Raw genomic sequence first — 72089 nt, 5'->3', positions numbered from 1 at the left:
AATCCACCCGAGGACGATTGATAAGTATTTTGAAACAATTGAATTTGTAATTGATATTGTTTGTTTGTTTTGCTAGTGCTTAGTTTGTATGGTATTTGGAACAATTGATTTTGTAAACACTTGGTATTGTTTGTGTGTATTGTTAGTGCTTACTTTTGTATGATATTTTGGATAATTGAATGAAATGTATCGAACTTGGTATTAGGGACGTTTTTTGGTGTATTTTATATTGTTTTTGGGACAAATGTGAATTGAATGTGGTATTTGACAAAAAATTGGAAATTTTTAAAATTTAATTTTTTTTTATATAAAACGAAGTTAGCTGCAGAATAGCTACAGATTTCCGTAGCTATTTAGTTCTGTAGCTATTCCGTAGCTATTTAGTTCCGTAGCTATTCCGTAGCTATTCACTTCCGTAACTATTCCGTAGGAAATCCGTAGCTATTTATTTCCGTAGCTATTCCGTAACTATAGTTGCTACGGAAAATTCCGTAGCTATTCCGTAGTGATTCTGTAGCTAATCCGTAGCTATAATTTAGCCACGGGCCATTATGCTACAGCCAATTTTCCATAGCAATTCCGTAGCTATCTGCTTATAGCTACAGAATAGCTACGGATTGTGCTGTAGCTATTGCACCAATTTTCTAGTAGTGTAACTAGACAAATATTTGTGCGTTGCGCATAATATGTTAATCTAATGAAAATATTGAGAAATATATGTTATTAAAAATAAATATATTGTTTTTATTAGATTTGAATTAATAATCGGTACACTAAACTGTTATAAAAACATTATGATTATTTTAAATATACGATAAAATATGTCAATATTACGCATCAACTCAATAGCCGTTATGAACATGTTGCAGATTAAAATGAAAATATATTTAAATTATATTTAACTTTAACTATTTTTTAAAAATGGACATTGTGTATTTTTCTTTTATATTTATTTAATATTATGATTTATGTTTTGAATTTAACACCATATTTAAATTAAAAAGTTAAGTGTATTAGATTAATAACTATAAAAAGGATTTTTTCAAAAAAAAGTTAATATTTAGTTTATAGTTTGAATTTAACACCATATTTAAATTAAAAAATAAAATATATTATGTTGAAAAGTTAAGAATTGATATTGAAATAAGAAAAAATAAATGATTTAATATATTAAATGAGAAGTTAAAAAGCTAAATGTTTCAAATTAATATGGTTAAAAAAAATAATGTATTAATTAGAATAATAAAAAGGTTAATATATTCGTTATAATACATCTTTTATGATTATAAATCAAATTTAAGAACAGTTTTATGAGGATCAAACAAATAATGAATAATTTCATAACCATCAATTATTATTATTTTTTTTTGATAAAATAACCACCACTTGTTACCCAAAAAAAGCAATTCACAATATCGAAATCTAGTTAGAAATGTAAATACGTCTAAATTAAATATATAAATATATGTACAAAAAAGTTATTTACTAAATAGAATTATTGAAGATCCTAAACAAAATTACTACTTTTTGTCAGAAAAAAAAGACTAACTTGACGTTTAAAAAAACTTATTTTTACTCATTTTGTAAAGTGTCGCTGAACACTTTAATATACATAATGTTAGAAATTTGGGGTATAGAAAAGCTTGGAATTCTGAGAATTATGGTATCACTTTCAGATTAAAGTATTTGGGTGGTACTCCCAATCTTTAATCGGATAAGACTCAGAAATTGAGAGCAAGAACATAAAATATGGTTGTTATGAATTTCGAATGTACCATCAAATGAACACCAAAATTAGTTAAATACATTTTCCATCAGAAAACTGTCAAAAGATAGTTGTATGTCTGAAAACTGTCACAAAAAACAGTTTGATGTCTGAAAGTTGTCACTAATCCGAGTTCTTTCTATAAGGGTCAAAACAAAGTAAAAAACCGGGTTTATTTCCAAAATTCAGATTTCAGCTCGACCACAGCCAAGGGCTCTGCCCCTTGGACCCCGCTCCCAGAGGCGCTGCCCCTGGACCCCTGTTCGTTCAGGGCTTCGCCCCTAAATGACAGTCTACTTTGAATCTTGAATAAACTTAAACAAGTGTGCACTCCGCCTCTTCCTTATTTGTTTAATATTCATCAAAATTGATTTTGGTCAACAAGTCAATCCATTACACTTAAATACACATTGATGACATAAAATCATCAACACATAAAATCTATCGCTTATAAAATTTGGTGCATATGTTAACCTGTGAGCAATTTAAAATCAAGTTCACTGAAGAATATTGTTCTACACTAGATATGAATTAGTTAGAATTCGAATTTATGCGTTTAGAGCAAGGGATAAGACCAGTGCAACAGTACACGATCAAATTTAATGAGAAGATGAGGTTTGCGAAGCATCAAGTGGATACAGAAGACATGAAGAATGATCGTAAAAACTCCAATTGCCTCTTTTTGCAAGTAGTTAAAGCAGCTAAAAAGCGAGAACTCAAGTAATATTGTTCCCATTATATTTTAAAGGCTATTTATGCGGGAAACCTGAGCATATGGCAAAAGATTATACCGAGAGAAATGGTACTTGTTTCAATTGTGGAGATACTGTGCATATTCGTCCAAGTTGTCCGAAAGATGAAAATTGAAGATCAAGTGGGTGGATCGTGAGTTGGTTGGGGAAATGTATGAGAGGAAAAAAAGGGGAAAATGAGGAAAAGTGAAGAGTCGTCCCTTCCAGATTACAATAGAGGAAGCCAAAGATAAACCAAATGTTGTGTCAGGTACTTTTATCCTTAACTCCAGGGGCGGAGCTTCAACATATGATTTGGGGGGCCCAAAATTTTATATTTTTTGGTCTAATATGTATAAAATGAAAGTATAGGGAGCTATTTGTAACAAAAAAATTAGGTGCCCCCCCCCTCGCCCTAATAAAGCTCCGTCCATGCTTAACTCATTAGTGATACATGTATTATTTGATTCATGAGCAACCTTTTCATTTACGTTGACCTCGTTTACCCTTAACTAACTACCTTACTAACCCCGACGACTAAGAGTATTATGGTATAGATGGCCGATGGGAACTAACCTAACAACAAGGGTTGAGATAGAGTTATTTGAAAAAGGTGTTAGGTGCTCGACGAGGACATATCAAAGGGATTAGACGTAAGCCTTCCGGTAGAACCTCAAACTATTGTGAGGGAGAACCCTCACAACCACAACAAATGGAGGTAAATGTAACATAAACCAATTTATTTTTAATTTCAAACTCTCATATAAAAATTGATAAATGCATTTTAGTTTCGTAATTTTGATACTCGTTGATTATTTGGTATATTTTTTGGTAATCGGAATTTGGTTTATGTTCTTACTTTGGTATTTTAGTTTATGTTAGTTTGATATCTTTGGTAATTGGAAGTTTGATATGTAGTTTGGTATATTGATAACTTGATAGTTTTGAATTTTGTTAGTTTGATCTATGTTAGTTTGGTATTTGGTATTTTTAGTAATTGGAAGTTTGTTATATAGTTTGGTTTATGTTAGTTTGCTATTTTGTATTTTTGGTAATTGAAAGTCTGTTATCTAGTTTGGTTTATGTTAGTTTGAAATTTGCTATTTGGTATTTGGTATTTTTGGTAATTGGAAGTTTGTTATATAATTTGGTTTATGTTAGTTGGTATTCTGGTATGTTGACAATTAGAATGTTATTATTAATGTTCATATTTATTTTGTAGGTGGACAATCCTGTTGATGCTATTACAAAAAACCCGACATATAGCAATAAACTTTTTAAGCGATTTCAATCGATATCGAAAAAGGTTGAGGCGGAGGTGGCGAAAATGAAGAGGATACCGAAGGTGATGATGAGGAGAATGATGGGCCCGAAGACGGCAATGATGATTAGTTACTTTATGTTTAGTATGTTGAAAGTTTGTTAATGACTAAATACTTTATCGTCAAATTTATATTAAGTATGTAATGGATTTTTATTAATCAGTAGTTTATGTTGACAATGTGGATTATGCATTATGTATTTTGTACAATTTTATTACTGCAATCTATAGATTTTTATTAAATACTTTAACCGAATTATTTAAAAATATAAATAAATAAATAAGGGAATTACCAGCGACACTACTTATTATCGGTGACATATAGCGTTAGCAACATGCAGTTTCAGCGACGAACATTGTGCCGGTGATCGTTAATACCGACACCACCATTACCGACGATAAGGGCTATTAGTGGCGACCGATAAAAGTGCTTTAACGACGACGCAATAGCGGCAACATGTCGCCAGCAATACCTTTAGCGGCGACATTTGTCGCCGGTAATACCTCTATTTTTTGTAGTGTTAAAATAACACATGACTAAAATTGATAATATTATACATTTCAAAACACACACACACATACACACACACATATACACACACACAGATAAGTTTCGTTGAGATTCAAAATAAAATAGTGTAACATCCCAAAATTCAAAACCAAAAATTTCATTTTTAATTTAACAATTATAAAACTATTTGTCTGAAAACATCATAGAAACAACTAATATCCAAAACCAATGTATCAATAGTCAAAATCATGTCACGATAAAACAACATCAGAGTATAACTCCCAAGAATCTCATGTGCGGAAATCATGATGTGATGCGCTGCAATTATGCCGGCTCCTTTCCTTTCGAAGAAGTACCTAAAACCAAAACTAAAAACTGTAAGCACAAATCTTAGTGAGTTCCCCCATCATACCACATACCATACAATAAACATATTGTAAGGCATATCTGGGTGCCCGACCTACCCTGCTGAGAATACCTGGGTGCTCAACCTACCCATGTCAAACATACCGGGGTGTCCGACCTACCCCTGTCAGGCATACCTGGGTGCCCGACCTACCCATGTCAGGCATATCTGGGTGCCCGACCTACCCTCTGGTTTATTTCACCCGGTTACGGGGACTATTTCACCCCTTACTACTACCACATATAACATAACATAAAGATACTCTCAGGCATATCTGGGTGCTGGCCTACCCCTTCGGTCTCTTTCAATCGGTAACCGGGGACTATTTCACCCCTCCTACCACTATCACATAATATCATATCATACTAGCACATAAAGCATAACAAGTAGTGGTATACCAGACAATTATCACAAAGACATCTATCTCTACTATAATCACCTACTAGTGGGCCAACATTGGTGCCTTAGACCCACTTCTACTGGAAGGTAACTCACCTCGATAACTGGAAGTAGCTGCAAAAACTCCAGTTCCGGATATCACCCGACTCAAGCCCCTATACATAGAAGATTTCCTTTAATTCCCTTTTCATACTCATAACCCCTTAAGGGTCAACTTTGGTCAAAGTCCAAGTCAAAGTCAACATTCTGGGTTGACTCAACTCGGCGAGTTGGTCCATCAACTCGCCAAGTTCCATAAATCATAATCCTGAAGTCGCGATACAACTCATCGAGTTTCTCATATCAACAGAATCGGGACACCCCGACCCAACTCGTCGAGTTCCTCTATGAACTCGTCGAGTTCTTCAGTCTGTTAAGCTTTCTTAATGGATTAAGCCCCTATCCTTTAGATCTAAGCTCCATACTTCATATACATACTGAAAATGTCTTTTAAGGGTAAAGTTTCCAACTTTACCCGCTAATACCCTTCCTTAATGGATTTAGCTCAAACCCTAACTCTTTAAGACCTAGATCTTGATCCAAAAGCCATTAATACTTCGAGCTAAGGCATACAAACTGAGATCTATACCCTAGACACTTCATAAACACGTAAAGTCTCTGACTTTCTCTCCATGCATGGCCTTTTCGAGCTTAAAAGGCCAAAATGATACCCTAAAGCTTGCATAGGTCTTCAATGGCCATAAAGTTTGCACATTTATGCCATGAAAGCCCTTCAAGGCTCCAGATCTGAAAGTATACTCACTTGGGACGTCCATTTCCCAAGGATCATGCTAGTTGGACCAAAACCCAATAAAAGTGATTGGAAAGAGATCTAAGTAATCATTAAGCAAGTTTGAGACTTGCTTGCCAGAAAAAGATGAGAATGAAGTGAAGTTGTTGAATCTATAACCTCCTTCTTGAGTCCTCAAGCTTCTCCTTCTTCCACAAGCTTCACACAACCAAGATTTCTCTAAAAAATGACTCAAAACTCTCAAAAGTGGATTAGGGTTTCGTGGCTAGGGTTTGGGACAATGGAGGTTGTAAATAAGGCCAATCTTTGGAGGTTAAGGTGTTTAAATAGGGTGCAAAACCCTGAAAATTAGGGTTTCATTCTGTCAGTCCTACTCGTCGAGTTGAGGCTCTCAAATCGTCGAGTAGACTTCCCATCCCACGTCCAATTTCTATCCCTACTCGACGAGTTTAGGGCCTCCAACTCGTCGAGTTTCTATACAAAAACGAGTAAATTTTAATTAAATACATACCAAGAACCGGACGTTACAAATAGAGATCTTTAGATTCAACCTCAGTCACATAATTCACATCCGTCGCTCTAACCCTACGACATATTAGTGAGGCAAGTCAGTTATAGTCATAAATGATTATGTAGCCCCGCGTGTTCCTTTCACCTCCGCCACCTCCCCCACCACCACAACTGCCCCCAGCACCATCACTACCACCACCTTTGCAACATCCGACCCCACCACTGCCACCTCCGTCACTTATACCACCACCACCTCTGCCACCACCATCTTTTTTGCCACTAATCTTTATAATCATATATGATTACTCAATCTGTGAACAGACATATATGTATAATTTTTTATGATTAGTCATATATGTATAAACATATATAATCACATATGATAATACATGATGTTATTAGGGCCATTAGTGATATGTGCATATTTAGCTATATATTTAGTATAGATTTTTATTATTTATTGGCTAATTATTTGCAATTTATGGACAAAAGGTGCTTAATTGTGTTTAAATTGTATTTTCAGTCCAAAAGATATGCTCAGAAGCAAAAGGACGCAGGAGATGCATTCGGAAGCTCGGGAATTGAAGAAATAAGAAAAAGAGCCAAATTCATGAAGTACTCGGCGAGTAGGGACGTCTACTCGACGAGTAGGCACGAATGTTCTCGAAGCAATACACAAAGTCCTTGCCGCATACAAATTCTACGAAGGGACTCAGCGAGTCGGTGTGCTACTCGACGAGTAGCCTCTGTTTTCTGAAAACTATAAATAGAGGTGAATTCCGAACCAAAAACTCTCTCTGGCATTTTGTAAGATTACTTGGCGACTAAGGAGACTGCTAGAGACCTGAAGAACGTGAGAAGAACCCTAATCCTCAATTCTAAGAAGAATAAGGCAACTTAGGTTTAATTTTCCACTTACCTTTGAATAGAACTATGTTAAACTTGTTTGAATTCATTTTTAGGTTTTTATCTACTGTAATTATGAACTAATTTCGTTAGTTTCTGTTTAGGGTAGACAAATTTGCTCCTATGGATTAATTTACTCTTTTGATTAATTGTTATGTGGTGAATCTTATTAAATTAAGCTTGTTAAAGACCCTTATGCATTAACCATAACTATTTTCTGTTAATTGCTAAGTAATTAAGCTGCATGAACATATCTTAATTGTTTATCTCATATGATTTATGTGAACACATTGCTATATGCCTAGGAATAGTGAATATGAAACTAGGACTAACTAGAGAATGAGTATATTAATGTATGAGCTTGTATGATACACCATCAACAAGAGGTTAATTGAATCACCAATTTAATTAGCTAATTACAAGTCTTATTTAACCCGAATAATTAAACTAGGGAATTTATTAGTTTAATCACTTGATCACTGCTTAAATTAATTTATTTTCTAAGGATTGGTAACAACGAATGTGAATCTAATCACCTTAGTCGGTAACCAATAACAATTAATCCATTGCATTACCATAAAAACTAACCATAGGAGTAAATGAATCGAACCTAAACAGAAACCCTTTTGATCATTGAATTTAGTTGGTTTTTACGTGTTTTCAGCTATTAGTTGATTAGTTAAGTCTAGTTAAGTTTCTAGTCTTGCAAAACTAGAGAAAACTCCTCTATTTTACTAATTGTTATAGATAATTCTAGAAGTTAGATTAATTTCCATTCCCTGAGTTTGATACCCTACTTGCTAATTCATATTACCAATTGACAGGTCCACTGCCTTTTGTGTGTCAAATTCATAAATTAAAAGTAGGATAAAACTAGTTAGTTTAACACACTTCAAGTTTTTGGCGCCGTTGCCGGGGAACGGTTCAAAAAAAAAATCTAATTTCTAGTGTTATCGATCGTTTGTGTGAGATTTATCTTGCACAAAGTTACTGCTTTAGTAATTCAGTTATTAGGATAAGTTTTTAGTTTTTCTGTTTTTAGAGTTTTTGTTTAATTTTTGTTCTGTTTTAGCCTTGAACTCGCCGAGTGCAGTCGAAGCTACTCGACGAGTCCATCGCTGAATACATAGTTTCGTTTTTAGCTTATTTTTGTTCTTTTTATGTGTGTTTTCTTTTCTGTTTGCAGTTCGTTTATGACCAGAGGAGGAGGTACACCTTTGGTTCCACCACTTGAAGACCCGGAAGCAACTTTGAAGAAAAACAAAGGCAAGACCGTAGGAGAAACCGCAACATCGAAGAGTTCTCCTTTAAAGAATCTCAAGTCTGTATTTAGTAAGAAAAAGAGCAAGAAAGAAGGGGAATCCAGCTTCTCTTCAGTAGCAGACGAAGACCCAAGGAAGGAAGAGACCGAGTACGAATCTGAAAGGGAAGAAACCGACTCCGAAGAAGGAATCGATTTAGAAGGCGAACTAGCTGACCCCATGGCTAACATCGATGAAGTTCCCATGGGTGAATGGAAGAAAAGGATGCGTGACGACACTGGCCCGGGACTCGTGCAACCCGCGATTCCCGCAACTGCCAACTTTGAACTTAAAGGCCACATACTTGCTCAACTTAAGGAGATTCCATTCTACAGGAAGGATCATGAAGACGCATACAAGCATCTTGACGAAGTCAATGACATAGTCGACTACTTCAATGTCCCTAATGTGGCTCGCGACACTGTCTTGCTTCGTATGCTACTTGTCACATTCAAGGAAGCTGCAAAGGATTGGCTGAAATCACTTCCCCCAGGATCCATCACTACATGGGATAAAATGAAAGAAGAATTCATAGACCAGTTTTGCCCTCTTTCAAAAATAGCCAAGTTGAAGAAAGTCATAGCTAATTTTGAACAACAAGCTGGAGAGTCACTATATGAGGCGTGGGAAAGGTACAAAGGCTTACTAAGGAATTGCCCACATCACGATCTAAACAGCCAACAAGAAGTCTCCATTTTCTATGATGGAGTAAATGTGACAACTAGGCAACTCCTTGATTCGCAAGGACCACTCACAAAGAAAGCACCCCCGGTGATAAATGCCCTAATTGAAGAATTCTCTAAACATTCTAGAGAATATCATAACCCAAGAAATGACTTGACTCGAGGGGCGGTGAACTCTATTACTGATGACATGGCAACAATGATGGCAAAATTGGAAAGCATGGATCGAAGAATGACTAAGATGGACCAATCCATCCACGCCATTAGAGTGGGTTGTGAAAACTGTAGAGGACCTCATCTAACTAAAGATTGTGATCTTGACGAGAACGAGAATCGGAAGGTGCAAGTGTGCTATTCAAGTGGTGATAAGTTTGATGACAATTGGTGAAAACCAAAGAAAGAATGGCTACCTTATGATGAGTACAAAAAGACAAGGGAGGAAAAGTATAAGCAAAAGGAGAGAGGCTTTTATCAAAAGGAGGAACCGGTGCATGAAAAGAAATAAGATATGGAGCACATGCTTACAAGATTCGTGGCCGCATCCGAGAAAAGACATAATGATACCGATGTTACACTCAAAGATCAACAAAATATGTTGAGAGAACACCAACTTATGATGAAAGATCAACAAGCATTGCTTAGGAATCAGCAAGCATCTATTCTCAACATAGAAAAGCAGCTGGGGCAACTTGCTCAACAAGTGAATGAGAGAAGACCGAGTGGACTTCCTAGTAATACCGAAAGTAACCCGAAAGGTGCACATATAAATATCGTGACAACTAGGAGTGGGAAGATTATAACTCCTCTGACCCCTATTCAGCAAGAAGATCCTAAGCTGGTGCAAGAGGGTAAAGAAGAACATGAAGAATCACAGAATCCCGATCCGACTCGCCGAGTCGACGTTACGGACTCGACGAGTCCCCCACCTGAACAGATGAGCCAGCCTCTTGTTAAGCCATATTAGCCTCCACTTCCCTTTCCGGCTCGGGCTAGACAAGAAAAAAATGAAGTTGACTACCAGAAGTTTCTGGAACACATAAAGGCTCTCCAGATTAATATGCCATTCATAGAGGCCACAGCACAAATGCCGAAATATGCCAAATTCCTCAAGGAGCTTCTAACTAATAGAAAGAAGATGGAAGAGGTGAAGAAAGTGGTCCTAAATGAGAATTGTTCAACTGCCATGTTGAACAAACTACCAAAGAAGAAGGGTGATCCGGGAAGCTTAACATTGCCTTGCCAATTTGGAAAATTAGCTACCATTTATGCAGAACACCCGACTCGCCGAGTCGCCCGACAGACTCAACGAGTCCATCCGATGAAACCCTATCAGTCGCGGATTTTACGAAGGACTCGACGAGTCCCCTCACTGGACTCGACGTGTTCAACATTCAGAACACGAAAACTGAACTTAAGGCACTACCAGATCACTTGGAGTACGCGTTTCTTGAAGATGGCCAACAAAAACCTGTAATTATAGCCGCTGATTTGGCCGAACATGAGAAAGAAAGTCTTGTGGGTGTACTAAGGAAAAGGCAAGGTGATATAGCATGGCAAATAACCGACATAAAAGGAATTAGCCCAACTTATTGTTCTCACAAGATTAACTTAGAAGATGGAGCTAAAGCTGTAGTACAACGCCAACGAAGACTTAACCCGAATATGCAAGAGGTTGTGAAAAAGGAGGTGGTTAAACTACTAGATGTCGGAATCATTTACTCAATCTCCGATAGCCCATGGGTGAGTCCGGTGCAAGTGGTACCAAAGAAAGGAGGAATGACGGTGGTGGCCAATGAAAATAACGAGTTAATTCCAACAAGAACAGTAACCGGGTGGCGTGTTTGCATTGACTATAGAAAATTGAATGTTGCCACATGCAAGGATCACTTTCCATTGACATTCATCGATCAAATGCTCGAAAGACTCTCCGGCCATTTATATTATTGTTTTCTTGATGGGTTTTCGGGGTATTTTCAAATTCCAATAGACCCACAAGACCAAGAGAAGACCACTTTTACATGCCCAAGTGGAACATTTGCATATAGACGCATGCCTTTTGGGTTATGCAATGCACCAGCTACTTTCCAAAGGTGCATGATGGCCATTTTTCATGATATGATCGAGAAGTTTATGGAGGTCTTCATGGATGATTTCTCGGTGTTCGGGTCATCTTTTGAAGATTGCTTATCTAATTTGGACTTGATGCTAGCTAGATGTGAGAAGACAAACCTTGTCCTTAATTGGGAAAAGTGCCACTTCATGGTGAAAGAAGGAATTGTATTGGATCAGTGTAACACCCAAAAATTCAAACCAATTTAAACTTTTAAAAACATTTCAAACCATTAAAAATCATTACAACTTTGTTTTCAAAATGTATAATATCAGAGTTTTCCCAGAAGCATAGACAAAACATGAGGAGCTGTACGATCACGCCTTCGCCTTGCCGCGATCCCCTGATGTACCTGAAACAATAAACTGAAACTGTAAGCCCGAGAGCTTAGTGAGTTCCCCCAAAATACCGATACACATACAGTCCATATAAACATATCATAACAAATTGAAAAACATGTAATGGGTCGCCAGCTTTACAGAGTGGATTACACCTGAGCCCACAGTACGAGTCTCCATTTAGCCCGTAACTGGAATGCTCCCGAGCCCACAATACGAGTCTCCCTTTAGCCCGTAACTGGAATTCTCCTAAGGTCTGTTGGCTACCGCACGGAGCAGTACAACCTCAACCCATCCCACATAACATATAACATACCACATAACCACTGAGCATGCAATAATCATATAACATCACAGGTAGTCCTACAGGTCTACCTAACTGGCATAACCACTAGCATGCAACACTAACTCATACTCAACATCTAACACTGCTAGGATAACATATCCAATGGGCCGGCCTTGGTGCCTTAGACCCCTTAGTATAGTGAGGATAACTCACCTTGCAACTGTCATCTGAAACTAGAAAGCTCAACTCCCGGATCACCAACACGAACTCCACCACCTATAGTTACCATAAAACCCTTTTTCATAAATCTCCAAATTACCAGAATACCCTCAGAAGTCAACCGGTCAACTCTTGGTCAAAGTTAAAGTCCACAGTCAAAGTCAACAGTCCATGTTGACTCGACTCGTCGAGTGCAGTTCACCGACTCGTCGAGTCCTTCCTGAACTCGAGAAGTCGTGAAATCCTTGATTGGCTCGTCGATTTCCCCTTTAACTCGTTGAGTTCATACGTGTCCAAGAATTTGGGAGAAACCCTAGCCGACTCGCCGAGTCTTCGAACGACTTGCCGAGTTCAAGGCAATCTTCAATGAACTCGCCGGGTTTGTTCATCAACTCGACGAGTTCATGACCATCTTCATATGACTCGTCGAGTTGACTATGCAACTCGCCGAGTCCTTGCAGACCTTCATCCATGCAGACACTTTTCAAGCCATGCCAAGGTTCCAGATTACAGATCCAAGCTTCTAAGGCATGTTTATCACGTAAAGTTGCAAACTTTACACGCATGCAAGGCCCTAAAGGCTCTAAATGACCAATCTAAGCTTCTAATGGAGCTTTACACCATAGGAGAGTCTCATCCTTGCAAAAGATGGAAACTTTATGGACTTAGGACTCAAAAGAGGTTCAGATCTGAAGTTTCAACTTCAGATCTAGCTCCCATACCAAAATCCCTTCATGAATAACTAAAGAAAGCCCTAGTTTCCACATATGAATGATTCTAGAAGAAAAAGAGGTTAAGGTAACAGCTGGTTACCTCCAAAACGTGCCCAAACTGAAGTAGACTCTGGATCCACACATAAATCTTGATGCTAGCCTCTTGATCTACAAATTTCCTTCACAAAAGTCACTTCCCAAAGCTCCAAAACACTCTCCAAGCTCTCACTCACGGAAATTAGGGTTTCTGGGTCTTAAGAGGGTGATAGAGGACAGTGGGAGGCGCTAATGGTCCAATATATAGGGTGCAAAACCCTGAAAATTAGGGTTTCCACTGCCAGCTCCTACTCGTCGAGTCCCTCATACAGACTCGACGAGTCACTCATTAATTGACGTGTCCTGGCCCGCTGCTACTCGACGAGTCAAGCGCCAACTCATCGAGTAGACCTTAGACATGAAGGCTAAATGGAAAAATTAATAATACCTGACAGTTGGGATGTTACAACTCTCCCCACTTGACTTAGACTTCGTCCTTGAAGTCTGCTGTAGCGAATAACTTCGGGTAATGCTCCCGCATCTCAGCCTCCGACTCCCATGTCCACTCGGATCCCCTCCGATGCTCCCATTGTATCTTTACCAACAGAACCTCCTTGTTGCACAGGACTTTCACTTTCCTTTCCAAAACGACAATCGGCCTCTCAATATAATTCAGGCGCTCATCAATCTGAATGTCATCCAGTGGCACCACTGCCTCCGGGTCCACAATGCACTTTCGCAACTGCGAAACGTGGAAAGTACTGTGGATCCGACTAAGCTCCTCCGGCAGCTCTAGTCTGTAAGCCAGCTTTCCAACCCTGGCAATGATCCTGAATGGCCCAATATATCGGGGACCCAATTTTCCCCTCTTCCTGAAGCGGATCACGCCCTTCTAGGGCGAGACCTTCAGGAGTACCATGTCACCGACCTGAAACTCTAACTCGGATCGACGTCGGTCAGCGTAACTCTTCTGCCGACTCTGAGCGGTCTGCAGCCGTTGTCTAACCTGCTAAATCTTCTCGGTAGTCTACAAGACCACCTCCGTCCGACCCATCACCCTGTGACCAACCTCACCCCAACAGACCGGGGTGCGACATTTCCGCCCATACAACAGCTCGAATGGCGGGGCGCCAATGCTGGAATGATAGCTGTTGTTGTAGGCGAACTCTGCAAGCGGTAGGTGGGAATCCCAGCTCCCACCGAAATCAATGACACACGCTCTCAACATATCCTCGAGGGTCTGAATGGTCCGCTCGCTCTGACCATTAGTCTGCAGATGGAATGTTGTGCTGAAGTGCAACCGTGTGCCCAGCTCCTCGTGAAACTTCTGCCAGAAGCGGGAGGTAAACCTGACATCCCCATCAGAGACAATAGAAACGGGAACCCCATGGCGAGACACGATATCGCGAACGTACACGTCGGCCAATTTCTCGGCCGATGAGCTCTCCCGTATGGCCAAGAAATGGGCACTCTTGGTCAATTGATCCACGATGACTCATATAGTATCAAACCCCTTCGCCGTCCTCGGCAACTTGGTAATAAAATCCATTGTGATCTGTTCCCATTTCCACATGGGAATCTCCAGGGGCTGCAGCTTGCCATGCGGCTTCTGATGCTCGGCCTTGACCATCCTACAGGTCAAGCACCTCTCGACGTACCAAGCGATTTATCGCTTCATGCACGACCACCAATAGCTCAAACTCAAATCTCGGTACATCTTGGTGGCCCTTGGGTGAATAGAAAAATGAGACTTATGAGCCTCCTCCATGACCGTCTGCCTGACCCCACCAGACATCGGAACCCAGACCCGACCGCATCGGGTCAATAATCCCCGGCTATCCTGCGCAAACCGGACATTCTCACCCTTGATCCTCTCCAGCTTCCAATTCTCCGGTCGCATGCCCTCAACCTGGGCATCCCTGATCAAACTCACAAGCGGAGAGTCTACTGCTATCCTCATACATACCGCTGGGGTGGAAGACCCAGCTGACTTGCGGCTCAGAGCATCCGCAACCACATTCGCTTTACCAGGGTGGTAAAGGATCTCGCAGTCGTAGTCCTTGACTACATCCAGCCACCTGCGTTGCCTCATGTTCAGGTTTGGCTGATCCATGATATGTCTTAAGCTCTTGTGGTCCGTGTATATGGTGCAACGGACCCCGTAAAGGTAATGTCTCCATATCTTGAGGGCGAACACCACCGCCCCCAGCTCCAAGTCATGCGTAGGGTATCTTGTCTCATGCTGCTTCAATTTCCGCGACACATAAGCTATCACTCGTCCTCTCTGCATGAGGACCGCCCCTAACCCTGTGATGGATGCATCACAGAACACCAAAAAATCCTCAACTCCCTCCGGGAGTGTCAAGACTGGGGCCTCGCACAACCGCTGTCGGAGGGTCTCAAACGACCTCTGCTGCTCAGGGCCCCACCAGAAATCCACCCCTTCCTCGGCAGACGAGTTAGGGGTACCGCAATCTTGGAGAAGTCCTGTATGAATCTCCGGTAGTATCCTGCCAATCCCAAAAAGCTCCTGATGTCTGAGGGAGATTTCGGAACCTCCCACTGCATAACCGCCTCGATTTTGGCCGGATCGACCAAAATCCCCTCTTGGTTAACGAGATGTCTGAGGAACTGGACCTCTCGTAGCCAAAACTCACACTTCGAGAACTTGGCATACAACCGTTCTCGTCTCAGAACTCCCAACAACTCCCGCAGATGCTCCTCATGCTGCTCTCGGGTCTTGGAATACACCAAGATATCATGTATAAACACTATGACCGAGCGATCGAGCATCGGTCTGCAGACCCGATTCATCAGGTCCATGAACACTGCTGACGCGTTGGTGAGCCTAAAGGGCATCACCATGAACTCGTAATGTCCATAACGAGTTCGGAATGCGGTCTTCTCCACGTCCTCCTCTCTGACCCTGACCTGATGATACCCAGACCTTAAGTCTATCTTGGAAAAACAAGATGCACCCTGCAACTGATCGAAGAGATCGTCTATCCTCGGGAGTGGGTAACGGTTCTTCACCGTTAACTTATTCAACTCCCGGTAGTCAATGCACATCCGGTGTGAACCGTCCTTCTTTTGGAAAAAAGGATCGGTGCTCCCCATGGAGAACTGCTCGGACGGATGAACTGCTTGCCTAGCAGTTCCTGTAGCTGTGACGACAGCTCCTGCATCTCTGGCGGTGCCAATCGGTACGACGCCTTAGTGATAGGGGCCGCACCTGGCACCAGGTCGATCCTGAACTCGACCTGTCTCTCCGGAGGTATCCCTGGAAACTCCTCCGGAAACACATCTGCAAACTCCCTGACCACCGATACATCGGAAACCGAAATTTGATCCTTGACCCGTGTATCTACCACATACGCTAGATAACCCGCACACCCATGCTGAATGTACTGCCGAGCCCTGGCAGCTGAACAAAACCCTGATCCCACTCTGGTGCCCTCGCCCTATATAATCAGTTCTCCCCCACTTGGGGTTCGAACTACCACTCGCTGGCCCTCGCAATCAATCAAAGCACCGAACCGACTGAGCCAATCCATGTCTACAATCACGCACACCTCCCCCATGGGGATCGGAATCAAAGCTATCGGAAAGGACACCCCGAAAATCTCCAAATCACACCCTCGATAAAGTGAAGAAGCAGAAACCCCGTGTTTGTTGGCGATAGACACTCGCAACGGACACTCTAACTCGCCTACTGGCACACTGAACTCCCTACTAAATGACTGAGATACGAAGGACCGACTCGCCCCCGAGTCAAATAAGACCAAAGCAGGCAAAGAGTTCACTAAAAACGTACCTAATCACAGGTACAACAGATAAGCATACATCAGATATAGAAAACGAGATAAAGGATAGAAACATACCAGCAACCACATATGGTGCTGCCCTGGCCTCCTCTGTGGTCAACTGGAAAGAACGACCCTGAGCCTTCGGAGGCTCTGCCCTGACTGGTCTCCCATCCGTGATCCTCAAGGTAGTCGGCGGTGGAGCATGCGCCAGCTTGGCGGCTAGCAACGGACAGTTGGCCTTAATGTGGCCAACCTGATCACAGTGATAACATAACCTCATACCCTGAATCGGGACCGCCTGGCGACAGTCCTTCGCGTAATTCCCCGTCTTGCCACACCTGTGGCATCCACTATCAGCTCGACACACACCAGAATGACCATTTCCGCACTTCCCACAAGTGCGACTCTGCTGACCCCCGGTCCTAGTATCAGCGGTCTTAGACCGCTTCGGCGCCGGCTGAGACTGTGCCGGGGCCTGCCACTGCTCCCTTAACTGTAGCTCAATCTCTAACTCACGCCGTCTGGTGGCCTCCTGCAACTCTAGAAGAGTATCACATCGCTGGGTAGACACAAACTGACGGATATCCGTCTTGAGCATGCTCAGATAACGGGTCATCTGAGCCTGCTCTGAAGCAAACTCCGGGCAAAACATCGCCCTCTCAGTGAACATACGGGTGATCTCCGTCACCGACTCCCCATCCTGTCTCAAACTCAGAAACTCCTGTGTCAAACGTTCACGCTCAACCCGTGGAATGTAACGGGCACGAAACATGTCCCTGAACTGCTCCCAAGTAACAGTAGCTCTCTGATCATCAGTGTACGACCCAGTCGCAAGTCTCCACCAGTCCTTGGCCCCAGACCTAAGCAGGTTCAGAGCACACCTGACCTTCTGGTCAGCAGGACACGAGCAGGTGAAGAAACACCCCTCCACATCTGAAATCCATCTCATAGCCTTGATGGGATCCTGCGTCCCATCAAAAGTAGGGGGCTTCGTGTTATCGAAGTCCCTGTACTGGAAGCCCCTAACAACTCCTCCCCTGCCGCTGATACAGCTGATGCAGCTGCTGCGACAACTGTCTATGCAAGGGCTGCATAGCGCTCATCAAAGTACTCCACCATGGCGGTCTTAATCGACCCAAACATCTCTGGTAATTGTGCCCGGAACGCAGCAACAACCTCACCATGAAGGATCTCTCGGATCTTGGCATCCAACTCCTCTATACCCATCTGCACCACTGGCTCAGGTGCAGTTGGCCCCTCATGGCCTCTGTCCCCTGATCCTGATCCCGAACCGGATCCAACCACAAAGCGTCTCGTCATCACCATTCTGAAACATACCACAAGATATCAGATAATCCATATAAATAACTGGGAGCCAACTCCCGACTAACCCTAGGGATTGTGACTCACTTGACACGCGTATGGGTCCTGTGCTTTCAGTAGTATGGGCCCCTACTACCTTCCACACCTACCCATATTTGTCTCAAGCATCACCACAATTCCCTAACTGAATACACAACATAGCGAGCGCTCAGTCCTCACTCCTAGAGGAATGCTAAATATCTCCTAACTGGCCTCTCGGCCTCACACAACCCACCTATCCATGAAACTTCCACCAACCCTGCAGCACTAGTGTATGCTAGCCATACATAACGCTGGACCCTATAGACTTCCGAATATCCAATCCTACCCTAAGCTCCCAATCAAACAAGAACAGAACATAAGGCCAAATCAAACATTCTCAGGCTATAAGATCTTGGTTATGTATAACTGTGATGCATACACTAAGCAACTACAATAATGATGTCAATCTCATATAAAGGAAACCCTAGGCTAGCAGGCCTCATGTAATCAGGAAATTCTATCATGCAATTCCTGAAGATCCCTAGCCTAGTACTAACATGCTGTTCTAACATATCTCATAATCAAATAACTTGTATGGTATTTTGGGATCTACTTACTGGCTCCGGCTGATCGTACATCCTGCATCCTCCTTTACTTATTTTGAAAACCTTTTTAAAGAAATCATTTTGAAAATCCTTTCGTTGATTTGAGACTGGAGTTACACGCATGTTCCTCCAATTCACTCAAACCAAGGCTCTGATACCAACTTGTAACACCCAAAAATTCAAACCAATTTAAACTTTTAAAAACATTTCAAACCATTAAAAATTATTACAACTTTGTTTTCAAAATGTATAATATCAGAGTTTTCCCAGAAACATAGACAAAACATGAGGAGCTGTACGATCACGCCTTCGCCTTGCCGCGATCCCCTGATGTACCTGAAACAATAAACTGAAACTGTAAGCCCGAGAGCTTAGTGAGTTCCCCCAAAATACCGATACACATACAGTCCATATAAACATATCATAACAAACTGAAAAACATGTAATGGGTCCCCAGCTTTACAGACTAGATTACCCCTAAGCCCATAGTACGAGTCTCCCTTTAGCCCGTAACTGGAATGCTCCCGAGCCCACAGTACGAGTCTCCCTTTAGCCCGTAACTGGAATGCTCCCGTGCCCACAGTACGAGTCTCCCTTTATCCCGTAACTGGAATGCTCCTAAGTTCTGTTGGCTACCGCACAGAGCAGTACAACCTCAACCCATCCCACATAACATATAACATACCACATAACCACTGAGCATGCAATAATCATATAACATCACAGATAGTCCTACAGGTCTACCTAACTGGCATAACCACTAGCATGCAACACTAACTCATACTCAACATCTAACACTGCTAGGATAACATATCCAATGGGCCGGCCTTGGTGCCTTAGACCCCTTAGTATAGTGAGGATAACTCACCTTGCAACTGTCATCTGAAACTAGAAAGCTCAACTCCCGGATCACCAACACGAACTCCACCACCTATAGTTACCATAAAACCCTTTTTCATAAATCTCCAAATTACCAGAATACCCTCACAAGTCAACCGGTCAACTCTTGGTCAAAGTTAAAGTCCACAGTCAAAGTCAACAGTCCATGTTGACTCGACTCGTCGAGTGTAGTTCACCGACTCGTCGAGTCCTTCCTGAACTCGAGAAGTCGTTAAATCCTTGATTGGCTCGTCGATTTCCCCTTTAACTCGTCGAGTTCATACGTGTCCAAGAATTTGGGAGAAACCCTAGCCGACTCGCCGAGTCTTCGAACGACTTGCCGAGTTCAAGGCAATCTTCAATGGACTCGCCGGGTTTGTTCATCAACTCGACGAGTTCATGACCATCTTCATATGACTCGTCGAGTTGACTATGCAACTCGCCGAGTCCTTGCAGACCTTCATCCATGCAGACACTTTTCAAGCCATGCCAAGGTTCCAGATTACAAATCCAAGCTTCTAAGGCATGTTTATCACGTAAAGTTGCAAACTTTACACCCATGCAAGGCCCTAAAGGCTCTAAATGACCAATCTAAGCTTTTAATGGAGCTTTACACCATAGGAGAGTCTCATCCTTGCAAAAGCTGGAAACTTTATAGACTTAGGACTCAAAAGAGGTTCAAATCTGAAGTTTCAACTTCAGATCTAGCTCCCATACCAAAATCCCTTCATAAATAACTAAAGAAAGCCCTAGTTTCCACATATGAATGATTCTAGAAGAAAAAGAGGTTAAGGTAACAGCTGGTTCCCTCCAAAACGTGCCCAAACTGAAGTAGACTCTGGATCCACACATAAATCTTGATGCTAGCCTCTTGATCTACAAATTTCCTTCACAAAAGTCACTTCCCAAAGCTCCGAAACACTCTCCAAGCTCTCACTCACGGAAATTAGGGTTTCTGGGTCTCAAGAGGGTGATAGAGGACAGTGGGAGGCGCTAATGGTCCAATATATAGGGTGCAAAACCCTGAAAATTAGGGTTTCCACTGCCAGCTCCTACTCGTCGAGTCCCTCATACAGACTCGACGAGTCACTCATTAATTGACGTGTCCTGGCCCGCTGCTACTCGACGAGTCAAGCGCCAACTCGTCGAGTAGACCTTAGACATGAAGTCTAAATGGAAAAATTAATAATACCTGACGGTTGGGATGTTACAACTCTCCCCCACTTGACATAGATTTCGTCCTCGAAGTCTGCTGTAGCGAATAACTCCGGGTAATGCTCCCGCATCTCAGCCTCCGACTCCCATGTCCACTCGGATCCCCTCCGATGCTCCCATTGTATCTTTATCAACGGAACCTCCTTGTTGCGCAGGACTTTCACTTTCCTTTCCAAAACGGCAATCGGCCTCTCAATATAATTTAGGCGCTCATCAATCTAAATGTCATCCAGTGGCACCACCGCCTCCGGGTCCACAATGCACTTTCGCAACTGCGAAACGTGGAAAGTACTGTGGATCCGACTAAGCTCCTTCGACAGCTCTAGTCTGTAAGCCACCTTGCCAACCCTGGCAATGATCCTGAACGGCCCAATATATCGGGGACCCAATTTTCCCCTCTTCCTGAAGCGGATCACGCCCTTCCAAGGCGAGACCTTCAGGAGTACCATGTCACCGACCTGAAACTCTAACTCGGATCGACGTCGGTCTGCGTAACTCTTCTGCCGACTCTGAGCGGTCTGCAGCCGCTGTCTAACCTGCTGAATCTTCTCGGTAGTCTGCAAGACCACCTCCGTCCGACCCATCACCCTGTGACCAACCTCACCCCAACAGACCGGGGTGCGACATTTCCGCCCATACAACAGCTCGAATGGCGGGGCGCCAATGCTGGAATGATAGCTGTTGTGGTAGGCGAACTCTGCAAGCGGTAGGTGGGAATCCCAGCTCCCACCAAAATCAATGGCACACGCTCTCAACATATCCTCGAGGGTCTGAGTGGTCCGCTCGCTTTGACCATCAGTCTGCAGATGGAATGCTGTGCTGAAGTGTAACCGTGTGCCCAACTCCTCGTGAAACTTCTGCCAGAAGCGGGAGGTAAACCTGACATCCCCATCAGAGACAATAGAAACGGGAACCCCATGGCGAGACACGATATCGCGAACGTACACGTCGGCCAATTTCTCGGCCGATGAGCTCTCCCGTATGGCCAAGAAATGGGCACTCTTGGTCAATCGATCCACGATGACTCATATAGTATCAAACCCCTTCGCCGTCCTCGGAAACTTGGTAATAAAATCCATCATGATCTGTTCCCATTTCCACATGGGAATCTTCAGGGGCTGCAGCTTGCCATGCGACTTCTAATGCTCGGCCTTGACCATCCTACAGGTCAAGCACCTCTCGACGTACCAAGCGATTTATCGCTTCATGCACGACCACCAATAGCTCAAACTCAAATCTCGGTACATCTTGGTGGCCCCTGGGTGAATAGAAAAATGAGACTTATGAGCCTCCTCCATGACCGTCTGCCTGACCCCACCAGACATCGGAACACAGACCCGACCGCATCGGGTCAATAATCCCCGGCTATCCTGCACAAACCGGGCATTCTCACCCTTGATCCTCTCCAGCTTCCAATTCTTCGGTCGCATGCCCTCAACCTGGGCATCCCTGATCAAACTCATAAGCGGAGAGTCTACTGCTATCCTCATACATACCGCTGGGGTGGAAGACCCAGCTGACTTGCGGCTCAGAGCATCCGCAACCACATTCGCTTTACCAGGGTGGTAAAGGATCTCGCAGTCGTAGTCCTTGACTACATCCAGCCACCTGCGCTGCCTCATGTTCAGGTTTGGCTGATCCATGATATTTCTCAAGCTCTTGTGGTCCGTGTATATGGTGCAACGGACCCCGTAAAGGTAATGTCTCCATATCTTGAGGGCGAACACCACCGCCCCCAGCTCTAAGTCATGCGTAGAGTATCTTGTCTCATGCGACTTCAATTGCCGCGACGCATAAGCTATCACTCGTCCTCTCTGCATGAGGACCGCCCCTAACCCTGTGACCGATGCATCACAGAACACCACAAAATCCTCAACTCCCTCCGGGAGTGTCAAGACTGGGGCCTCACACAACCGCTGTCGAAAGGAATGGTCGGATAAATTAGATGATGCACTTTGGGCCTTTCGAACAGCTTTTAGAACACCTATTGGTACTATACCATATAGGTTAGTATATGGAAAAAATTGTCATTTATCGGTTGAAATTGAGCACAAAGCTTTTTGGGCTTTAAAGATGTGTAATTTTGATTTAGCTGAACTTCGAACCAACCTGTTGATGCAAATGAATGCCCTTGAAGAGCTTAGAAATGAGGCCTACACTAGTTCCTTGATATACAAAGAAAAGACAAAGAATTGGCATGACAAAAGATTAAAGGGTAATAAGGACTTTCATGAAGGACAAAAGGTGTTACTCTTCAATTCAAGGTTCAAACTTTTCCCGGGCAAGCTAAAGACACGATGGGATGGTCCATTTATAGTGAAGCAAGTTTTTCCACATGGAGCTATTGAGCTATTATCGAGAGACGGAACTCCTTTCAAGGTTAATGGTTATAGAGTGAAGAGATATGAAGAAGGAATTCCAAGAGATTAAGGTCTTGAAGAAGGGCTGCTTCTACGAGGAACTACAGAAACTTAAAGCGGGAAGGAGTCCAGCTAATGACTCCTTAAAAAGAAGCGCTTCCGGGAGGCAACCCGAGTTTAGAGTTTGCTTTCTTTTTCCTTTATTTTTCATTTTTATTTTAGTTTTTCTTAGGATCTGCTTTTATCAATTTTCTTCTGAGCTTATGATGATTGCTTGAGGGCAAGCAATGCTCAAGTGTGGGGTTGGTGTCATACAATTTAAAAAACTCAAATTTTTATCAAACAGAATGAAAGACTCATCGAGTCCCTAAACCTACTCGGCGAGTCCATTTAAGAAATCCCGATTAAACGCAAAATCGCGTTAGTACTCGACGAGTAGGTACATCTACTCGGCGAGTCCACGTATTTACCCGAAAAAAATAATTATTTTTCACATTCTGTAAATAAGGGGTTTTTACCCTAATTGTAAAACACTTTCAACACTTCATACAGCCGCCGCCCATACATGACGAGCAAAGTTCTCTAAAGCTCTTATCTTGATTTCTTCCGTTTCCTTGCAAATCCAACTAAAAGGTAACCATTTTCACTCTTAATCTTTTAAAAGTTTCGACCTTTGGTAGAGATATATCCTTAATTTCTGAAAAATCCCGATTTTGACTAAACTTGGATATTAGGGTTTCGATTTTTTTGGTAAATTAGGTCGTTTTAAACAAAATTTCTTATATATTTATGCTTAGTGAACATACCGAAGCAAACCCCTGGATTAATTTATAGATTTGGACGATTAAATTTACCCGAACTGGTTTGGACTCGCGCAGTTCATCCTGCTCGCCGAGTCGGTTCGTGGACTCGGCGAGTCCGGGTCACAGATGCTCAGAATTTTGATGTTCTTAATTGCTTTGTGTTTTGTTTGTGGTTTTCTTGATTCTGTCTTGCAGGAACTATGTCTAGGCGGGGACAAAGCTCAAGGGGAGGCGGCTATGGGGACCTCCCATGGTTAACTTTTCCACAAATAACCTCCAAGCCTTCACTTGCTCGCGCAAAAAACAAGCTGGAAGCGTTGAGATGCAAGGAAATATATGTCCCCAATGATATTGACTGGCCTTGGATTGGTCAAACTAGGTTGGAGGAAGAGTTGACCCCTTATTTGGTCAAGTCTTTCAACAATGATGGGATGACAATAGTTTGTGATGGCTGTAGCCGACTCTTTAAGATTCAAGAGCCTGATTATGTCTGAAAATTTTGAAACATTCCTAGAACATTGTCATAAGGACTTGACCGAAGGAGTGGTTGCATCGACTTGGTGGAACACAATCGCCAACCGAGTCTACATTCCATCGTCTGCTCCAGAGGGGAGTATCCGTTCCCCAATTCATCGCTTGATACATCGTCTCATCGCAAGTACTATTAACATGCGAAAGGATGACGATAAGGTCCCTACTCTTGACATTTTCTACATGTAGAGCATTATCACTCCCGATGTTTTATGCAATTTGCCATATTGCTTGGCAAAATATTTAGCAGAGGGGGCGGTCAAGGAGCGGATCACTTCAAAAATCAACGGGGGCATGTTTGTCACGAAGCTTGCAAGAACGTATGGGATTTTGGACCAAGGGGAAGCTCGGATGTTGACCATGATTCCTACTCCTCCTTTCAGCACCACTTTATTTAGGAGAGCAAGAATCGTGGAGGATTTTGGTGGGGGGCATTTTAGCATCCCTAATGCGGATGAGGTGTTGGTACCAGAGGAGCCGGGAAGAAGGGTAAGGCAAAGAAGGGAGCAAGTCCGGGAAGACCCACCGGTCATTCCGGTGGATGAAGAATTACCCATGGATTGGTACAACATTGAGGCAAGAAGGTACCAAGACGACCTTGGGAGAAGCATGAACTATAACAACGAGTCATTTGTTTATTTATTTGAACAAATGAATATCGCACCAAGGCCCGGACCCGGATTCCCTTATGTGCCAAGTTGGGAGGAAAGAGTGTAAGCAAGGAGGAACCAAGCTGGTGGAAGTGGGATAGGAGGAAACGAAGAGGAGGAAGAAGATTGATGTTTTAATTTGTTTTGAATGTTTAAAAACTATTTTTATTTGTTTTGTGGTTTTGGAACTTTGTAGGACGATAAAGTAGGAATTTGTTTTTATCACTTGTGGTTGCTCTTATCTTTTCAGATTGAGGCTAGTATGCATGCAAGAGTCTCAAATGTCAAGGCTAGAGTAAGGGTCGGGTCTAGAAGAGAATGTGCAAGTTTTGAATTTAAGGTCGAGTCCGTTATCAAAGAAGGTTTAAGAGTGTTGCTTATTAAAGAAAAATGAAGGAAAGACACTAAATTGTCATACCCAACCACATCAGAAACGGACTCAAAAGCAGAAGATTTATTTATCACTCAACGATATACTCGCCGAGTGCATATCTTGGGCTCGGCGAGTCCGCTTACGAAACCACGTTTTTCTGCTAAAAGCCCTTCTGCTCGTCGAGCAGACGTATTAACTCGGCGAGTCACTCAAAATTCCACTATCAAAATTTGGATTTTGACCACATATGATACAGATTTACTCATATTCTTTAAAGGTTAATTCCTGAAGATTTTTCGAGACTATTTTTCTGCATATTTGGAGCTGTACCACATGAGATTTGACACCCAAGATTTGGATGAGCTGTTCCCATGTTTAAAGTCAATTGAAGATGGAGCTTTCAAAGAAAGAAATCAACCTCGCAACTGCTATCACAGGGGAGTTTGTTCTAATTCTCTCTTTACTTTTATGCTCTTTTTCATGCACAACATGCAATGGGGACATTACATAATTTAAGTGTGGGGTAGGGGGTTGGTTATTACACTAGTTAAATTTTAAAATTTTTTGCATAAAATTGCTAGGACTTAATTTAGAAAATTTGGTAAAAAGCAATTAGGAATCATGCTAGTGTATGTTTGATGATTGCATGAAGACCCAAATGTTTAGTTGATCCTATATACGTTATAATGCATTTGTGGCCTCCTTTATTCTAGTGAAATCATGGGACAAAAACACAACCTCGCTTGCAATATGTTTAGCATCGTGTACCAGAAATGTATCCAGGAATTTTTTTATCTTTAATCAATAAAGGTTGAAGTTGAGCGCCCCTGCTTAAGCATGTAGGATTTGAGAAAAAAAAAGTGAGTTACATGAAAAAAAGAGAGAATTACAAGAAAAGTTGTAAGAATTTTGGAGCAATCAAAAGTGAAGATCAAAAGATCAAAATTCCGAAAGTTCAAAAGTTGAAGATACCAAAAATCAAATCAAAGAAGGTGGTGAATTCAAGAAATTAAAAAGATCAAATATCAAAGAAGTGAAGAATTCCAAAAATAGCTCTATAGTGGTATCGAAAAAGTTGTAAATGTCTAGATTATGTATGCTTGGGTTGCTCAACCAAAAATACCTTGAGGCTAGGAGGTTTTTTTGCGGATGGATTCGGAGGGATGCATAAAATGAGCATTGTTCAAAAGAAGTGGGTGAGTGTTTATGAGGATTGTGAGTATTTAGAATTGAGGGGGGTCCTTAGGAAAAACTTTAGACACAAATGCATGCATTGCGGTCTTGGCATTATGGCTGGGTTTTATTGGGATTGTCTTATGTAGTATTAGTATGTTAAAATTCAGTTATGCTTGGGGGCAAGCAAAAGTCAAGTGTGGGGTATTTTGATATGTGCATATTTAGCTATATATTTAGTATAGATTTTTATTATTTATTGGCTAATTATTTGCAATTTATGGACAAAAGGTGCTTAATTGTGTTTAAATTGTATTTTCAGTCCAAAAGATATGCTCAGAAGCAAAAGGACGCAGGAGATGCATTCGGAAGCTCGGGAATTGAAGAAATAAGAAAAAGAGCCAAATTCATGAAGTACTCGGCGAGTAGGGACGTCTACTCGACGAGTAGGCACGAATGTTCTCGAAGCAATACACAAAGTCCTTGCCGCATACAAATTCTACGAAGGGACTCAGCGAGTCGGTGTGCTACTCGACGAGTAGCCTCTGTTTTCTGAAAACTATAAATAGAGGTGAATTCCGAACCAAAAACTCTCTCTGGCTTTTTGTAAGATTACTTGGCGACTAAGGAGACTGCTAGAGACCTGAAGAACGTGAGAAGAACCCTAATCCTCAATTCTAAGAAGAATAAGGCAACTTAGGTTTAATTTTCCACTTACCTTTGAATAGAACTATGTTAAACTTGTTTGAATTCATTTTTAGGTTTTTATCTACTGTAATTATGAACTAATTTCGTTAGTTTCTGTTTAGGGTAGACAAATTTGCTCCTATGGATTAATTTACTCTTTTGATTAATTGTTATGTGGTGAATCTTATTAAATTAAGCTTGTTAAAGACCCTTATGCATTAACCATAACTATTTTCTGTTAATTGCTAAGTAATTAAGCTGCATGAACATATCTTAATTGTTTATCTCATATGATTTATGTGAACACATTGCTATATGCCTAGGAATAGTGAATATGAAACTAGGACTAACTAGAGAATGAGTATATTAATGTATGAGCTTGTATGATACACCATCAACAAGAGGTTAATTGAATCACCAATTTAATTAGCTAATTACAAGTCTTATTTAACCCGAATAATTAAACTAGGGAATTTATTAGTTTAATCACTTGATCACTGCTTAAATTAATTTATTTTCTAAGGATTGGTAACAACGAATGTGAATCTAATCACCTTAGTCGGTAACCAATAACAATTAATCCATTGCATTACCATAAAAATTAACCATAGGAGTAAATGAATCGAACCTAAACAGAAACCCTTTTGATCATTGAATTTAGTTGGTTTTTACGTGTTTTCAGCTATTAGTTGATTAGTTAAGTCTAGTTAAGTTTCTAGTCTTGCAAAACTAGAGAAAACTCCTCTATTTTACTAATTGTTATAGATAATTCTAGAAGTTAGATTAATTTCCGTTCCCTGAGTTCGATACCTTACTTGCTAATTCATATTACCAATTGACAGGTCCACTGCCTTTTGTGTGTCAAATTCATAAATTAAAAGTAGGATAAAACTAGTTAGTTTAACACACATCAATTAACATGGCCTAGACAGCTCTGGCACGCCAGCCTTGCCTGGTGCTCCCTTGCTAGCCTTGCCTGGCACTTTCCTGCCAGCCCTGACTGACACTCCCTTGCCAGCATTGCCTGACACTCTCATGCCTGCCCTGCCTGGCTCTCCCTTGCCAGCCTTTCCTGGTGGGCGCCCGTCGGCCTCACCAACGCCCCCAGGCGGCCTTGCCCAACTCCTTGCTAGCTGGGCCTGAGTTGGGCTGGCCCAAGCCCTGACCTATTTCCCCTTCACCTAATTGTGAACAATACCTCCTGCATTAAGAGGGACCTTTTCCCGGTAGCTCAGCCTCCACTCTAGCTTTTTTGGTGGCTCAACCGCCACTCGGACCTTCCCAACACCAAGATGGTTCTCTCTAGCTAAGGAGAACTATCTCATCCCTACCAACCGATCTAACTTGATCGTCGGAACCTGCTCACGGGGCATAGTCCCTAGGGCGGTTCTAACGACTTTGCTTTGTGATTCTTAGATCTCTGCCGCAACAGTTATCCACAAGGCTTCCCGAAGGTCTATGTTGCATCACTACCTCTTTGCCATATAATCATTTATGATTCGGCATACCCCGCTGCTGCCGGTACGCTATAGCGTTAGAGCGGCAAATGAGAAATATGTGGCTGAGGTTGAATCTCAAGATGTCTATTTTTTTTTGAATCTCAAGTGAACCGTCCCCTATATATATATATATATATATATATATATATATATATATATATATATATATATATATATATATATGGTTAGGTTAATGTGAGACTATCATATTTTGTGAGACATGGAGACACAATCCTAGCCATTCATTTTGGAGATAAAAAAATATTTTTAAAACGCAAAATAAATGAAAATTTTTGAATTTTTTTTGAATATTATTTTCGTCATTTATTTTATCCAAAAAAGATATATAAAATAAAAGAAATAAAAAAATTACCATTTTTTTCAAAATATACATGAAAAATTCTAATAGAATATTATACTATAAATATTGAAATCGAATTTTTAGAATGTTAGAATATTCTACTAGAATATTAAACTATAAATATTTAAAAAATTCTAATAGAATATTAGAATATTCTAACAAATCTGACAATTCAAGTAGAATATTAGAACATTTTAACATATTTATCAAATTTAGTAGAATATTAGAATATTGTAACATTCTAAAAATTCGATTTAATTATTTACATTATAATATTCTATTAGAATATTTTACTGATATTTCGAAAAAAACGGTGATTTTTTTATTTTGCAATATATATATATATATATATATATATATATATATATATATATATATATATATATATATATATATATATATATATATCATGGTTGTAAATATCGGCCTAGGCGGCCGATTAATCGGCGACTAGGCGCTTGGCGGCCTCTCACCGCTTACGAATAAGGGTTAGAGGGTAAAATAATCGGCCTTAGTCAATATCGGTAAAAATCGGTCCAACTAACCATGGGCTCAAAAGAACCAGTTAGCTCACCGAGCATTTGGGTTTGATTTTGTAAAGGAACCTAAGTCTCCTTTTATAAGATATGTCTGCCTTCATTTTTTGTCCCACTAGCGATGTGGGATGCCAAACTTGTAACCTTAATTTTTTTTCACAACTCCATCGATGTGGGATGCCGATGGTGAAGCATGGGAATCCGATTGCTTTCATACGAATTGAAATCGCTCGAAACATTAAATCGTCGACTGCTTTCTTCTCCAAGCTGTGGACTCATCTTCTCCGACGACGCAACAATTCCGATTCACCTTCAATTCAAAGTCGGAAATTGGGACATCTGAGGTAAATTCGAAAACTCACGGGAACTGCGATTCATCTTTAATTCCACGGGAACTCCGATTCACATTCAATTCAAACTCATTCCATCTGTGATTCTGTTTTCTGCTAGATCGAAGGCGGAAATTGGAACTCCGATTCACCGTCTGAGGTCTGTGTCTCGATTATCAAGTCACTTATCAATTCGTTCTTCGTCTGAGGTGTGAGGTATGTGTCTCGATTGTCACAACCCCCTTGAATCTGTGATGCAGGTTAGTTCTTCAATCCATGATGCAAATTGTAATGGAACCCGTGTTCATGGATACATCAGGTATTGTAACGGGGTAGTGTAAATGAATTGATGTTTGTATTGTAATTGAATCCATCACAACAGGTGCACACCAACTATTTGATATTTTGTCTCAGTGAAATTTGATTCACATTCCTTGTTTAATTGAATGATTAGTGATTATAGGGAGGATTAATTGGAAGGAACATGCAACGACTTGTTTAATTCTCCACTTCTGCTTGTTTAATTTTACGATTTGAGTTCTCCTCCAACCACTTCACCTTGTTTAATTAACTATTAAGTTGTTTTGTAATTTGAGTTATCCACCCTGTTCACTGTTAATTTGATTGATAATGTTTGGTTCATTGTTAATGTGTTAATTTGTTTTTAATGTGTTAAGGTTCCAATTGAAGGTTAGTGTCCAATTCCAGGTCTTTGAAACGAATCAACCAAAGAAGCCAAGAGAAAGAACAAGAAAGAAAGCTTCTAAAACTGTTCTTGTTCCCTAACATTCATAATGCAGTAGTTAGTTATTTAGATGTGATGTATTAAGGATCAAATGAGTTTTTTGTAATCATAGTTTCATGTTATAATGTTATATTTATTAATTTTTAATTGATATAATTTTATATTTATTAATGTTATATATAATGTTATATTCTTAGGATTAATGCTATATTTATTAATTTTTTAATAATTAATGGTCTCCGATTAATTTCTCGATTAATCCTCACCTAACCGATTAATCCCTTGACCCCAGTCCACCGCCGAGCTACCGTCGAACGATTTTTGCAACCTTGATATATATATATATATATATATATATATATATATATATATATATAATTTTTTTTTTTAAATATTTGATGCAAATTAAAAAAATCGAATTATATCCCCAGTTAAATCAATAAATTATTTTCCTAAAATCCAAAAGGTTGATATTATTCTATATATCAAAAGGCAATTCCACCAACGATTTCCATCCTAAACTTTCGAAACTGACATTTTTCACCTTATATTTTTTAAAATATTTTTAAATGATAACACCTGTACTTTGCAAAATGTTATTTTCAACCCTAAAATTTGAACAACGATATTTTCCATCTGTTTACTTTGTAAAATAACATTTTCCACTTATGTACTCTGTAAAATATCACATTGATCCTCCTAACTCCGAATTTTTTAAAATGTCACTTTCACACGTTATTTTCTAAAGTTTCGTGTTTAATCTTCATAGTATATATATAATATGATTTTTCAAGTTTATAAATGACGTGGAGCGTGGACTTGGAGGCAAGGTCAAGCCTAAGCCATGACGACCTATGACGTTTTTTATGGCGTGATAATTTTATATACATTAAAAAAGATAAATTATAAAATTATATCAAATATATCAAGTTTTTAAAAGTGTTATATTATCGTTTAATATCAAAAGTTAACAAAAACTCAATTATTTAAGCTTGATCAGAAAAAAGAACATAAACAAAAAAACTCAAAAACTCACGTCTTGAAAAAAACTTGCCTCATAATACGATAATACATGTCTTGACACGTTATTTAGGCGTCATACTTAACAAACCCGCCTTGGACGTTTTCGTAGCGGTTACACCACGCTTCACGCCATGACATTCCTTGGTGCACCTTTTAGAACCATGTGATTTTCCTATAATTACCACCCATCAACTTTATAAAATGTTCTTTTGATCGGCTTTGAACTTTGTACAATTTCATTTTTATCGTATCAACTTTCTAAACTTTTGTGTTTACTTCACTAGCAATTCAGTTAGTGATATCGACCTTGTATATTTATCTATCAACAAATATAACAATACCTCATTTTTATGAATACAATCGTCAAAAGTTAACTTACAAAAATAAATAAATTGACCTGCCACAACAAAGCGTTTTTATTGAATACATCACTTCATTTTCTTCTATAGACAAAGTTTTATATTTTATTTTGATGTAGAATATCATGATTGTGATGTCTGGAATATTTTTTCCTCCTTCACGACTTCACGCTCAATCTCACTTTCCAATAGGTGGTTTTTTCCCAGGGAGAACAGGGAACAGAAAAAGCGAAAGGAAGGTACTCGATCACTCTCTCTACATCCTAAAATCCATCTAAATTGATTCAAATTTTCTCTTAATCGGAACGATGATTGATGTAATATTCATGCTTTTTTATGCATTTTATCGGTTATCATTGAAATGCATTTTATCAGTTTTTTCTATTTTAGGTGAATGATTCGAACTGAAATGAAACACTTACCTTGAGGTAATCTAATGCGTGTACAGAGAATGCATTTATTTATAGTCTGATCATGATGTTTTTTTCGCTGAAAATTTGGTTAACGAAATTGGATCGGAGATTATCGGAGTCATGGAAGCAATTTTGTGATGGTTATCCATTTGTCCTATATATTTACTAACATCATGTTTTTCTTTATTTTTTTTTTATCTGTGTACAAAGTGCAGGTTTGTTCTGAAGTTTGGAATAAACTGGAACATAGGATTGGCACCCTTGAGTTTGACTGTGATAGGAAATCTATGGGGGTAATTTTGTCATCAACTTGACCAGAGGGCTAAAGGCGTAATTTTAGATAGCCTTAATGAAATGTGAAGAGGTGCATTTCGTGTTCTGAGTTTTGCATGCAAAGAGGATCCCCCGGCGTTGACCACATTATATATAGTGGCAATGAAGACCACCCTTTAACTGAGACTAATTTAATATTTTGAGGTAATGAAGACCACCCTTGTTTGGTTAGATGGAATCAGATAAAGAATGGAATGATTCTTTCCATAGGAATAAACAAAATACATTTGGTTTGCCTTATGGAATGGAATGGACCATTCCTCCTTCCATCTTGTAATTTTCATTCTGTGATGGATGGGAAGAAAATAACTACATAACCTAATTTTATTTTTATTTATGTAATTTTCTTGACTTAAGTTTTTACTTTTTTTATTATTTTAATTAATTATTTTTTATATCATGAAATATTTTGTTATTATTATTAATATTAACAAGGGGACATATTTGAACTTACTTGTATATATATCATAACTATTTGGGGTTTAGTGGGCTTTTATTATTTTTAATTTATTATTTTCACAAGTAAAAGTTCATTAATTATAGAATGGTCATCAACTTTTTGATTTTTACCTTGTTTAGTCCAATATTGAAACACTTATCAGTTTTGGTATTTATTTTAAGTTTTCATTTTGATTTTGGTACTTATTTCAAGGTTTCCTATCGATTTTCATGGCCGGTTCTGAGGATTCAAATGCCCAGGACGAGGTGGATAAAAAAGGCCCTTAGGCCTTAACGTGTAACGAATTAAATTACATAAACTAATTTTTTTATTTATTAAAATGACGATAAACTTTATAGCAATAAACAAAGCAAAATCATAGTATTTTAATGAGTAACTACATATCGTAACAGCTAACCGACGATCCGTGAAGCTCTCCTAGCATTCTTGATTGCAAATTGGTTGATCAACTCTTCATAGTCTATACTCTCTAAGATTTCGTTCTCGATAGATATCATTGCCAAACCGTTAAGTCTTTCTTGTGTCATTGTGGAGCGCCAGTAAGATTTTACAAACTTCAATTTCGAAAAACACATTTCTGCAGATGCAACCGTTACTGGAATAGTCAACAATATTCTATATGCAATGCTTGCATCTGGGAAATAATCAAGTTCTTTCAAAAACTTCAAAACATCTATAGGGTTGCTAAATTCATTGGTTTCCAATGTCTCAAATAATTTCAACTCCGTATAAAGTTCCTCGGCATCAATATCTGATCTTTCTTCAAACTTGAGTGCTTTTTCAAGACGATGATAATACGACTTAAGATCTTTATCTTCAATTCCCCTTGTGACATCCCCATTTTCACGGCCAGAAAAGACCGATTTTGTTTATGCTTTATAAAAATCAGAGTACTTCTTTTAATAAAAATCTTGCGGAATTTGTTCCCAGAAAAACATGATAAATACGTTATCAAAGAATTTCCGAAGAAATGTATTTTTATTCATTTTAAAACATTTGGGATGTCATCGTTAATACAGAAACATAAGCATAAACAGAACTTACATTCATTTACACTAGTGATCTACATCTCTTTTAAATCTCTCAGTGTAATGTAACTTCATATCGACACCTGTGATACAAATAAACTGAGTGGGTCAGGTTGGAAAACCTGGTGAGTACATAGGGTTTTCAACCCATAATAATATAATTATTATGTTTAAACATCAAACAATCAACCCAATTACTCATCCCCATTATCTTCTTTACTCTTAAGGATCTACCCTAAGAATCAATTATTCATCGTTCATTCATTCCTAAGGATCATCCTAAGGAATCGGCACGAAGTCCATCGTTGTCAATGACACAGCTGTCAAGCACAACTGCTAGTTCTATCACTTAGGCGCAGCTGCCAGAATTGTGACATTCTATGTGAGGCGCAACTACCAGTATTGTCCTTCGAGCACAGCTGCTAGGGTTATCTCGTTTATTGACAATATCGTTTTCGAGAGTCCACTCGCAATACATGTCAATGGGTTTTTAGAGTACACCGGTGAACACATCGTTCACAACACCTACAGGTTGCGAGCCTGCCAGTGTTCCACTGGACTGTCTAGAATAGTCTGTGGTTGTCATCCATACTCTGCTAGATGACGAGGCCATCATTTGGGAAAGGCTTCTCACATCGTCCACCTCTCACACTTACCTCGTGGTCTATAACACCTCTTAACTCATCATCCAACTCATATTCCATCTATTCCATCTACCCATGTTTTACCCAACATATTCTCGTAGATATATATATATATATATATATATATATATATATATATATATATATATATATATACAGTTTAAATCATTTAAAACATGTATAAAATCGTTCATCCAGCATAGATAGCAAGTATACAGATAATATGCACACATAGCACGTAATTTATTTAAAATACTTCATATCTATGTGTAAGATGAAAGTAACTATGCACTCACTTGAAAAGGTGGTGAATCCGAACTCAGACAGCGCTTCGCTTCTTAAAAATAATTTCCTTCGATGAAACCTAGTATTATTACCACTAGAGTTTAGTCTATTATTCGCCGAGACTAATTAATAGTCTAGCTATTATTACTATTATATAAGCGTTAAACAATACTTATATAACCCATAATAATAGCCCAAGTACTTATTATAAGTTCCTAATAACGCTACTATAATTAAATAAACGATATATTAAAAATAGCGTAGGCGTAGCTCACTTACAGCGGGTTTTATAGAAAACCGGACTTTGCTTGGAGCAGCGTTCCCGAGCCGAAAAGCTCTTCTTCTCAGAGCCGTCGAGCACTTCGGGGCTTCCGCCTCGTGCTAGGGAGGTTCCCTAGGCTTTTCGGGGGGTTTCGGGGCTAGAGAGAGGTTCTAGAGAGAGAGAGAGAGTAAAGAGAAGAAAGAATGGGAAATGTGTGAAGAAAATGAGGGTGGGAGAGGTTCTATTTATAGGGTGAAAATGGCTGAACTTGGCGCCACATGTCACCATCTAGTGACAAGACTTGGGGAGAAAGCAATGGCCAAGATTGTGCCACATCACCCATTTTCGCACAGCACACTTCCGACTTCTAAAATCCATAACTTTCACATACGACCTCCGTTTTTGACGTTCTTTATATCCACGCGTAGGTAAAAATAAGATCTACAACTTTCATTTTGACTCCGTCGGCTAATTCTCGACCGATCTTAAATTTAACAGTTTGAGGAGATTATACTGTTAAATGTCCGCGTAAAATTCATAACTTCTACAACTTGGTTAAGATTATTTATTCTAAATAATCTTTTGTCGAAAAGTCGTTTTCGACCCCTATTATCTCTAAATTGACTAGCCCGGATCTACGGGCGTTACAATTATCTCCCCCTTAGGATGATTACGTCCCAGAATCATCAACGAAACAGGGCTCACATGATGACTCCATACGTTATCTCTTCATCCTAAGTCATAACTTTGATGTTTCTTCGAACGAGTATCTAACTCTTAGACTCCTTGACTACAGGCGGTGCTCGATCTTGCATCCGCTCTCTATCTTATGTTAGACTTCCAATCATGATCTTCATGTCACGATCTCGATCTTTATTGGAGACTCCTTATTTAACAAACTTGAGATAAGTTTCTTCCTTCGATTATCATAATAGACCGATAGGTCATGTTCTAATGACCTCTCATCGTATGTTGCAATGCTTAGACTCAGGTCTTTTAGAGTCAAATTCCGGAACAGACTATACCTTCCTTCATGTTCTTATCACATCTTAAAAGGTAGCATTTCTAGCTACAAGCAACTGTCGTGATACCTGTACTGATCGCTTTGATTATCTTTCATTTCAATCTTCCGGCTTAAGTCAGATGCTACATCGAACTTGGTTCTCTGAACCTCGTAACATAATCATCATAGTCGGACTTGATTTGATATGAACACTAGGGTCGGAATAACAATCATCTTCTTAGTCATTACCGAAACAATGGTAATGGCATACCTGAACACAACGGAATCAACTACTAGCTTCTCGGTAACCTTGTGACTTTCCCTGATCCAAGCGTGAGTCCTGTGCTTCCGGTAGTATATGCATCTACTACCTTTCACACCTACTCATACTCGTCCCAAGTATTGTCTCGCAGTCCCCAAGTCACCATACTAGAAAATCACATAACAATTTAACACACCAGATAACAAAACGAAGGCTTTATTATTTCTTGAAACTATTACATAGGTGTTCGAGTTCACCCTATACTATGCCTCTAACAGGTTACATTATACGATACTATCCCTTGGTTACTTCATAACTCGATCTTTGGATATTAAGCCTTCACTCCTGAATCCTTGCATTGTTATCTGCTTCGTCAAGGATCATTTGAAATGCTCTCGCCTTTGGCTTTGGCGGCACATTTGGCTTTGTAGCCCCTTCTCTCTTTGGGCAGTCTTGCTTGAAGTGACCTTCCTAGTTACATGTGTAACATACCCTTTTGTTGAATGTACACTCGTTGGCGTAATGCCCATGCTTTCCACACTTGAAACAAGTCACCTTTTCACCGCATGTTCCAGAGTGTTTCTTTTTGCACTTCTGGCACCATCTTGCTTCACTTCCTCTTCCTCCTCCAGACTTCAGGAATTTGGTCTTCTTGTTGGACCTTGAAGATCCTTCAAACTTCCTCTTCTCGCCAACTTCAGCTTTCTCCAGACCCTTTTCCCTAATCCGAGTCTCAACATTCCTGGCTGCCCAGATGGCAGCTTTCAAAGTGGTTGCTTGCTTGACCATTGGACCAAAGTCCACTGGTAATCCATGGGCAAACTTGTTGACTTTGGAGAGCTCAGTTGGAACTAGGTAAGGAACAAGCTTCATCTTCTCCGTAAAACTTGCAGCATACTCAGTGACACTCATCCTTCCCTTCTTCAGATTTTGAAACTCATTGTTGATCTCTAGGAGATCCTGCTCAGAGCAGTACTGCATTTTCAGTTGCACCACGAAATCTTTCCAAGACATCTTGCTTGCTTCTCCCTTGGGCATCGTGTTAGCTAGTAGCTTCCACCAGCTCAGTACTCCAGACTTTAACAGAGGGATCGCGAGAGTGGTCTTCTGTTTGTTGCTACACTCGCAACTCGCAAACATTGTCTCCATCTCGGAGATCCAATCCATAACTTCCACCGGTGTTGGGCTTCCAGAAAGACTTGGGGGTTTTGATGCCATGAAATCCTTGTACTTGCATCTACGTCCGTCATTTCCTCCATCCTGATTGTTTCGTCATCGGTGGGTCGGCTCGACCAACCGTCCCACTGTAGTTCCCTCCTTCTGACTGCCCATCACTGAGCTCGAGCTGTTCAATAGGCACCGTAAGTTCCTCTCGATTTTGTTGAAGTAAACGCCTTGTTTCCTCCATCTGACGATCCAACATCATTTGGATCATCGCTTGTACTCCGGCCATGCTTATTGGCTCAGCAGCGGCTACCACAACCGGTATTTGCTCAATCACTGGGGGTTGGTTTCTGCTCCCATTAGCATTCCCGACTCTACTGCGGGTTCTTGCCATTTTGATCTATAAACCGAATAAGGTGAATCTAGATCTTTATTTAGGATAGTCGTTTAAATCGTCCTTATCACTCCGAAACGTTTACATGTTAGTTCTAATATCGTAGTCGTACGTTTAGAATCCTAAACACATAAGGTTTCCAGATCCGGTCGGCAACAGACCATAGATCCGAACAAATAACAACATATGAGGCATAAATCATTTAGCACATAAAGCATAGTAGGCATACTTTCCTAAATAAGCTAGTGCTCACATCTCACAATCATCGCTTAGCATTCTAAGTTTAAGTCTACAAAATAAATCCATATTCCTAGTTCGCTTAAACTAATGCTCTGATACCAACTGTGACATCCCCATTTTCACGGCCAGAAAAGACCGATTTTGTTTATGCTTTATAAAAATCAGAGTACTTCTTTTAATAAAAATCTTGCGGAATTTGTTCCTAGAAAAACATGATAAATACGTTATCAAAGAATTTCCGAAGAAATGTATTTTTATTCATTTTAAAACATTTGGGATGTCATCGTTAATACAGAAACATAAGCATAAACAGAACTTACATTCATTTACACTAGTGATCTACATCTCTTTTAAATCTCTCAGTGTAATGTAACTTCATATCGACACCTGTGATACAAATAAACTGAGTGGGTCAGGTTGGGAAACCTGGTGAGTACATAGGGTTTTCAACCCACAATAATATAATTATTATGTTTAAACATCAAACAATCAACCCAATTACCCATCCCCATTATCTTCTTTACTCTTAAAGATCTACCCTAAGAATCAATTATTCCTCGTTCATTCATTCCTAAGGATCATCCTAAGGAATCGGCACGAAGTCCATCGTTGTCAATTACACAGCTGTCAAGCACAGCTGCTAGTTCTATCACTTAGGCGCAGCTGCCAGAATTGTGACATTCTATGTGAGGCGCAACTACCAGTATTGTCCTTCGAGCACAGCTGCTAGGGTTATCTCGTTTATTGACAGTATCGTTTTCGAGAGTCCACTCGCAATACATGTCAATGGGTTTTTAGAGTACACCGGTGAACACATCGTTCACAACACCTACAGGTTGCGAGCCTGCCAGTGTTCCACTGGACTGTCTAGAATAGTCCGTGGTTGTCATCCATACTCTGCTAGATGACGAGGCCATCATTTGGGAAAGGCTTCTCACATCGTCCACTTCTCACACTTACCTCGTGGTCTATAACACCTCTCAACTCATCATCCAACTCATATTCCATCTATTCCATCTACCCATGTTTTACCCAACATATTCTCGTAGATATATATATATATATATATATATATATATATATATATATATACAGTTTAAATCATTTAAAACATGTATAAAATCGTTCATCCAGCATAGATAGCAAGTATACAGATAATATGCACACATAACACGTAATTTATTTAAAATACTTCATATCTATGTGTAAGATGAAAGTAACTATGCACTCACTTGAAAAGGTGGTGAATCCGAACTCAGACAGCGCTTCGCTTCTTAAAAATAATTTCCTTCGACGAAACCTAGTATTAGTACCACTAGAGTTTAGTCTATTATTCGCCGAGACTAATTAATAGTCTAGCTATTATTACTATTATATAAGCGTAAACAATACTTATATAACCCATAATAATAGCCCAAATACTTATTATAAGTTCCTAATAACGCTACTATAATTAAATAAACGATATATTAAAAATAGCGTAGGCGTAGCTCACTTACAGCGGGTTTTATAGAAAACCGGGCTTTGCTTGGAGGAGCGTTCCTGAGCCGAAAAGCTCTTCTTCTCGGAGCCGTCGAGCACTCCGGGGCTTCCGCCTCGTGCTAGGGAGGTTCCCTAGGCTTTTCGGGGGGTTTCGGGGCTAGAGAAAGGTTCTAGAGAGAGAGAGAGAGAGTAAAGAGAAGAAAGAATGGGAAATGTGTGAAAAAATGAGGGTGGGAAAGGTTCTATTTATAGGGTGAAAATGGCTGAACTTGGCGCCACATGTCACCATCTAGTGGCAAGACTTGGGGAGAAAGCAATGACCAAGATTGTGCCACATCACCCATTTTCGCACAACACACTTCCGACTTCTAAAATCCGTAACTTTCACATACGACCTCCGTTTTTGACATTCTTTATATCCACGCGTAGGTAAAAATAAGATCTACAACTTTCATTTTGACTCCGTCGGCTAGTTCTCGACCGATCTTAAATTTAACAGTTTGAGGAGATTATACTGTTAAATGTCCGCGTAAAATTCATAACTTCTACATATGGACTCCGTTTTCGTCTGTCTTTTTACCGTTGAGTTCCTATTAATGAGATCTTCAATTCTCCTTTAGGTCGCGTAGGCCAAAAACCGCTCGATCTAAAATTCGAGTTTCGGGTCGTGCACTGCTATGTCAAATCTTAGAAAATTCATAACTTCCTCATACGAAGTCAGATTTGGGCGTACTTTTTTTGTATGTTCTCGGTTTAACGTTTTATACGACTTTCGTTTAGATCGCTAAGGCTAAAAGTCGCTCTATCATAAATTCACTATTTACGTCTCCTGGTGTCGTGCCGGTTCTGTCGTAAAACTTCGACGGGTCATAACTTCTTCGTTATAACTCGGATTTCGGCGTTCTTTATATGTACGGAAACCTTGAGACGTATTCTACAACTTGGTTAAGATTATTTATTCTAAATAATCTTTTATCGAAAAGTCGTTTTTGACCTCTCTTATCTCTAAATTGACTAGTCCGGATCTACGGGCGTTACACCCCTCAAATTATGTGGAAATAAAAAACCAAATACTTTGTCATACTCTTTGAATTGTTCAAATCTTGTCTCAAGAGAAGAAATAGCTTGATCAACAATGAATAAAAAATAATTGACTCTAAAATTCTCTTCAGGTGTAAATGAAACTTCTTCACTAGTTGAACTCTATTCAAACCTTTTTTTTCCTTTCAATCAAACACTTTTGTGGAAATATTGGATCAATACCCATTTCAATATCAATCTCCTTAGCTTCAACAATCACTTTTGAAAAACCAGTTTCTCTATAATCCTTGAAATACCCAATCAATTTGTTTATTTCTGTAATAACATTATCAAGATGCATATCCTTTGATTGTAACTTCTTACTCACAATATTCACATGGTTTAGTACTTCATACCATATAACAGTTGATACCAAAAATTCAAAGTCACCAAGTTCTTTTTCTGCTAGTGAAGTTGCTTCACTTGCAATTGCAACATCATTATATTTTTCTCCAACTTGAAGTAAAGCTTCCCGTACATACATAAGTTGAAGTTTAATAGCCTTTACACTTTCAACTCGGCTTTCCCAACGAGTTTGACACAATGACTTAAGACTCCAAGCTTTAACATTATCTTTCAAAACTTCCCACCTCTTAGTAGAATTTGCAAAGATAGTATAAATGCGTTGAATGAATCCAAAAAAGTTCTTTCCTTTAACACACTTGTTAGCCATATCACATAATGTTAGATTAAGAAAATGGCAACCACAAGGAGTGTAAAATACTCTAGGATTTATATCTAAAAATCTCTTTTGCACTCCTTGATGTTTTCCTTTCATGTTTGCTCCATTATCATAGCCTTGACCACGCATATCATCAATTTCAAGACCAAGAGACTTTAACTCCTCAAGTGTAATATCAAATAGTCCTTTTCCAGAGGTATCATCAACATTCAAAAAACCTAAAAAGGACTCCTCAACAGTAACATAATTATATGATAACGTTAAATACCTCACTATTATAGTCATCTGTTCCTGGTGACTTGAATCGGGAGTACAATCAAGTATGATTGAGTAATACTTTGCTTCCTTTATCTTCTTGATAAATTCTTTTTTAATTTCTTGAGCTAGCAAAGATATTAGTTCGTTTTGGATTAAATGGCCAAGATAATGCACATGAAGCCCATCACTTGTGATCCGCCGCACATGCTCTTTGATAACCGGGTCAAATTCTTCAAACATTTCAATGACACCCAAAAAATTTCCGTTACCAATTAAATACAATTAACAAATAAGAAGTGAAATCAGTCATAATAATTAACAAAAAGATATTTGGTGGAATTAGAACAAAAAAATTACAATTTATAGTTACCTTTTTGATACAACTTTTCATTGGATCCACAAAATGCTAAATTATGTTTAGCAAGAAACTTCACTACTGCAATGATTCTCAAAAGGACTTGTTTCCAGTAATCTCTTTCTTTCTTGAATTGTTCGTATTGAACTTTATCAATTGTTTCATTCAAGTTCAATCTTTTACGCATATCAAACCACTTATTCCTATTTGTAAGATGATCCAATGAAATTTCGTGTTCTTTAACCCTAGTGGTAACATGGTGCCAATCTGCATAACCTTCACCATCCAATTTACCTTTTGAAATCCCTTTTCTAAACACTTTACAATAGAAACAAAATACCCTGTCTAGCTCTTTCGAATATACTAGCCATTCTCTATCACACTTCTCCAAATTTGGTAAAGTTCTTGTATATAAAGCTGCAGAAAACCGGCTACCATATTTATCGTAGGGACCATGCATAATACTATTATCTCTTTTAGGACCTTTCTGGACCAAAAGTTTAATTTCCTCAGAATTAAGTTTTTCCCAGCTTCTTGGATCATATATATATCAACAAGCTCTTTAACGGGCTCTTGCTCTTCTACCTCTTTTACTTCTATATGCTCTTGCTCTTCAACATGCTCTTCAATGTGCTCTTTAATGTGCTCTTCAATGTGCTCTTCAACATGCTCTTCAATAGGTTGTCTATGGATAAACTTATCTAGAGTACTAGCATAGCCTTTCTCTTTTCTTCATCTAGTTTTTTTTTTCTTTTTTTTTTTTTTTTTTTTTTTTTTTTTTTTTTACGTTTTTGACTACCGGATGGTTGTTTAGACTCCATCTCTACAAGTTTACAAACAATAAACATAATTTGATTTTTTAAACACCATGGTGTCTGAATTTCAAATTTCTGATAAATAATTATACAATATACATAATCTCATAATTTAATTTCTGTTTCTAATAATCTATTTCAAAATCATTCATTGATTTCATCCAACATTGTGAATCATTCAATCAGATTTCAATATGATAATATGACATAATGACAATACAAGATAGTGATAAACAATTAAACATTCATGAATAACATTCAAGAATCTAAAAAATTAAACAGTTAAAAGATAAACAGTTAAACAATTACACAATTAAACATACCATGAATATGAAAAATTGATAATATATTTAATCTATAATTCATTCAATCATTCAACTGATTCAAGTATGCAATTGAATTGACAATTATAATTTACAAATCATAATCCTTAATTCCTTATTCCTCATTCCTTAATTTCTCATAATCTATTACATTACCAACAATCAAGAATGAAAAAGAAGAATCATTGATAAAGTGAATAAGTGATCGACCCTCACCTAGAATAGTAGAATCTGTTGTATCGGAGGATTGCTATTGCTGCAATCGATTTTTTTTAAGATGTTGCTGGTTTGCTGCAATCGATCGCTGCTTCGTGCGCTTTTGTCTTTGGTTTGGCGCTGTGCCTCACTGCTGCTGTTGGATTGCTTGGGCTGAAACGGACACACCATAATTTTTTTTTTGGGCCCCTTCAAATTTTGGGCCCTGTTCCCATGTACATATTGCACCTGCCTTAACCCCGACCTATCGATTTTGGTACTTATTTCAAGGTTCTTAACCAAAATTTATATGAAACGTTGAATAATGACCATTGGAAAATGTTTCAGTTTTTGATCAAAGACAGTAAAAATCAAAAAACAACACAAGTTAATTTACGCTTATAATTAAAACATGTTTTTAATAATGTTAAAATTATGATTGTACTTATATATAATACAAAAACCAAATGAAAATTCATTCATTTGCAAAAAACTAACAAAAAATGATCATGGATTCGTTCCATTCCAAACTACAAGCAGACCCTTATAGTTATTCCTTTGAACTTTTTTTTTATTATTATCAAAAAGACTGATCTAATTGTTGGTGAATTGATTTAAATTTAGGACATGTTTGACACGGAGCTTTTGGAAGCGTTTGAGAGGTTCTAGTTTTTAGCTTTTGACAAAACCCTATTGTTTAAAAAAAAAGCTTTGTTTGATAGTACGGGCGTTTAACTTTTAGTTTAAACAAAACGCTCCAAATCTAAAAGCTACTTCATGTAGCGTTTAACAAAACGCTATTGAACTTTTGAAATCAATTTCCATAATTACCCTTAAAAATATATTTATATATTTATTTATTTTTAATCAATTGTCCTTTTATGTAATTTTATATATTTCAAAAGCTTCCAGCTACTTTTCCCAAACACTAATATAACAAGTAAAAGCTACAGCTTCTCGCTACCAGCTACCCGCTACACGCTACCCGCTATCCGCTTCAAGCTAACAGCTACCCGCTATCCGCTTCCAGCTAATAGCTACCCGCTATCCGCTTCTAGCTAACAGCTAACAGCTACCAGGGCCGGTTATTAAGAGGGGCAAGATGGGCATATGAACAGGGCCCGTTTTTTAAGGGGGCCCATTTTTTTAGTATTATATTGAGGATCAGGCCCAAATACTCTCTTATCGATCAGTTGTAAAAGGCATAAGCGATCATTCAAGCGTAGGTGATTAATCGATTACGAAAACTCACTCGATAATACGCTGATCCATTGCAGTCCTACTAATCAGGTAATCGATTTCAACCTAACATTAGTCTTCTTTCTTTTTAATTTTACATTGATGACGATAAACAGAACACCACCACGTCTTCCTCTTTGTTCCTTATTTTGATTGTAGAAAAATAAAAATATAAAGAAAATTAACGGTTTAAATTCCAAGTAATTTTAAAATAGAAAAACATTGAATTTGGGTATGTCGTAATGCTTTCTGGTAGTGTTCTATCAGAGGAATTCACGACCAGGTTTCTTTGGATAAGTTCATTGAATTTTAGTGTTATTCCCATATATGATAATTGTATTGTTGTACAAATTAATAGAAATATGAAAACTATGTTTTAAAATTTAAGTGGTTCAAACTTGTTGAACAACGCATGCTACTTAAATGTTGAATACTTTAATGACTTTTTTGCTTCATGAGGGCCTAATCTATATGCACTATAGATGTTTGATGTTTTGCCTCATAGAATTGTCTCTATAGTCATAAAATGATATAATGAAATACATAAAATGAACAAAGAAAGAGTGTATATACCTAGTTTAATTGGCACTACATACCAATTTTTTTTCTTGCTTGTTCACAGTTTGAAGGAGGGCTGAACCAAAATGTATTATATGCCTTGAAATTGATTAAAGAATGACCACTAGTCATTGCCTATTATTTGAGCAAATTTGTCATTTTTTCCATATATATTTGCTAGGTTAGTTGCCAATTTTCAAACCATGTCTTTTTCTTATGGTAGATGTATGGTATGTATGGACCTACCAACTTGGAGAACATTTTTGGGAATTTTGTAACTGAATTGTGAACGGGTATAGAATGGTAGAAGAGCTTCACGAGTCTTTGGTTAGCTGTTTTGATATGTAATTACTTATTAAAATACTATGATTTTGCTATGTTTATTTCTGTAAAGTTTATTGTCGTTCGAAAAAAAATTTAGTTTATATAATTTAAATCGTTGCACGTTAGGCCTAAGGGCCTTTTTTTACTGGCTCGTCCTGGGCATTTGAATCCTCAGGACCGGCCCTGACAGCTATTTTTGCCAAACACGCCCTTAAGCTGGTGTGACCACCGTTATAAGAGTTATAGATTGATTACTATTTACATTTAAAATTAAACCATTTTTGTTAAAAAAATCTAATAGAAGGTAATTTTATTTGATTGACTTTATAGATAGGTACATGATATTTTCAAACATTGGCGAGGTGGCATCCGTATTTTTTACTGCTGCTATCTCGTCATCAGATTATACGTCGGAATCTTCATCATATGGTTCACTCGCAATTCCTTCTTCGGAATCGACCACACTCTTGTCACCTACTCCCAGCTTTCAAACGGGGACCAATGCAATTCCTGGCGGAATTTCACCGTCTCACCTTTCACAGCCGGAGACCGGGTTTTCAATTCCCATTCCGACCCTTGCGATTACTTCCGGAATGGAAAAATCAAAGCCATGACTCTTTCCCTTTCCGTGCTTGTGGCGATTGAGATGTTTAATTCCTTAATTGATGAGATTTTGAAGCTTGTTGGTAGGTGGGATAACCGGGCTGATGATGTCTCAAAGTCTTCAAAGCACAAGGCAGAATAAATCTTTTGGAAAAAAACATTTTTGATAGAAATTAATTAGTCAATTAGGAGAGCTTTTTTTTTTTTTTTTTTTTTCCTATTCATGTTAATTTTCAGAGTTTTAGCAGAGACAATTTTTGGCGCCAAATCTAAAATATATTAATGTATGTTTTACATATCGGCTAGTAGAATGTATGCAGAACAAAAAGGAATCTTAAGTTATCAATTAGTGATGGATGATCCCGACTACTAAATAACAGGAGACTCGGTCCATATATCCAAATAATCGAATAAGACAAGCTTTTTGGTTTGTATGATATGAAAGAATTTAAATGCAAGAATTTAATTATCACATTTCCTTTTCTATTAAAAATGTAAAGTGTTGTCATAAATCTTTCAAAACAAAAGTACATTCTTCCTAACACTAAATACATTCAAATTTATTTTGATAGATTTACAAAGTATTCATTTAAAAATCTTTAGGTTTTACATACATGAATCATGATAATTTTAACACTTTCAGCAAGCAACATGACCCTTAATTAAGAAATAGATGGTACCCACAAATACAAATATATTGTATATCCCTTGGGGTTTTGATTTGAGCTCTTGTTGGTGGAATCTTTTATTTTAAAACAATTTCGTATCTTGTTCCGTATCCAATCTGACATGTTCTTATTTGAAGAAAAAGTCATTAGAAAACATTCAATATTGTTCTCGTCTAACAGAATGTTGACAAAATGTACCAACTCCCCTATCGACCAAAAGGAAACACTCGAGGTCCCAAACACAACTAGTATATAGCTCGATGCATATGCATGGATGACTGCCATTGTCGTTTTCATATAAAACAGATAGCAAAGCCCAAAAGAAAAGTAAAATATCTTATTACAAATGCTTAGAATATTGCAGGCAGTATAATTTACTCTAAAGAGCCAAAAAGACCATGAATTTAAGTTCATGTTTCATGCAAAATACTGCATCTTACGTGTGGTTTAGTTTGAAAAAGTCTCTGAGGAATTCTGCTGGAAATTAGTATTTATACACGAGCCAGAAAGCCGATGAGGACACACATACAGAGCTAGCCATGAGCCATTGGAAGCTTTTTCTCGCTTTAATCATTCTACATGCTCATGGAGATCATATCTTCACAGGAGCTGTTGTTTTTCGTGAGTACATAGGAGCTAACTTTGAAAATGTTCGATTTTCCGATGTACCCATAAACCCTAATATCCAGGTCCATTTCATCCTCTCTTTTGCCATTGATTACACCCTTGGATCCTCCCCCACACCGACCAACGGAAAGTTTAATATCTTCTGGGATTCCGACAATCTCAGCCCCTCTCAGGTTCTTTCAATCAAACGCCAACATTCGAATGTTAAAGTTGCGTTAAGCATTGGAGGGGACAGTGTTGGAAGTCGTTCTGTTAATTTCACTGCTTTCTCGATAGATTCATGGGTATCTAACGCTGTTTCTTCCCTCACTCGTGTTATAAAACAGTATCATTTAGATGGAATCGATATCGATTATGAGCATTTCGATGCTACACCTACCATCTTCGCACAGTGCATAGGACGACTTGTGACGACTCTAAAAAACAATCGAGTCATTTCATTTGCTTCAATTGCTCCATTCGATGATGGCGAAGTTCAGAGGCATTACTTAGCTCTATGGAGGAGTTATGCACGTGTTTTCGACTACGTCAATTTCCAGTTTTATGCTTACGACAGAGGCACCACTGTGGCTCAGTTTCTGAGGTTCTTTGATGCGCAGGCGTCTAATTATGATGGTCGTAAGTTGTTAGTCAGCTTTAGCACTGATTCGAGTGGCGGCTTAAAACCAGACAAGGGGTTCTTTACGGCGTGCCAGAATCTTAAGAGTAAGGGAAAACTGAACGGCATCTTTGTTTGGTCTGCAGATGACTCGAAAGCCAGTGGATTCAGGTTCGAGAGACAATCACAAGCATTGTTAGCAAAATCTTATAAGTAGAAGGCATATTAGAGTGATCATGGATGCTTTTGAACTAGAATTATAGTTAGGTTGCAATATTTACTTGTTATTGGAAAGATCATGTACTGATCAGCAGTGTAGTTAATGTGTATGTCTCTTTTAAGTGTTCATACAGCTCCTATCCTCCATGTCATCCAATGTATTCAACACCATGTTCGTAGTGTCGTTGAAATAATGTGTTATTCTTGGGATGCCTTTTGGTGAGGGCGGGTCCAAAGATATAGTGGGCCCAATGTGTTATTTTTTGGTGAGGGCGGGTCCAAAGATATAGTGGGTCCAGGGCGAAAAGAAAAAAATGGCCCCAAAGTCATATATATATATATATATAGTAAAAATTAAATAGAAAATACACACAGTGTTATAAAATTCACTATTAATATTAAAAAAATATAAATATGTCAAAACATTACAAAAAAAACTAATTTAAAGAAAAATATTTCTCATAACATTTTTAGATAAGTTAGTTTTTTTTTTATATAATTATACTATATATACTCTAGAAATTTTGGGCCTCTTAGAGGCATGGGTCCTGGGCGACCGCCCGGGTTGCCCACCGTCAGGACCGGGCCTGCTTTTGGTCCATTGAAAATTCGCTTTCCACGACGTCTTCAAGAAATATGATGGAAAAGCACAAACATAATTAAGCGTCTATGTCTTAAGGATTACCGAAAACAAACTGGGGGCGGAAATCACTTGTTTATTTCATTTAACTTTAAACGTTACCTTAATTATTCAAAATAAATAAAAAACATATATATTATACACACTACTAGAAAACTGATGTAATAGCTACAGCACAATCCGTAGCTATTCCGTAGCTATAAGTAAATAGCTATGGAATTGCTACGGAAAAATGTTTGTAGCATAATGGCCCGTGGGAAAATTATAGCTACGGATTAGCTACGGAATCGCCACGGAATAGCTACGGAACTTTCCGTAGCTAAAATAGCTACAGAATAGCTACGGAAATAAGTAGCTACAGATTTCCTACAGAATAGCTACGGAAATGGATACCTACGGAATAGCTACGGATCCAAATGGCTACAGAATAGCTACAGATTTACTATGGAAATATATAGCTATGGAATTGCTACGACTCACATTACCTACGGATTTTCCGTAGGTAATCCGTAGGTAATTACTTTTAATTTAAAATAAAAAAAACAACAAAAATTTATAAAAAAATCCATTTTTTTTTGTTCAAAAGATTGAAAAAACTCATTACATTAAACTAATAATAATATTGAAATTGAACCAAAAAACAAATAACATTACAATAAACCTAATAAACCTAAAAAGGTATCAAATACAAATACATATTACTAATGAACATTGTCTAATAATACATTAAATGTGCCTAATAATACACATTAAAAGTGTCAACTACAAATGTTTATTTAAATGCTTACATACACAAATTTGAGAATTATATGGTGGATTGCTTGGCAAATTACCGAGTAAGTTGAATCGATAAAGGCCGACAAGTGTTCTTCAATTTGGGTTTTGAATCATATTGTTCATGTTTCAACACACCATAATCAATGATCACAAAAAATACAAATATAGTAATGTACTTTCATTTATTTTTTTAATATAGCCATAATTAGGAACATTTTTGAAAGTACAACGTTATAAGTAAGACAAAATGAAAGTAAGATGTTATAATAAACATGTATATCTTGCATTTAACTAGCTCAAAAATAAAAACACATTTCCTTCTAATAATCGACTCCTTCATCATGTTGTTGAATCACTACAATAATTGACTCATTCATCATTTTGTCATCACTAGAAGTTGGCTACCAATACAATGATCCATAGCAAATTAGCTACGGATTAGCTACGGAGTATGCTTTCCGTTAGAATTCGGTAGCTAATCCGTAGCTAATTAGCTACGGATTAGCTACAGATTTTTCTTATTTTCAATTTTTCAGGCACCAAACGTCGTTTTTTTCGCTCCGTTTTTTTCACACCTCTATTATACATGATTATCTATATTTTCACCAATTTATAGCTATTAATAACATTTATAAAGTCGTGTGCACATACGGGATTCATTGCTCGTTTAGTGGTTTAACACTATAATGCTTATGAATACGTTCATATACATCTCACAAACACGTATACATACACATATACACGTACACATATACCACAACTCATTCAAGTATATAAATATACATATACAAACATAATCCATCACAAATTGGTGAAAAGTATAGGCATTACAATGTTAAAATGTGAAACGAGTACTCATCCCGAAGGGGCACACGATTTTATGAATGATATTAATATCTATAAGTTGGTGAAAATATAGATAATCATGTATAGTAGAGATGTGAAAAAAACTAAGCGAAGAAAACGACGTTTGGTGCCCGAAAAATCGAAAATAAGAAAAATCCGTAGCTAATCTGTAGCTACTTAGCTGCGGATTAGCTACTGAATTCTAACGGAAAGCATACGTCGTAGCTAATCCGTAGGTAATTAGTATTCGTAGGTATTCTGTAGCCATTCCGTAGCTAATTAGCTACGGAATAGCTCCGGATTAGAATCTGTAGCTATTCCGTAGCTATTCTGTAGCTAATTAGCTACAGAATAGCTACGGACTAGCATCTGTAACTATTCCGTTACTAAACTAGGGCATCCCATTCTGTAGCTGATCCGTAGCAATTCCGTAGCTAATTAGCTACGGAAATTTTCCGTAGCTATTTTCCGTAGGAAAACCCTATGTTTTCTAGAAGTGACAATGATTACTCTAATTAGTGTAATATTTATTTTTAAAAATGTAATAGCTAAACATAACATAATAATTTCGAAGCTCCCTCTAGCTATTGGGGAGGAGGGCTCCCGACCCCGACCTTGAAAACTAAACGGTGTTAAAACCCAACCCGCCCCCACCCCGAACCTGATAACATTGTAAAGATATCCCGTACGGAAACAGGTGGGGTCAGGTTCTCACATGATTTTTTGATATTTTTATCATGTCCCTTGTCCGGTTTATCCGTCTCATATGTAACTCTCATATGTTAGTCGATCCTTACTAATCTACACAAAGCGTTTCTCTCTTCAAAATATGGCCTTTACAAGTTGTAAATCATTCAACTTTTACTACCAATCATTTTACTAGAAGGGTTCTATTGTAGATATTTTTGAACAACAGAATCCATTCCAATTTTAGAAGAATATATATATATATATATATATATATATATATATATATATATATATATATATATATATAGAGAGAGAGAGAGAGAGAGATAGAGAGAGACAGAGAGAACAAACCAACAAACCAAATAGCTGTTGCAAAATCATATCGTGAATCGATTGTTTTTATTTGATAAATTTCTTTCGTTCCTTACAATTAAGGGAAAGAACCAACAAGTAATTATTAAATCAATATTCGATTACAGAGATTGGGAACTTATTAATTTGAAGTAAAAAATTAAAAAAAAATCTTATGCATTTAAATGATGCAATTTTTTTATTATTATTTAGAAAAAACCATCAAGAGAGACAATGGTCTCTTTTTTTGTTGATTAGCACACCGACACACACACATTGATTGTGTATGTGTGCGTCCTGTTTTTGGATCGAGCATACAAAAAGAACGCAACCTCATGTGCTGAATGATTTATGTCATAGCTATAAGATGCCTTATATGCTTTAGGATGCTACTAGCCGTTTACCCGCGCTAAGCGACGGGTGCAAATAAAATTTCTCAGAAATTAGTTGTAGAGTCAGTAAGAATAAAAATGAAGTGTTTTGCTTGTTTACAAATGTGTATGAACACATGATTGATTGTATATTGTTAGTCGTGCAACATTTTTATACAACACATTTGATGTATAAACTTCATTGTCGTTGAATTGTTCGTTAGACTTCACGAATATTTTTTATTGATACGTGATATCCTTATGGATAAAGTTGGAGATGCGAATAGTTAGTTTTGGAAATTATTTTCATTCAGAAACACGTTATATTTCAAGGAACATAAGTTACTTTTCGACGAATCGTTTCTTTTCGCTATTTATTTGTCATACGGAAATGTCCATTTTTATTTGTTGTTTTGAATTAAAAATAGAAGCATGTTGATGTTTTTTGTTTAAAAAAGAAAATGTTGTTATGGATTAAAAATAAATGTACATTGTTATTTTTTATAAAAATGTACATTGTTGATTACAAATCCGATTAAATCTTCGTTTTTTTCAGTATAATTATGATTTAATTTGTTGTTTTGTCACAATAACGGATAAATGACACTTAGGTGGAGACCATTAATAGGTCTAGGTCTAGGTGGTGGACTGAGGTCAAGTGACTAATCGATGTCCAAGGGAACTACCATCAATAAAGGTTTGTACATAATTTCTTACAATTAGACGATAAAAATAGAAAATATAAGTAAGATGCTAAAATAAACAATTTCATAATTTGTAGTTAATTTGGATATAAACAAATGTCGTTTTGGTTAAATAGAAACGTACGGAACTATTTTGGGTTAAAAAAATATATTGTTATTTTGTGTAACAATAGTCATTTTCAAATAATATTGATAAAAAAATGTCAATTTCGTAACAATTGTCATTTTCCAAAAATATTTATTGGACTAAAATATAAAAGTATTAGTTTAAACTTTAAATAGATATTTATTTATATTTTAATATTAATCTTATTGTTTAGGTAGTTTTGAATAAATCATTTAAAACGATTATCATTATTATGAAATATGATATTGGAATTTGTCAAGTTTGAAATGAATTTATTAGTTTGTTAAAAAATGATTTGTCTTTATCAAAAAAGATATGCTATTATCTTATTGAATTGGAGTTTGATTTAACGAAAATCTATTTTTTTTATCCGAAATTGTTTATCAATGAAAGTAGTAGGATGGTAACTGGTACGTGTTTTATGAAGATTTTTGTTTTACCTTGCTCAATATGGGCAGTTTGGGGATTTTACATTTTCTATCATTGGTTTCGTTTGGATCTTTATGAATGACTATCCGTATTCTCTCCGTCTTATTTTTATTTTTGTCACTTTTATCACATCGATTCCTGCACTATTATATTAGTTTAGTGTATAGCATAACATTCATACGGCCATCCTTCCAAATTTGTTATTCTAATTGATTTGATTGTCTTTAATTTTGTCATTCTATACTTTTTATTTTTTGTCTGTAAGATGATTAATGTTTAGCATATTTTCTATCTGTAAGATGATCATTGTTTAGCAACTTGTGACTAAGATATTGGAGATTCAGCTTCTATAAATAAAATTACAGAAAATGTCTTTTTTATTTACAAGTGATTTGAAGATCGATAGCATCTAAATATATATATGACAAACAAATAAATGAGCAACAAAATATATACCATGTGAAAAGAATTTTCAAAACGTCTACTTCTGATTTTCCCTATCTACTTGCCCACTTTCTTTCCTCAAAGAATTCTCCATCTTTGAAAGTCTCTTTATAGTAGGATCTTCATTAGTCGCCTTTCCTTTCTCAACATCTTTAACTCGGTAAGATCATGACCAAACTTCCTTCATTTCCTTCACCCATCTCTCAAGATCTTTTATCTGATGCAATAAACTGAAGATCATCTCACCCCCTACACTCAAGTGTAGTTTAGTTTGTTGGACATGCACTTAGTACCAATTATATATAACTGGTTTATATTGTTCCTTCTTATGGTTGATAAATAAGTTATGTCTTGTATACACGCTGAACAGGGATATGGTGAAATGAACAGAGAGATGGAGACAATACAGTATTAATAATCACCAAGCAACTACAATTAGTGAAGTAACAAAGTTGTCTTAACAAATTTCTGTAAATGAAGCATTACAAGGCCCTTAGTTTTGTATGAACTGCCATTTTTTCTTGAGATATAAACAAACAAATTGGACCATGATTACAACTTTTTACATCCTCCCTTGTTCTCTGAAAATCATTTAAATAAGCAGAAAATTTCACAACTTAAAGTGAATTCAAGAGCTATCAGATTAAAAAATTAAAAATCAAACTAATGAATAAATTATTTTTTAAAACTCTTTCCAAAGTAAAAAGCTATAAACTCAGCAACTGATTCAACAATAGCAAGGGAATTACCACAACAATTCAGCTACCCCTGAGCCAAGTATGAGACGTGGTATGAGGATACGACAGAAGCAAATTAAATTCAATGAGATGAAAGCCTAGATAAAAACAAAATCATTAAAGTTTCCAACCAGTCAACTTCTTTAGGTTTGAACCCCAATTTCAAGATGGATCAATTTATGAAATGAAGACTTGGTTCTCGTTGGATATGTAATAATTATGCTAAAGTGGTCATGAATTCCACATATGACTATAATTTATCAAATTTCCAACATCCTACAACACATCAGTTTCTAATTTTTAGCAACCGTAATACCTAAATTACAAACAACAAACGTACCTTTGATTTAAATGATTTGAACATAAAATTTATGCGTAATTTGTTGAACCTAAAAAAACAATCTCAATGAAATATACAAATGAAAACCTAAAAAGTAATTTATACCCAATTAAAGACCTTTTAACACCCAATACCTATTCGAGTATTCCCTTTGTCCACACATTAAAGCTTACATAACTAAAAAACGAATCAAATAGCAAAAATAAACAAGTGACTAGTCAAATTAGGTTATGGGAAAACAAAAAGTGACTCACCTCCAAGAACAAAGCTTAAAGCAGATGAGAAGAGAGATCGACAATGCCAGCTGTCCCAGATACATGTGAACATGCAGACAATGTTAGAGACAGGGTAATGGATTCAACATACAACCCCTAATTCTCATACAATAAATCCAACCTAAATAAACCCTAAAACAGATTGCAAAACTATAACCATGGTACTAACTACTAATACACAATGGAAATAGGTTTGTAATACCTTCGTCTTAGAAGCTAGCAGGTTGTTCATCACACGATCCTTGAACCTAGATGATAAAGATGAATTCACAACCAAAAATATCAAATAGTTGTAGTTAGTAGAATGTTTGTTTCACCGCTAATACTAACATCGAAGGTGTGTCTTTATACATATGAATGACCTACTTTGGCATTTCATCAAATAATTGTTTGGCATCATCAACAAACATTAGTTAGCAATTCCTCGTCATTTAACTTTTCCTAACATATAAAAGCAACTACTTTAAGCATAATAGTTAAATAATATATGAAAAAGGAAGTACAAGCTTCAACAACATGAAAATACATCAAATCTAATTCGCTTACTGATGGGTGAATCCCCAAAGCTATGACTCAGTTGCCCCAGACAGAGGTGCACAGAAGAGCATATTACAGAAGAAAAAAAATGAAAAGCATATCAGAAGTTGTTTGTGAGAATTGCACACATAAATTTCAATGTCTCCAAAAATATGTACCTTTTATGTGTAGCTATCTTTAGCGATTCCATATGATGCTTTACCCAGAGGATAGGGTGGACAGACTTCTACAACAAATTAGTTGCTCTTGAGATTGAGGATCCCCAACTTTAGAAATGAAATTTGCCTGTACGCACATATAAATAAACTAACAGATGGTCATACAAAACCAATACGATCGTTAATGAACCTGCATAAAAGATAACCCACGAACAGTAAAAACATATGAACAAAAAATCGATTATTAGATGAATCGAATAGAAGAGACATGGATTTACCTCCGACTAGTATAAAAATTCTGAGGAAAAGTCGCTTTCATCTGTTCTGTCGTCATAATTGTCTTCAATTTCTCCATATCTTTTCTTTGTGACACATTAAACTTTGCTGTGAAAAGTTTGGGTTTCGCCCATAGCAGCGTTGGGTGATTGAAGGCGACACGAGGCTGGGTTTACTTCTTAGAGAGAGAGAGAGAGAGTAAACACGAACATCATAAATTAGGAAGGTGTTCACATTCAACTGAAAACATAGTTAACAAATTACTTAACTTGTTCATTATAACTCACAGAAGATTAAGCCAATCACGATGGCATTACGTCATTTTCCGTGAACTCCGACGACTGAGCTGCCGTAAACAAAGATGACGCCTGCTAACCGGAGCCAAAACAAAATAGAGCACACAACAATTTAATTATACAGAATCAACATGTCCCTTATAAACCCTAAGACTGATTGCCTAAATTTAATGAACAATTACCTGTGCCAAGAAGAACCAGAAGAAAAGCGACCAAGTTACTATTCATGCGAAAACGATAATGCCAAAAAAATCAATAAACATCACCAATTATACTCCACCGAAGATAATAAACGATAACGCCGTCTCATGGTCCCATTCACTTCTGTGCTCCTTCGAAGATCCTGTGGCGTACCATCCGAGGTCAGATGGCGACGGTGGAAGCGCTGAGACATTCAGCAACGACGCCAAGAGAGAGACAGTAGAGATTTTCTTTGATTTGGTGAGTAGTGTTGTGTGTAGGAAGGAGACGGAAAGAATAGGGTTTCGATTTTCTGATGGCGGTTGTTGTGCGTAGAGAAGATTAGGTTAACATCTTCGATAAGGTAATACCGTGTATATGTGATTATAAGCTTAATATTATTGTACATGAGGATATAGGTATTGTACCTCTTAATTTTCAAGAAACGGGCAATATGTTTAATAATATAGTAAAGATTATTTGATCGAATCTATGGTCTATTGCCGACCGGATCTGGAAAATTTATGTGTTCAGGTTTCTAAACGTTTAATCACGATATTAGAACTGACATATAATTTTTCGGAATGATAAGGAGATTTATACATATATCGTAAATAGAGCTTCCCCTGCCTTAATTCTCGTTACTGTACACTGAACGTTCACTTTGGTGTATAGAATGTTATGGTAAGAACACGCAATAGTTTAGGAAATGTTAATGGAAACCACCAGCCTGAGCCACGAGTTATTGAGCATGCACCCGAAGAAGTGTCAATAGTTGAACGTGTCACTATGGAAACACTTAGGGCTCTTTTAGCCGAACAAAGAGAGGAAATGAGGCAGCTAATCCGTGAGAACGGTAGAGAGCCTACATCGTCTGTTAAGCAACCTGAGTTGAATATAGAACAGTCTGAGGAAGGAAATTATAGCAGGACTGTTAGTCGAGCAGAACCTCAAGTGGTTAGAAGAGATAACCCTGAGAGAAGGAATGAAGGAAATGATGGACGTGAGTGTAAGTATAAAGACTTCATGGGCGCCAAGCCACCAAGTCTTTATGGAAGTCCAAATATAGTAGAGTTTATGGACTGGATCTCCAAGATGGAGATGGTATTTGTGAGCTGCAACTACAGCAACAAGTAGAAAACCGTCCTTGCAGTCAGACAACTGAAGATCGATGTTTTAAGTTGGTGGAAGTTGTTGGCATATACAATGTCATAGGGAGAAGCCCTAAGGATGTCTTGGGAAGCATTCCTAGAGCAGTTGAAGATGCAGTACTGCTCAGAGGTGGATCTAATAGACCTGAACAACAAGTTTCAGAACCTGGAAAAGAGGAACATGAGCGTTGATGAGTATGCCACCGCACTCACCGAGAAGATGAAGCTATTTACCTACTTGGTGCCTACTAAAATCTACAAGATAGAGGAGTTTGCTAACAGACTACCAACAAACTTTGATCCAACGGTAAAGATGGCAACCACTTTGAAGGCAACTGTTAGAGCAACCAAGAATATGGAGACCCAACTTCGGGAGAAGGGTCTGGAGAGAACGGAGGTTGGAGAGAAAAGGAAACTTTATGGATCTTCAAGGTTTAAAAAGAATAGCATATTTTCAAAATCTGGTTCCAAAAAGTTTGGAGGTGGAGGAGAAGCAAAATGCTATGAGAGGTGCAAGAAGAAGCACTATGGCAAATGTGGCGAGGAGTTGACCTTTTACAAGTATGGGAGGATTGGTCATTACGCCAAATAGTGTACATCCAACAAAAAGGTGTGTTACGAATGTAATGAGGAAGGGCATATTGTGAAGGACTGCCCGAAGAAGAAGGAGGTTGCAAAGGCCAATGTGCCGCCTAGGCCAAAGGAGAGAGCATTCCAGATGGCACTGGAATCAACAAAGGAGGAAGCAGATGTCGCTTCAGGTACCTTTCTTGTAAATGATTTTCCTGCCAATATAATGTTTGATTCTGCAACTAACTACTCCTTTATATCACATAAATTTGGTAGAAGACTATCATTGCATGTAGATAAACTAGATAGTGCTTTAGTAGTTAAAGTTGCTAGTGGAAAATTCGTGTATGTTTGTGATTGCATAAAAACATCGTCATCCACTTGAATGAGAATAAATTCCATGAGGAATTGTTTCCCATTGAGTTAAATTGCTTCGAAATAGTGCTAGGAATGGATTGGCTTAGTTCAAATGATGCTGACATCAAGTGTAGAAAGAAGATTGTAGTGATCAAACCACCTGGAAGAGAACCATTTATGGTATAAGGGGACAAACATAGAGTAAATTTTGGAATCATCTCCCTGATGAATGCCAAAAAGTGTTTATCCAAAGGATGTACATCATACCTTACATTCATGATCGATACAAAGAAGGAGAAGAACTAGATGTGAAGGATACTCGTGGTGTGCAACTTTCCGGAAGCGTTTCCCGAAGATCTTCCAGGATTACCCCCTGATAGTCAAGTAGAGTTTAGGATAGACTTGTTACCAGGAACCAAACTTATAGTGAAAGCACCTTACCGATTAGCACCAACCGAGATGAATGAGCTAATGATACAACTTTAGGAGTTGTTGGACAAGGGTTTCATTAGACCTAGTTCATCACCCTAGGGAGATTCGGTGTTATTCGTAAAGAAGAAGGGCGGGAGCATGATGATGTGTATAAATTATAGAGAGCTGAACAAGGCAACGATGAAGAACAAGTACCCATTACTAAGGATTAACGACCTGTTCGATCAAATGCAGAGTGCGAGCTATTTTTCGAAGATCGATCTTAGGTCAGGATATCATCAGTTAAAGGTGAGAGAGCAGGACATAAAGAAGACTGGTTTTTGAATGAGATATGGACACTATGAGTTTTTGGTTATGTCATTTGGGCTAACCAACACTCCATCAACATTTAAAGATTTCATGAATAGGGTATGTAAACCATTCCTCGACAAATCCATAATAGTGTTCATAGATGATATTCTCATATACTCGAAGAGTGAACAGGAGCATGGCAAACACTTGCACGAGGTATTATAATTCCTGAAAAAGAAGAAGTTGTACGCAAAGTTCTCTAAGTGTGGTTTTTGGATTCGGGAAGTCCAATTCTTGGGTCACATGGTTAACCAGGAAGGAATAATGGTTGACCCAACAAAGATCGAAGCTGTGATGAAGTGGGAACGGCCAAAAAGTCCCACCAAAATTCGAAGCTTTCTGGTATTAGCTGTATATTACAAAAGGTTTATCCAAGGATTTTCTTCCATAACTGCTCAATTAATAGCTTTTACCCATAAAGGAGCTACATATACATGGAGTGAGAAGCATGAAGAAGCTTTCGAGGAATTAAAGAAGAAGTTGTGTAAAGCACCGATTCTTTCTTTACCTAACGGAGTTTAAGACTTCACATTTTATAGTGATGCATCTGAAGTTGGGTTAGGTTGTGTTCTGACCTAGAGAGATAAAGTAATCACCTATGCATCTCGACAACTGAAAGAACACGAGAAAAACTACCCCACTTATGATCTGGAGTTGGAACTAGTAGTATTTGTGTAACATCCAAAAGTTTTAAGCCAAATTTAAACTTTTTCAACCAAGAAATCAAATAGTGTTTTACAAAATGTTTTCAAAATATTATCCATCAGAGTGTCCCAGAAATATAATCATATGGATGAGGAGCGGTACAGTCAAGCCTTCGCCTTGCCATGATCTCCGGAAGTACCTGAAACAATAAACTGAAACTGTAAGCCCGAGAGCTTAGTGAGCTACCCCCAAAATACCAATACCACACTGATAATGCCATATCAATAACAGATAATCAACAACATGCATACTGGGACTTCGACATGACTGGGCCGCCCTGCAGGGCCTGCAGTCTATCTGGATCTATCCCGAGCCTTCGGTGTGACTGGACCGCCTTACGGGCCTACAGTCTATTCGGACCGCTTGTAGGGTATGTTGGCCTTCAGCACAAAGCAGGACCGCCTCAACCCAAACATCAAGCAAATAACCATGTGCACATGACTAACATATACTAGCATATACAGATATTAGATATAACTATCTCACAGATCATCGATCATAGCAATCTTTCGTAACCAGAGCACCAACCTAACCAGGTCACTAACATACCGATCCTAACGGATCATAAGAACATAACAACATACTGTCTATCCTGATACCGATCTAACAGATCATAACCACATGCAGCATACTATAACCAAGATAACAACTAAAATGGCCGGCCTTGGTGCCTTAGACCCTACTGATATAGTGAGGATAACTCACCTCTCAAGTGTCGTGCTGAAATGATGAGCTCAACTCTCGGATCTCCAACACGAACTCCTCCTCCTAAAGTTACCACAAAAGCCTTTTTCATAAATTTCCAAATTACCAAAAATACCCCAGAGGTCAACTGGTCGACCCTTGGTCAAAGTCCACGTCCACAGTCAAAGTCAACAGTCCATGTTGACCCAACTCGTCGAGTGCAGTTCACCGACTCATCGAGTTCTTCCTGAACTCGAGAAGTCGTGAAATCCTAGGTTGACTCGTCGAGTTCCCTTATAACTCGACGAGTTCATACGTGTCCAAAGGTTGAGAGAACCCTAGCCGACTCGCCGAGTCTTCGACTGACTTGCCGAGTCCAAGGCAATCTTCAACTGACTCGCCGAGTTGTTCATCCAACTCGTCGAGTACATGGCCATCTTCATGTGGCTCGCCGAGTTGACTATGCAACTCGCCGAGCCCCTTCAGACCTTCACTCATACAGACACTTTTTAAGCCATGCAACGACTCCATATTGTAGATCCAAGCTTCTAAGGCATGTTTATCACGTAAAGTTGCAAACTTTACATGCATACATGGCTCTAAAGGCTCTAAATGACAAATCTAAGATTATAATGGAGTTTTACACACAAGGAAGGCTTCATACATGACCAAGCTCGAGACTTTATGAACCTAGAACCCAAGAAGGGTCCAGATCTGAAGTTGCAACTTCAGATCTAGCTCATACACCACAATATCATCATAACCAATCCAAAATAACTCTAAACTTCACCAAAATGAGATCTAGAAAGAAATGAGGTAAAGGTGACGACTTGATACCTCCAAATGATGCTAACTGAGGTAGATTTCTGACCCCCCACAAGTTCCTTGCTTCTAGCCACTTGTTTCTCCAAGCCTTTCTCCCCAATAATCCTCTTTCAAAGCTTAAAACACAATGGATTACACACACACACGTATTAGGGTTTTGCTGAGCTCTCAAGGGATTGTAAAGAGGCTGAAGGAGGCTTATCATTCTTTAAATAGGGTGCAAAACCCCGGGATTTAGGGTTTCATATGCCAGCTCCTACTCGTCGAGTCCCTTCTTGGACTCGGCGAGTAAGTCACTAAAACACGCGGACCAACCCACTGCTACTCGACGAGTAGGGCAACCAACTCGTCGAGTAGACCTTGAAATCAAAGAACTTCATATTAAATCAATACATGAGAATCGGGGCGTTACAATTTGTGCTAAAGATATGGAGACATTATCTTTATGACATAAAGTGTAAGCTTTTCACTGATCATAAGAGTCCCCAGTATATCTTTGGTCAAAAGGAATTGAATATGAGACAACGACATTGGCTAGAATTACTCAAGGATTATGATTGTGAGATACTTTACCACCTTGGTAAAGCAAATGTCGTAGCAGATGCTTTGAGTAGAACGATAAACCTAGAGAGGAAAAGTCCAAGAGCGTTAAGGATTGAAATTGTCTCAACAAGTGTAGAAAGTATTGAGAAAGCTTAGGAAGAAGCTTTGGAAGGAGATAATTGAAAAGAAGAGCATTTAGGCAAAACGTTGAAATTGGGTACAAACGGCCAAGGATTGAAGGTATTCCAAAACAGGATTTGGGTGCCTAAGATGGGAGGAATGAAAGATCTTATGATGGAAGAATCTCACAAGACCATGTACTCAATTCATCCAGGCAGCAACAAGATGTATATGGATTTAAAACCTTATTACCAGTGGTCGATGTGACATCCCCAATTTCACGGCCAGAAAAGACCAGTTTGTTTATGCTTTATTTTAAAATCAGAGTAATCATTTAAAGAAAACTATTGTGGAATTTGTTCCCAAAATGAAATATGATAAGAATTTATCAAAAGCATTTCTTAAAGAAATGTATTTTCATTATATAACAAAATCTCGGGATGTCATGTTCCGATACAGACCAAAAGCATAAACAGATCAAAATAGACCTTACAACAGTTATTTATAACTACTGGCCTATAATCCATTATCTCTCGTCATGTCAACCAACTTATGCTCTTGAGCCACTTCCTGTAATACAAAGAAAACTTATGCTCTTGAGCCTCTCGGTTTAACGTATTCTACGATTTTCGTTTAGATCACTAAGGCTAGATATCTCTCTATCTTAAATTTGTATTTTACGTCATATAGTGTCGTGCCGGTTCTGTCGCGAAACTTCGACATGTCATAACTTCTTCGTTATAACTCGGATTTCGGCGTTCTTTATATGTACAGAATCCTTGTAACATATACTAAAACTTAGTTAAGATTACTCATTCTAAATAATCTTCCATCAAAAATTCATTTTTGATGCTTATCGTCTCTAAATTGACTAGCCCGGATCTACGGGCGTTACAATTATCTCCCTCTTAGGATGATTACGTCCCGAAATCATCAACGAAAATAGGAGTTGTATAATGATTCAATACGTTATTTTTCCATCCTAAGTAATAACCGTAACTTCTATGTTTCCTCGAAAGAGTATCTAACTCTAGGGCTTCTTGACTGCAGACGATGCTCAATCTTGCATCTGCTTTTCGTACTATGTTGGACTTTCAATCATAACCTTCAAGTTACACAATAAGTCCTTATTGTGGACTCCTTCTTCTTCTTAGGATACATACTTTCCTTTATCTATTGTAACAGACCGATGGGTCATGCTCTAATGATCTCTCATCGTATGATGCAACGCTTAGACTCAAGTCTCTTAGAGTCAAATTCCAGAATGGAATATACCTTCCTTCATATTCTAATGCGATATAACCACATTTTAACATGTAGCATTTCTAGCTACTAACTTCTTTAACAACGAGCGCGATACAATTGGTCGCATTGATTTCACCCTTCTGACTTAAGTCAGATGTTACATCGAGCTTGGTTCTCCGAACCACGTAACAAACTCATTGTAGTCGGACTCAATTCGATATGACCACTAGGGTTGGAATAACAACCATCTTACTAGTCATTGCCGAAACAATGGTAATGACATACTTGAATAAAACGGAATCAATTACTAGCTTCTTGGTAACCTTGTGACTTTCCCTGATCCAAGCGTGAGTCCTGTGCTTCCAGTAGTATAGATCTCTACTACTATTCACACCTACTCATACTCGTCCCAAGTATTGTCTCGCAGTCTCCAAGTCCTAAAATCACAAAACAATTTAACACATACGAATGTGTCCAATTAATCATAAAATTTTCCTAGACTCTACTAGGACTTCTTCCATGCGTATCTTCAATCATCAATTCTACTTCAACTCGAACCTCGTTAGCATTTCTAAAAGAATTGGAGGCTCAAAACGAATGGTCAAAGGAATTGATGATTCGTGTTTAGTCTCCGATCTTTGCCTAGTCTTCGAACCAGCACTGTATAGAGGGGAACAAGCTAAGACATATAGCAAGACTAGAACTCCTATTGCATGCATCGATACCAGACCAGACAAACTGTTGGTGATGGAAATTCCAGACGATGGGACAACTTCAAGAATTACACCAATCGTTCCATCATCCTACCAATCGAAGGTGTACTTTAGACGTACAGTAGTCCTCTAAACGTTCCATTATTTTATCAGACATATTCTAAAGGCAAGATACCACTCTTACGATATCTTCCGATAGGTGTCATTCACTATCATAAGCCTTTCATTTCCTCCATTTACTCAATTCTCTACGAGTCTTCACCATAACGTTTTGTACACCCAAGCAGACGTTCGGTGTACTTAGGCGAGAAGTTTAAGATAGGAAAGCTTTATTTACGATAGACGTATAAATCTCCTTATCACTCCAAAATGTTTACATGCTAGTTCTAATATCGTAGTCATACGCTCAAAATCCTAAACACGTAAGGTTTCCAGATCCGGTCGGCAACAGACCATAGATCCGAACAACTAATATCATATATGGCAAAGATATAACATTTAGCACATAAAAGCATTTTAGGCATCTTTCCTAAAATATACTAGTGCTCGTGTCTAAAATATGGTAGACACTCATCTCACAATCATCGCTTAGCATTCTAAGTTTAAGTCTAGAAATCCTACAAATTCCTAGTTCGCTTAAACTAATGCTCTGATACCAACTGTGACATCCCCAATTTCACGGCCAGAAAAGACCGGTTTGTTTATGCTTTATTTTAAAATCAGAGTAATCATTTAAAGAAAACTATTGCGGAATTTGTTCCCAAAACGAAATATGATAAGAATTTATCAAAAGCATTTCTTAAAGAAATGTATTTTCATTATATAACAAAATCTCGGGATGTCATGTTCCGATACAAACCAAAAGCATAAACAGATCAAAATAGACCTTACAACAGTTATTTATAACTACTGGCCTATAATCCATTATCTCTCGTCATGTCAACCAACTTATGCTCTTGAGCCACTTCCTGTAATACAAAGAAAACTGAGTGGGTCAGGCTTGGGAGCCTGGTGAGCATATAGGGTTTTCAACCCACAATAATACAATTATTATATTTAATCATCAACCAATCAACCCAATTACCTATCCCCATTATCTTCTTTATTTCTTAAGGTTTTACCCTAAGAATCAACTATCCTTCATTCATTCATTCCTAAGGATTGACCTAAGGAATTGGCACAAAATCCATTGCTACATAAGGCGCATCTGCCAACTTTATCCTTTAAGCGCCTCTGCCAGGATTACGACATTCACTATTAGGCGCATCTGCCAACATTATCCTTTAAGCGCATCTGTCAGGATTATGACATTCACTATTAGGCGCATCTGCCAACATTATCCTTTAAGCGCATCTGCCAGGATTATGACATTCACTATTTGGTGCATCTGCCAATATTATTCTGAATCATCTTTCATACCTCATCATTTATCTACCCATGTTTTCCCCATCATATTCGTAGATATAAAATACATATACAGTTTAACTTATTTAAAACCTGTACCAAACATTGCATTCAACACCCATCTCAAATAAACGAACAACTTATTAACACATATCACATATTTCATAGCAAATACTTCATATTTATGTGTTAGAACAAAGTGACTACACACTCACCTGATAAGACGATGATCGGACAACACCTCGTCTATTAAAATAATCTTTTCCGATAAAAACGGGACGTTTTCTCCAAAACCGGGCTTCACGCGGGCAAAGTTTCGGCTCGAAAACTATATTTCTCGGGATCTTCGGGGCTTCGGGACTTGCTTCGGGTCTCAGAAATGATACCGGGGCTTCGGGGTATAAGTTGCACGCAAAACGAGGCAATAACAAGTGAGAGAGAAGAATTTGAGCACTAAAACTCGGCAGCCCACGACATCTATTTATAGGGTGCTGAACCCTGATTAACGCTGGGCGTACTCTTCGGATAAGCTTTGGTATGCGTGCCTCGAACTTCAAAAATTCATAACTTTCGCATACGAGCTCCGTTTTCGACGTTCTTTATATCCACGCGTAGGTGAGACTATGCTCTACAACTTTCATTTAGACTCCGTCGGCTAATTTTGACTTTATTTTTATTATATTATTTTTAGTAGGCCGGGACAGTAAAACTCCGTTATAAAATCATAACTTCTTCATCCGACGTCCGTTGTCGTCTGTCTTTTCACCGTTGGACTACTATCGACGAGATCTTCGATTCTCGTTTAGATTGTTTCGGCCAAATATCACTCGATCTCAATTTCGAGATTTGGGCTGTATACCGCTAAGTCGAAACTTCGAAAAATCATAACTTCCTCATACAAAGTCAGATTTAGACGTTCTTTTTATGCACGCTCTCGGTGTAACGTACTCTACGACTTTCGTTTAGATCACTAAGGCTAGATATCTCTCTATCTTAAATTCGTATTTTACGTCATATAGTGTCGTGCCGGTTCTGTCGCGAAACTTCGACATGTCATAACTTCTTTGTTATAACTCGGATTTTGGCGTTCTTTATATGTACGAAATCCTTGTAACATATACTACAACTTAGTTAAGATTAATCCTTCTAAATAATCTTCCATCAAAAAGTCATTTTTGATGCTTATCGTCTCTAAATTGACTAGCCCGGATCTACGGGCGTTACAGTCGACGATGAAGCTTGATGTTGCTAAGTATGTGGCAGAGTGTATGAATTGCTCAAGAGTTAAAGCGCAACATCAGAAACCATATTTACCACTACCCATATGTAAATGGGAAGACATCACCATGGATTTTTTTTTACTAAATTACGTAGGAGGAAGAATGGTAATGACATGATTTGGGTAATCGTGATCGATTAACAAAAAGTGCACACTTCATAATGGCCAATGATAGGTGGTCTACGGATAAGCTCGCAGATGTCTACATGAAAGAGATAATAAGGATTCACGGTGTTCCCCTAACGATTGTGTCTAATCGCGACAGTCGTTTCACTTCAAGGTTTTGGAAGAGTCTACAAGAAGAAATGGGTACGAAGTTGTGTTTGAGTACAGCCTACCATCCACAGACTGATGGTCCGAGTGAAAGGAAAATTCAAACACTGGAAGATGTGTAAGAGCATGTACCCTAAAATTCCAAGGAAACTGGGATGAGCATCTACCCTTAGTAGAGTTTTCCTACAAAAATAGTTACCATTCAAGCATTAAGATGGCACCTTATAAAGCCTTGTACGAGCATAAGTGTCATACTCCATTTTGTTGGCTTGAAGCTGGAGAAAAGTAGTTCATGGGACCGAAGATAGTCCATCAGACTGTTGAAAAGCTAAAGGCGATTAGAGAAAGGATGTTAGCAACTCAAGATCATCAAAAGAGATATGCTGACAAGAAGCGACGGCCAATGACCTTTGAAGTTGGAGATTTGGTGTTGCTTAAAGTCTCGCCATGGAAGGGACTTATCAGATTTTGAAATAGAGGGAAACTGAGTCCAAGATTTATTGGACCATTCAAAGTTCTTCAGGGAGTTGGGAACCAGGCTTACAAGCTGGAATTGCTAGATGAGCTGGATGACATTCATAACATTTTCCACATGTGTTGTTTGGGGAAGTTTTTGGGAGAAGTCCCTGATATAATTCCACTTTCGGTAATAAGGATTAATAAAGCGAAGAGGTTAATCGAAGAACCCGAAGCGATAGTTGACCGTAAGATGAAAAAGTTATGATGTAAGATGGTCGAATTAGTGTTAGTGCGTTGGAAACATTCGAATGGGCCAAACTCACCTTGGAAACAAAAAGTGAGATGAAGAATCGCTATCCACATCTATTTGCTGATGCATGATTCCAAGGACGGAATCATCCTAAGGGGGAGAGAATTGTAACGCCTGTGTTTCCCACTAGACAATTAATAAGATGATATAATAGTTAGTGTCAACAATTGTAACATATTCGATATAATAAAAGAAATTTTTGTGAAGACTACGTGTTCTATGTTTAAATATTTGGAGTATACATGCTTATAGCAATATAATAAAATCAAAATAAAATACACATCTAAATAGAATAATTATTAGGACGAATATCCTTGACGAAAGTTGAAGTAGTCGTAATAAGGATTCCAGAGATATAAGGAACGCTTGAAGCCTCATGAGGCGAATTATCCTACGCACGATTTGGAGTTGGGGTATGGTGATTGCCCTCAAGATTTGGCGACATTACCTCACTAGGGTCCGCTGTACTATCTACACGGATTACAAGAGCCTGAGGTATTTGATTGATTAGCCAAATATGAACATGAGTCGGCGTAGGTGGTTGTACATGGTAAAGGATTACGATTATGAGATTCTTTATCACCCGTGGAAGACCAACGTGGTGATCGATGCTCTCAGCCGCAAGACGGTTTCTACCCCGATCAGGAATGTATATTTGAGAATGATGATGATTACCCCACTATTAGAGCAAATCTGTGAGGCTCAGGTTGAGGCTATGAAGGAAGAGCACCAGAAGAGTGAACACATAGTGGGTCAACTGGCTTCCTTCGATTATGATAACCCGGGGGTTATTGACCCTTCATTAGAGGGTGTGGGTTCCATACTGGTGTGGTGCGTGGCAAATTATGATGGAGGAGGCGCACAAGTCGAGGTTCTCTATTCATCCCGGAGAAACAAAGAAGAATAGAGATCTCCGGCCTGATTATTGGTAGCCATGTGTGAAGCGAGATGTGGCATGATATGTGGAGAGGTGCTTGACTTGCAGGAAAGGCAAGGTCAAGCATCAACGACCCTACGACAAAATGGATCCATTGGATATTCCCGTTTGGAAATGGGAAGAGATTACGATGGATTTTATCACCAAATTGCCACGGACGATGCACAAAGTGGATTTGATATGGTTCATCATGGAGCGACCGACCAAGAGCGCGCATTTTATCCCGATTCAAGAGAGTATCTCTGCGGATAAGTTGGCAGACATCTACATTTAGGAGGTTGTGGCACGTCATGGGGTGCCAGTTTCGGTTGTCTCTGATAGGGATGTTCGGTTCAATTCTAGGTTTTGGAAGAAATTCCACGAGGAGTTGGGTACTCGTCTGCACTTCAGCATGACTTTTCACTCGTAGACGGATGGTCAGAGTGAGAAGACCATCCAGACATTTGAGGATATGCTTTGGGCATGCGTTCTGGATTTCGGCGACAATTGGGATACGTATCTTCCGTTAGCAGAATTTTCGTATAACAGAAGTTATCACGCCATCAATAATAGACCTCCTTTTGAGATGCTCTATGGGAGAAAGTGTAGGAACCCGATTTTTTGAGGATAGGGCGGTCATCGGGTTATGGGGAGTACCGAGGTGGTACTCAAGATGACTGAGATGATTCAGCATGTTCGTGGTAGACTTCAGACAACGCAGAGTCAGCGAAGAGCTACACAGATAGACATTAGTAAGACTTGGAGTTCTAGGTCGGGGATATGTTACTCCTGAAGGTGTCATATTGGAAAGGTTTCATCCGATTCAGAAAGCGGGGCAAGCTAGGCTCGAGATATATTGGTCCTTTTAGGGGTTTAGCCCAGGTGGTCAGGATGGAGTATCGTTTGGACCTTCTGGAGGAACTCAATCAGATTCACAGCACTTTTCACGTCTCTAAGTTGTGGAAATGTTTGGCTGATGATTCTGCAGTGGTTCTATTGGAGGATATTTATGTGGATGATTGCCTAAATTACATTGAGAGACCGGTGATGATCCTTGACTCAAAGACGAAAACCTTGAGGAACAAGGTTGTGGGATTGGTGAAGGTGCAGTGGCAGCACCAGAAGGATTTTGATTGGACATAGGAGCCTGAGGAAGACATGAGGGAGCATTACCCAGGGTTATTTGCGACAACGGACTTCGAGGACGAAGTCTGATTCAAGTGGGGGAGAATTGTAACGCCCGATTTTTTAGGTAAAACTCTTAGCAATTATTTCCTTTCGTTTGGACTTTTAGGCTCGAGTACGCTTATGGTACGTCGGGCGTACTCCAATGGTTGCATGAGGCAGGGTGTCCCCTATGTACGCTGCGTGCACCTATGCATACACAGGGCGTACGTGAGTCAGGGGAAACCCTAATTTTTAGGGTTTGCACCCTATTTAAACACATTAAGTCCTTCAAATCGCTCACCTTATCAGCCTCCATTGTCTCTTGAGCCATATCTCGAAACCCTAGCCATCTTGAGAGTGTTCTTGAGCTTATTAAGAGTTTTGGGTGTTCTTTTGTGATTTCGAAAAAGAAGGAACTTGGTGGTGGTGCATTGTTGGAGTTGGAGCTTTAAGATCCAGGGCTATCTTCTTCATTGCAAGCTTTTGAAGGTAAAAAGTTCTTACCTTGATGGTTCCTTCCTTGGATCTCTTTTGGTGGGTAGAGTTAGGAGTTTTGGTCCCATAACTTTGGCCTTATAGAGTAAGGACTACTCTAGACCATTTAAGATGTCCTTTTGAACACTTAGGAGTGCATGGAGTCATAAAAATCAGATCTTGGAGTTTAAAGCTCAACCATGGATGAGTTGGTGACCACTTAAGGGAGATAGAAGGCTAAATCCATGGTTTGAGTCCCATTAAGACATTCACAAGCATAAAGTTTTCAACTTTATAGCTTAATACGCATTAATGAGCTTAGATTTGAAGTTGGATGTTAGGTCTTAATGAATTAAGAACTCAAAAGTAACCTATGGCCAACTGAGGCGTATGCCGGGCATACATAGATGTAAGCTGCGCGTACCCACCTGAAGTCCAGATTCTGTGAAGCACCCAAGTACGTGTGGCGTACTGATGGTATGCTTAGCGTACTCACCAGAGAGGCTATTTGGGCTTTTAGTTCGGGCCACCTTGGGCTTATGAATTTCGGCCTTTGTTGGGCCGCAAGCTTTTCTGTGATGGGTCTTTTTGGGCATGGAATATCTTTTAGGCTTTCGGGCTAATTATATTTGGGACTTGGTGTGTTAGGCCCAATAAGGTAAGGATTAAGCAACCTTTTACTCTTGAAGTCAGGAATTCGTTCACGCAAGAGTTGTTGAGCATTTGAAGGTGTTAGGAAGCTAGAGTTTGGATTTGAGCTTTATCTAGCCATGCAAAAGCATAAAGTTGGAAACTTTGTGGAGTAGAATGCCTTTTATGGTAATACCTAAGGTTGGGGTGAAACCTCTTAAGGTATTAAGAGCTTAATGCAAGGATGGCATGCTGCTCAAGTACGCTGGGCGTACCTCTTTGGTACGCAACGCGAAATGGGTCTCAACCCACTTCCTTTTTAGTGATCAATAATTATGCGGGGTGTAAGTGTGGAGTACGCTGTGCGTACTCCCAGGATTGCTTTTGGGCCATTTTTGCGCCTTGGGCCATGTTTGGGTGGGTAAGCCCATGGAAGGGTAAAATGGTTTTTTACCCTTAGGATGAGAGAATATTAATTAGACCTTG

At 38.6% G+C, this 72089-nt stretch overlaps 1 protein-coding gene, 1 non-coding gene and 1 pseudogene across 2 annotated transcripts; 1 reads left to right on the top strand and 2 right to left on the bottom strand.

The window, feature by feature from the left end:
* Positions 1 to 9204: 9204 nt before the first annotated feature.
* LOC145141711 (small nucleolar RNA R71) lies at positions 9205 to 9311 on the bottom strand. Its single transcript, XR_013722906.1, has one exon. It is a non-coding gene; the product is annotated as a small nucleolar RNA R71 (small nucleolar RNA).
* A 24590-nt stretch (positions 9312 to 33901) lies between these two features.
* On the bottom strand, positions 33902 to 43108 carry LOC145139133 (uncharacterized). Its single transcript, XM_079073064.1, has 4 exons — positions 42664 to 43108; positions 41487 to 42523; positions 41348 to 41397; positions 33902 to 34334 (listed from the first exon to the last, which is right to left on the bottom strand). The coding sequence occupies exons 1-4, from the start codon at positions 43106 to 43108 to the stop codon at positions 33902 to 33904; spliced, it is 1965 nt and encodes a 654-aa protein (XP_078929190.1).
* A 4689-nt stretch (positions 43109 to 47797) lies between these two features.
* Positions 47798 to 49027, top strand: LOC145136260 (chitinase 2 pseudogene; annotated as a pseudogene).
* Positions 49028 to 72089: the final 23062 nt, after the last annotated feature.

Source organism: Lactuca virosa, chromosome 9 (assembly GCF_052849685.1).
Source record: "Lactuca virosa cultivar CGN04683 chromosome 9, Lactuca_virosa_CGN04683_v6, whole genome shotgun sequence".
Classification (NCBI taxonomy): domain Eukaryota; kingdom Viridiplantae; phylum Streptophyta; class Magnoliopsida; order Asterales; family Asteraceae; genus Lactuca; species Lactuca virosa.
The sequence above is the reverse complement of the archived record's forward strand: the minus strand, read 5'-3'. Positions and strand labels throughout refer to the sequence as shown.

Bases quoted from the DNA above. Each gene is read 5' to 3' on its own strand.
- LOC145139133 (XM_079073064.1), bottom strand. From the start codon at position 43,108: ATGCATGGTCCCTACGATAAATATGGTAGCCGGTTTTCTGCAGCTTTA. The intron at 42,524-42,663 runs GTAACTATAAAT...AAATGTTTGAAG, and splicing joins TGAAAAGTTGTATCAAAAAG to AATTTGACCCGGTTATCAAA. The intron at 34,335-41,347 runs GTATTTGGTTTT...GGATGTCACAAG, and splicing joins AATTCAAAGAGTATGACAAA to GGGAATTGAAGATAAAGATC.